Source organism: Taudactylus pleione, unplaced genomic scaffold (assembly GCF_031769625.1).
Source record: "Taudactylus pleione unplaced genomic scaffold, aTauple2 ptg000447l, whole genome shotgun sequence".
Classification (NCBI taxonomy): domain Eukaryota; kingdom Metazoa; phylum Chordata; class Amphibia; order Anura; family Myobatrachidae; genus Taudactylus; species Taudactylus pleione.
In genome coordinates, this window is record NW_028284849.1 from 3474811 (window position 1) to 3535758 (window position 60948).

A 60948-nucleotide genomic window follows, 5' to 3' on the forward strand; every position below is an offset into this window, starting at 1 on the left:
TAGTAACGATCAATCGTACACCATTTGGAGATTTTCAAAGGAAGAACCGCAAGGGCAATCGTACAACACATCGTGATGTTTCTAATCGCACCGTGTATGGCCGGCTTATAAACTCTGTTAGCCTAAAATAGTGGGATATGTAGTGATGTTCGCTGAGACGAATTCAGCAACAAAGTGCCCAGAAGAAAAGGATTAAAGTGCCACTTTTGACAACACACAAGGGCAGCCATTTTGTGACTTGAACCAATATTCACAGAAACACAGCCTATCATATTAATAGTAGGAATAACAGACACCACTGAACACAGCCATTTTGTGGACTGAACCAACATTCTGAAGCAATCTTATCAATTGCTAGTTAGTTGACTGGTTGCATTTTCATGAATATTGCATAAACCCACAAAATGGCTGCTCCCACTGTTTACCACAAAATGCCTTGTACCTCAGTGATGTCACTGGCTCCTAAGGAGGTGTATGACTTAATTCTCATGACTATTTGCTCAGACAACAAAATGCTAGTGATGTCATTTTGTTCCTGGTGATTTTATTGGCTGCAGTCTCATGAATAATAGTTCAACCTACAAAATGGCTGCTAGGTGGAAGTGAACATGACACTGGCCGCTGGGCCTTGGAGCCCTAGTACAACCCTGCATGTTATGTTTACGGAGCGTCCTAATAGTTTACTTTCCTGCACTTCAAATACTCACTCGTTACCGTTAAAGCCCATAGAATAAGTATACATGGCAAGTGCTGCTTTTAATATATAGGGGTCTATTTACTAAGCAGTGTTAGGAAAGGTGATAAGGTGCCAGCCAATCAGCTCACAAGTGCCATTTTTCAAACACAGCCTGTGAGATGACAGTTGGAAGCTGATTGGCTGGTACCTTATCACTTTTCACTCTGTCTCCTAACACTGCTTAGTAACTAGACCCCATAGAATAATAGGAGCATTATTGTGCAGTTGGCTTATAATGAAAAATGGAGACATTTTTAGGGACAAGTCGGTAAAACATTTGACTGTCCCTGGATATTAGCAGCCTTTGCTAATGGAGCATTAAGCACGCTCCCCTAATAGGGGTGAGGCAGATGTAACCTGTACTTTGCAGGTGAGTGGGAAGCGCCTCAGACGTGTATAAAGGGCCCCTCCAGCCATGTTTGTGTGGATATGGACATAGATGGTGTAAAATGTACTCGCTGATAACACTTTTCTATCACTACGTTTCGTCCTTAGCGGAATCCTGTGACGCACAGACAGAACCGTAACTAGACTTTGTGGTGCCCTGTGCCAGAAAAAGCATTGGCGCCCCCCCTATATTTTAAATAGGGGCATAATTCACCTGAAAAAGGGCCGTGGCTTCATGGGGAATGGCCAGGAGATGCTGGGGATAAATAGGGACATAATATAGTGCACCTGAGAGAGGGCCATGGCCTCATGGGAAAGGGCCAGGGAAGAGATAGGGGAGGCCAGGAGATGCTGGGGATAAATAGGGATATAATATAGTGCACCTGAGAGAGGGCCATGGCCTCATGGGGAAGGGCCAGGGAAGAGATAGGGGAGGCCAGGAGATGCTGGGGATAAATAGGGACATAATATAGTGCACCTGAGAGAGGGCCATGGCCTCATGGGGAAGGGCCAGGGAAGAGATAGGGGAGGCCAGGAGATGCTGGGGATAAATAGGGACATAATATAGTGCACCTGAGAGAGGGCCATGGCCTCATGGGAAAGGGCCAGGGAAGAGATAGGGGAGGCCAGGAGATGCTGGGGATAAATAGGGATATAATATAGTGCACCTGAGAGAGGGCCATGGCCTCATGGGGAAGGGCCAGGGAAGAGATAGGGGAGGCCAGGAGATGCTGGGGATAAATAGGGACATAATATAGTGCACCTGAGAGAGGGCCATGGCCTCATGGGGAAGGGCCAGGGAAGAGATAGGGGAGGCCAGGAGATGCTGGGGATAAATAGGGACATAATATAGTGCACCTGAGAGAGGGCCATGGCCTCATGGGGAAGGACCAGGGAAGAGATAGGGGAGGCCAGGAGATGCTGGGGATAAATAGGGACATAATATAGTGCACCTGAGAGAGGGCCATGGACTCATGGGAAAGGGCCAGGGAAGAGATAGGGGAGGTCAGGAGATGCTGGGGATAAATAGGGACATAATATGGTGCACCTGAGAGAGGGCCATGGCCTCATGGGAAAGGGCCAGGGAAGAGATAGGGGAGGCCAGGAGATGCTGGGGATAAATAGGGATATAATATAGTGCACCTGAGAGAGGGCCATGGCCTCATGGGGAAGGGCCAGGGAAGAGATAGGGGAGGCCAGGAGATGCTGGGGATAAATAGGGACATAATATAGTGCCCCTGAGAGAGGGCCATGGCCTCATGGGGAAGGCCCAGGGAAGAGATAGGGGAGGCCAGGAGATGCTGGGGATAAATAGGGACATAATATAGTGCCCCTGAGCGAGGGCCATGGCCTCATGGGGAAGGGCCAGGGAAGAGATGGGGGAGGCCAGGAGATGCTGGGGATAAATAGGGACATAATATAGTGCCCCTGAGCGAGGGCCATGGCCTCATGGGGAAGGGCCAGGGAAGAGATAGGAGAGGCCAGGAGATGCTGGGGATAAATAGGGATATAATATAGTGCACCTGAGAGAGAGCCATGGCCTCATGGGGAAGGGTCAGGGAAGAGATAGGGGAGGCCAGGAGATGCTGGGGATAAATAGGGACATAATATAGTGCACCTGAGAGAGGGCCGTGGCCTCATGGGGAAGGGCCAGGGAAGAGATAGGGGACGCCAGGAGATGCTGGGGATAAATAGGGACATAATATAGTGCCCCTGAGAGAGGGCCATGGCCTCATGGGGAAGGCCCAGGGAAGAGATAGGGGAGGCCAGGAGATGCTGGGGATAAATAGGGACATAATATAGTGCCCCTGAGCGAGGGTCATGGCCTCATGGGGAAGGGTCAGGGAAGAGATAGAGGAGGCCAGGAGATGCTGGGGAAAATAGGGACATAATATATTGCACCTGAGAGAGGGCCATGGCCTCATGGGGAAGGGCCAGGGAAGAGATAGGGGAGGCCAAGAGATGCTGGGGATAAATAGGGACATAATATAGTGCACCTGAGAGAGGGCCATGGCCTCATGGGAAAGGGCCAGGGAAGAGATAGGGGAGGCCAGGAGATGCTGGGGATAAATAGGGATATAATATAGTGCACCTGAGAGAGGGCCATGGCCTCATGGGGAAGGGCCAGGGAAGAGATAGGGGAGGCCAGGAGATGCTGGGGATAAATAGGGACATAATATAGTGCACCTGAGAGAGGGCCATGGCCTCATGGGAAAGGGCCAGGGAAGAGATAGGGGAGGCCGGAGATGCTGGGGATAAATAGGGATATAATATAGTGCACCTGAGAGAGGGCCATGGCCTCATGGGGAAGGGCCAGGGAAGAGATAGGGGAGGCCAGGAGATGCTGGGGATAAATAGGGACATAATATAGTGCACCTGAGAGAGGGCCATGGCCTCATGGGGAAGGGCCAGGGAAGAGATAGGGGAGGCCAGGAGATGCTGGGGATAAATAGGGACATAATATAGTGCACCTGAGAGAGGGCCATGGACTCATGGGAAAGGGCCAGGGAAGAGATAGGGGAGGTCAGGAGATGCTGGGGATAAATAGGGACATAATATGGTGCACCTGAGAGAGGGCCATGGCCTCATGGGAAAGGGCCAGGGAAGAGATAGGGGAGGCCAGGAGATGCTGGGGATAAATAGGGATATAATATAGTGCACCTGAGAGAGGGCCATGGCCTCATGGGGAAGGGCCAGGGAAGATATAGGGGAGGCCAGGAGATGCTGGGGATAAATAGGGACATAATATAGTGCACCTGAGAGAGGGCCGTGGCCTCATGGGGAAGGGCCAGGGAAGAGATAGGGGAGGCCAGGAGATGCTGGGGATAAATAGGGACATAATATAGTGCACCTGAGAGAGGGCCGTGGCCTCATGGGGAAGGGCCAGGGAAGAGATAGGGGAGGCCAGGAGATGCTGGGGATAAATAGGGACATAATATAGTGCCCCTGAGAGAGGGCCATGGCCTCATGGGGAAGGCCCAGGGAAGAGATAGGGGAGGCCAGGAGATGCTGGGGATAAATAGGGACATAATATAGTGCCCCTGAGCGAGGGCCATGGCCTCATGGGGAAGGGCCAGGGAAGAGATGGGGGAGGCCAGGAGATGCTGGGGATAAATAGGGACATAATATAGTGCCCCTGAGCGAGGGCCATGGCCTCATGGGGAAGGGCCAGGGAAGAGATAGGAGAGGCCAGGAGATGCTGGGGATAAATAGGGATATAATATAGTGCACCTGAGAGAGAGCCGTGGCCTCATGGGGAAGGGTCAGGGAAGAGATAGGGGAGGCCAGGAGATGCTGGGGATAAATAGGGACATAATATAGTGCACCTGAGAGAGGGCCGTGGCCTCATGGGGAAGGGCCAGGGAAGAGATAGGGGACGCCAGGAGATGCTGGGGATAAATAGGGACATAATATAGTGCCCCTGAGAGAGGGCCATGGCCTCATGGGGAAGGCCCAGGGAAGAGATAGGGGAGGCCAGGAGATGCTGGGGATAAATAGGGACATAATATAGTGCCCCTGAGCGAGGGTCATGGCCTCATGGGGAAGGGTCAGGGAAGAGATAGAGGAGGCCAGGAGATGCTGGGGAAAATAGGGACATAATATATTGCACCTGAGAGAGGGCCATGGCCTCATGGGGAAGGGCCAGGGAAGAGATAGGGGAGGCCAGGAGATGCTGGGGATAAATAGGGACATAATATAGTGCACCTGAGAGAGGGCCATGGCCTCATGGGAAAGGGCCAGGGAAGAGATAGGGGAGGCCAGGAGATGCTGGGGATAAATAGGGATATAATATAGTGCACCTGAGAGAGGGCCATGGCCTCATGGGGAAGGGCCAGGGAAGAGATAGGGGAGGCCAGGAGATGCTGGGGATAAATAGGGACATAATATAGTGCACCTGAGAGAGGGCCATGGCCTCATGGGAAAGGGCCAGGGAAGAGATAGGGGAGGCCGGAGATGCTGGGGATAAATAGGGATATAATATAGTGCACCTGAGAGAGGGCCATGGCCTCATGGGGAAGGGCCAGGGAAGAGATAGGGGAGGCCAGGAGATGCTGGGGATAAATAGGGACATAATATAGTGCACCTGAGAGAGGGCCATGGCCTCATGGGGAAGGGCCAGGGAAGAGATAGGGGAGGCCAGGAGATGCTGGGGATAAATAGGGACATAATATAGTGCACCTGAGAGAGGGCCGTGGCCTCATGGGGAAGGGCCAGGGAAGAGATAGGGGAGGCCAGGAGATGCTGGGAATAAATAGGGACATAATATAGTGCGCCTGAGAGAGGGCCATGGCCTCATGGGGAAGGCCCAGGGAAGAGATAGGGGAGGCCAGGAGATGCTGGGGATAAATAGGGACATAATATAGTGCCCCTGAGCGAGGGCCATGGCCTCATGGGGAAGGGCCAGGGAAGAGATAGGGGAGGCCAGGAGATGCTGGGGATAAATAGGGACATAATATAGTGCACCTGAGAGAGGGCCATGGCCTCATGGGGAAGGGCCAGGGAAGAGATAGGGGAGGCCAGGAGATGCTGGGGATAAATAGGGACATAATATAGTGCACCTGAGAGAGGGCCGTGGCCTCATGGGGAAGGGCCAGGGAAGAGATAGGGGAGGCCAGGAGATGCTGGGGATAAATAGGGACATAATATAGTGCCCCTGAGAGAGGGCCATGGCCTCATGGGGAAGGCCCAGGGAAGAGATAGGGGAGGCCAGGAGATGCTGGGGATAAATAGGGACATAATATAGTGCCCCTGAGCGAGGGTCATGGCCTCATGGGGAAGGGTCAGGGAAGAGATAGAGGAGGCCAGGAGATGCTGGGGAAAATAGGGACATAATATATTGCACCTGAGAGAGGGCCATGGCCTCATGGGGAAGGGCCAGGGAAGAGATAGGGGAGGCCAGGAGATGCTGGGGATAAAATAAGAGGAAGCTACAAGTGAGAATGATAACAAATAGAAAATTACAGGCCCAAACAGCGCCCCCTGACCTGCAGTGCCCTGTGCCAGGGCACTGGTCACACTACCCTAGTTACGGCCCTGCCCTGCGGTGCCCTGTGCCATGGCACTGGTCACACTACCCTAGTTACGGCCCTGCGCACAGACCTTTTTTTAAATTGTAATGTCTCTGCATTATTTCTGTTGCAGAATTTCGGGGTGGGGAGGGGAGTTGCCCATAGCAACCAATCCGCTTTGATGTAGCATTTATCAAGTACATTCTATAAAATGATAGGTGGAAACAGTTTGGTTACTATGGGCAACATCTCCACTTCCCAACTCTTTAGTAGGCTTGGTACATATTCCCATTTTATCTTTTAGTTCTTATAGTTTCCTAGGACCGTACATGTATATTTATGTACTGTTGAGGATTGTAAGTGGCCTCTGAGCATATTGTAGTGAGATTAGAGCTCTGTATATGGAAAGATCCTTACAGTCTGGGATTGTGTGAGATAATGAACCTGCCTCTGTCCTGCATTATTTCCACAGTCAGTACCAGAAAAACCTCTTCTCATATGGTGGTTATGAGTCCCCTGATTTTGGGACTTTATATGGAATGTCCTGGTGTAATCCACCTCAAGGAAGCTGTTGGGTGGTAGTTCTTAAAAAACAGCAGTCCTGGTGGTGTTTACTGGTGGGCAAAAACTTTGGGCGGAATTTTCATCTGTGTATATACAAAGTTAATGTGAAATTGTTGTGATGGTTATTTTTGAAGTTCTTAGAATAATAGTGGGCGTGTGCGCGGTAGGTGTAACCTCCCCTTCTCCAAATGGTCTCTGTCCTGGATAACAGCCACTCCACCTCAGAAATTCACCAAAAAACAAACGCAGTATCAGGTGCTGGTGGACACTATGTTGCAGTGGTAAGTGAATATAGGGACTTACCTGGGTCCCGACGTACTTCTGCTGGTCCACCAGGTGTACCTCCTTCCGCGTAGTGAGAGGTGATGGGTGTAAAGGGCAAGAAGTGCTAGCCAATGTGTGCGGACAGATCACTGGATATATGGATGAGGGGTAAAAAACTAATTTATTAATCTGCACCTAGCCCAATAGGGCATCAATCGGTGTCAGATAGTAAATAACATTACACTGAGGTAATCAGAACATGTACTGCATATAGTCTGGAATAAAGGTCAATAGCATATCAATCAGTATTGTCCCAACGCGTTTCTTCCCATGTGGGAAGAAACGCGTTGGGACAATACTGATTGATATGCTATTGACCTTTATTCCAGACTATATGCAGTACATGTTCTGATTACCTCAGTGTAATGTTATTTACTATCTGACACCGATTGATGCCCTATTGGGCTAGGTGCAGATTAATAAATTAGTTTTTTACCCCTCATCCATATATCCAGTGATCTGTCCGCACACATTGGCTAGCACTTCTTGCCCTTTACACCCATCACCTCTCACTACGCGGAAGGAGGTACACCTGGTGGACCAGCAGAAGTACGTCGGGACCCAGGTAAGTCCCTATATTCACTTACCACTGCAACATAGTGTCCACCAGCACCTGATACTGCGTTTGTTTTTTGGTGAATTTCTGAGGTGGAGTGGCTGTTATCCAGGACAGAGACCATTTGGAGAAGGGGAGGTTACACCTACCGCGCACACGCCCACCATTATTCTAAGAACTTCAAAAATAACCATCACAACAATTTCACATTAACTTTGTATATACACAGATGAAAATTCCGCCCAAAGTTTTTGCCCACCAGTAAACACCACCAGGACTGCTGTTTTTTAAGAACTACCACCCAACAGCTTCCTTGAGGTGGATTACACCAGGACATTCCATATAAAGTCCCAAAATTTGGGGAGCTCTCAAATCAAACATAGACATTAAAAAAACACGTACAACCCACTCACGTTTTACAACAGATATATCCCACAAACACCCCGTAATTTAGTAACAACACATGACACAATAAGCACCTCAGAGCGCAGACACCATATCGTATTATTAGCATTAATCTATTTAAGAAGGTGGGGTTACCTTCTTGGTGTTCAGCAGCTAGAGGTACTACTCTATAGCGCGAAACCCATAACTATTTTTATGAGTCCCCTGAGCCTGCGCCACAGTCTGCGAGGCCATCACAGGGAAACAGAGAGGAAGTATAAGTGCTCTGCTCATGTGGTAACCAGGAGACATTAATGCCGCCCTTCCCTTGGTGCAGGTGGACCCCCCTCCCCAGACTGCTGCCCCCACCCTGCCTAGTGCCTGCCATGGGCTCCACAGCAACCCCGTGTGCAGACAGGGGGATTTCACGTGTGCGTGCGTGCGTGTGTGTGTGTTTTTTACACCAGGTCACTGACAACTGTCTCTGAGGAGGAAACTATGCAACTGGTATATTATATTGTCTGTTTCCACCTAGCACATGTCTGAGCAGTTGTAAGGCGCAATAGAATATGCTGGTGCTATATGATTACATGTTGATAAATAATAAACATTTATCTCTTAAATTTAGTTTAAAATATATTGGGTTAAGCTGCATACACACTCGTTTTTTTGAACGATTATCGTTAAACGATATCATTTGAAACAATCGTTCCCTTTTTGAGTCGAACGATTATCGTTCATCGCGCGTTCACGTTTGTACATCAGTCAGACTTGTCAACTCAATGATTTTCATTAAGGGAATATGCAAAAATCGTTTGTAGTTCAAAAAAATCGTTCATTACATTTTAATAATGTGACAGAAAATCGTTCATAAAATCGTTGGTAACAAAATTGTTGTGTGTGTATGCAGCTTTAGTTCAATTGTACAGTAAAAGCGTTTTAATTGTGAATTTTTGTTTGATAACTTTTTGGTGCGTTGTGATACAATGTCAGGTGATGGAAACTTGTAGAGCCATCTCTGCTGAGTAATGGTGCTAGCTTTCACTTTCTGTATCTGTATGCTCTGGCAATGCAATGCCCACACTAGGGATTTCCTAATGTCTTACCCCAGCACCACTGTGCCCACAATGCCATTAGCTGTCACCTCTCCCTCGGAAAGTGAAAATGGAATAGTTTGTCCCCCTTCAAGTGTATGTGTAATGATGTGACCTCCCTACGAATTAGCACGCTCTCAGCACCTTATATACAGTGTGTGTGTGTGTGTGTGTGTGTGTGTGTGTGTGTGTGTGTGTGTGTGTGTATATATATATATATATATATATATATAGCACCACTGTACCTAGTGATGCCAAAGTGAGCATCACTTATTTTTATACTATAAGATGTTTGCCACACCAACAGGCCAGGGGCATGTAGGGTATATAATCCCTGGCACAGCCTAACAGTAACCCGCATATAATACATTCCCCTTCTACTACTTCCTTCTAGAAAAAAAACAAAGCATGAAGCCAATGAAAACATCAGTGTCATTATTATAGAACCATATGTAAGCTACCTTAGATAGGTGCCTTATTGCGCTATACATTAAGTGCAGCCCTGATGACCATGCCATCATCGCTCTGATAAGTGTGGCATTAGTACATAAATATAGCATTTAGCTTCAGGCACCAGATGTGCCGTTTAAACGTTGTGATGTCATTATATGGAACTGGCACTGCCACAAGCCAGTCCTGGTCCTGACTGTACATTCATCCGCAGCTGTGGGTACGCAATTAGCCAAAACCAATAACAGGGATCACTTTCCTGCCTGATGAGGATGGCACCAGGCTAATTGGGGGATATGTCCTGAACACTAAGTCCTTTGTGTGCTGCAAAAACTACATGGCTCAGCCTGAAAGAGGCAGAGCTGCCAGGACCGGCGTGAAGTGAACCAGAGGAGAAAGGTCACCAATTGTCTTATTACAGCAACAATGGATCCAGCTGTCATGCTAAAGAGCCATTATTACATGGGTACCGCACCAGTATACACATGCTATACAGACGTATACAGCCGGGTTATGTTCTGTGTTATGTACTCAGGATTACAGGAGCTGTTGGGCTGCGTTGGCCCCATTCCTGCATGCGATACATCAGTTGTAGGATGTGGTTTATAATAGGACTCCCAACAGCAACAAAAAACTGCATAAAAAACACTGCATAATGACTTCATCCCAGCAGCATGCAACAGATGACGTTACGCCTATTACCGGCCACCGTTCTGCAATACAATTCAGAGGCAGATCTGGGCCTAGCCACCAGTGGGATCTGCAACAGTGCTGCATGTATAAAGCTCTATGCAGAGCGGATGTTGGAAATTCAATTCTCACTATCCCCTGTATAGTTAGTATTTTTGGGTTATATTATATAGAGCTGTGAAGAGAGAACAGACCACGCCCACATCTAGGCAATCGCCCAACAAAACCGGACACCGAAATACATGATCCCAGATTATGAACCCCCCCCCCCCGAGCTCTCTAACACACTCAGACAGGGAGGGACAGGCTGCTTCACACCTCTCCTGGTGCATTCATAGAGCTACAGTGCTCCACAGGCTGTAATACACAAGGACACACAAAGAGCATTAAGGCCGGGGATCCAGAGGCTACAGCCATCCGCCTAAGTCCACCTCAATCATTAATCAGATGACATAGGTGACCTAAAAAATGCCCAGGCCTGTGCCACTTTCATCATGTGCGATGGGGTTCCTTAGTGCAGAACACAGTGTGACAGCAGATTATTGCTTGGGGTCACATATATATCACCCTTATCACTCATTCTCTCTATAAATGGCTACAATAAGTACTAATGTCACAGGACTAAGAGCTGATAATGGCCACATTCGCCCAAGGGGCAGAGGGTTTCGGGATAGCCATGCTGGCATCTTATATTAGGCAGAAACTACTGTCAGTATGTGTATATACACATATTATACAGTGCCCTGGTGCATGCTGTGTCCTGGAGTACACGGATATGGGGGGGGTCAGCTATGTGCAGATTATTAGGAACATTGATGATAATTGGGTACTGTATTGTGCCCATCCCCCAGCTCTGCAGTGCCTGCCCCCTGGTATAGATCATTTAATCCTGTCCTCTCCCCTTGGAATTATTACACAAGGCCTGGAGTGGTGGGGAGGGGGTTTCCCAGTGACTGGTCTGTTCTATCGGCCTGTACCCCACTTACTACCCCTGGTCCCAATATACCAGTACCCCTCTTTCCCCACTATTTACAAGGACATCAAACCTACCCCCAAGATACCATCAGGAGGGGGGGGGGGGGACATTAACCATTTCAGTAATCCCTCCAGCTGGCAGACACTCTGTAACCCCAAATAGTAAGACCAGCAAAGGTACCAGTCACACAGTAGTGTAATATATATGTATATACACACCCACCACTGAGTATATCCCCCCTACAGATCCTTTACCATTTAACCCTTTCAGCAGCCTAGGCACAACCCGAGAGAACGGGCAGGGCAGGTGGCCCTGTCCCCGGGGGCAGAGACCTACCTAGAGTCCTCCTCTGCTTGAAGGTCTTCTCTGACGGCATTTTCCCCGCTGCGATGTGAGCTGTCCCCGGATAGGAGCCGCTGCCTGTGTCCCCGGAGCTGCGCTGCTGCTGCTGTCTGCAGAATCTGCTGCTGCCCCAGCCTTCCAAAAACAAAAACACTGGCCCGTGACGTCAGCCGCTACGTCACACGGGGGCCTCCCACCGCCATGTTGCTGGTGGCAGCAGGGATCAGATCTGTCTTCCTCCCCTCAGTGTGTGAGATCACTGTGTGCAGAATTCTATGACTGCCACAGCATAGTATGTGCCAGGCACAGGTTATATCATATATATAATTATATAGCCACACTCACATGGTGGCCTCAGGCACAAACAAGTCTCCTGCAATGTCACTTCCTTCTGCCCTTACCCTTCAGCTCATAAATATTATTATAGCTATCCATTATGGATAAGGTGCTGCAAGGGGATAAAGCTGACCATAAAAATTAAAGTACGTACTGTGGGCCTGATTTGTTACGGATCGCTATTGCCGATTGTGGCGTACTGTGCATGCGTATGCATCGCCGTGCGCGAAGGCTTCACGGCGATCGTTCTGTGATTGCAGAGACCACGCAGACACACCGCAGAGTGATTGACAGGAAGTACCCTTTGCGGGATATGACGGGGATGGTCGGCAAAATGCAGGTGTGCCAGTGTGTTTGAACGCCGTTACAGGGGGGTGCATAAATTAGCCACTGCGATGGCATACGCAGTATTTTTGAGGCGGAAATTAAGTTGCCGTCGGATCGTTGGAGGTAGAGAATAAACTCTCCCAGGTAGTAAAAAATTAGCCTACACTAGATTCCTTATGGAGAGAAGCCTCAATCCAATCCATTCAGAATGGAAATGTTCCAATCTCTCTATACTGACCTACTGCACAGTACAAACTCCGCTCCTAGTCTGTTCTTGTTCTCTAGGCCGTGTAACATTTATTAATAGATTACTATAGAATGTAACAAAATTACGTTACAAAGAACCAGATAGGATCAGCCAGCGGATCAAGGCCACAGCTGGGGGGCCTGTCATGGGTCCTACAGCCGCTCTACAGGGAGGGTAAACCTCTGGGGTCAGGTGGAGGAACGGCAAGATTGTCTGAGATGGGGTATGGTTAGCGTTATATATATACCTTGATGAAGTCCCCAAGTGGATGAAACGCGTTGGTATAGCTGCCTTTTATGACTGAATGAACTATACAGATAAGCACTTTTTGCAGAAACTTACTATTTATATTCTTAAAATAAGCTTTGCACTTTTTTAAAGAATTTTTAAAATATTTTCTTTTACTTGGTTTTATCCACTGATCCCTTTGTGTTTATTGGCTTTTTTAAATATTTAAATATATATATACTCCAACTGCTTTTAAGATGTATTTAAATGTATAAAATGCATTTTCTAAAGTCATCTTAAATATTTATTAGCACTATTTGCACATTGTGGAAACCTATTGTCTTGAATTATCTGTGCTTGTATGCACAGGATTTAGATATATATCTTTTCCAATTTAAAATATTACATTGTGATTATAAATTTTACACTGTGTATGGTATATTCACTGGTTTATGTGTACACACTTTCACTATTATTATATACGTAAGTTGCTAGTCACCTAACATATTTGCAACAATATATATATATATATATATATATATATATATATATATATATGTGTGTGTGTGTGTGTGTTGGGCCACGGAGGTTTATACAAAAAAAAAAGAAGACGTGCCCAGTTCTCCCTCTTTGCAGCAAATAGTGGACTTGCCCCCACTGTACTCGCCCAATTAGGAGTCAGTAGGGAGAATAATGTTTTAAAGTTGTTGTTTTTTAAGTTGCACAGGTAAGCTTTTATTTCCCAGTGATATGGGAATCCTATTAGGTTTTATATTTATTTGTTGATTTATGGGAGGGGGAAGGTAAGGGATTAAGGATACTACAGATATATCTATGTTGACAAAGTCAAAACATTTTTAAGAGAATGGAAGGAATATATCAAAGTGACAAGAATGGAGATGTTCATACTGGAAGTGGGAAGCTGATATTTGTCACAGCATGTATAGCGATTAAGAGGAGGGGGCTTATTGGTAGACCCTAAAATAAGGCAGACATGTATGCTTATATTTTGGGGGGGGATATTTCAGGACCTGACTGTGGCAACATTCCACAAATACGTTATTACACCCCTTTTATGACTGTCACTGGGATAAAGTGTCAGATGGCCAGCTGGCTGGGAATGGCATACATGACCCTTGGAACAGATTCAGACATGGACGCTGAAGCACAGCCACTGTGTCTTTGTACGCCGCTGCGTCCAGGGATGCAACAATGGATCACTAGAGTGACTGTCTGACATCTGTGTCAGTGGTGTAACTGGGTTTGGTGTCACCCAGAGCACCTACTCACCCTGTCACCCCCAACTGTGGATCCATTGCTCGCGCCAAAGGCGATATGTCCTCAAATCCACGCGCCCTGTTGAATGACGCTTTGGGAGCATGTACCCCTTCTCGTCACATTGGGTGCTTGCCCAGCACTCCAGAACGCAGGCTGTCGCCGCCCCCCCTCACCAACCCTTAAATGGCCACAGTAGGTCAATCATTCTGTGCCTTAGGGGGGACTGCGACCGCCGTCACAGACACAGATCGGCACATGCGCAGTACAGATCCTGCGCAGATCGCAAAACATCGGCATTGTACGTAGACCATCGGGTTTGCGTTCAGCGCTGGATCAGGCCCTGTGTCCATATTCTCTCCACTTCTTGCTGCTGTGTCATTTATTCTGGGAGTTACTATAATGGATAATTACCGGACAGAGAGGGAGAGACCTTTCCTGGGTCACTGAACATAACGTAATGTGAATGCGTTGGCTTAGGCTGAGCCCCTTGCGGCGCACTGGCACTTACACGCACCTTCTCAGCCATACAGTGCCCCAGGTGATTATCTTGTTGGCAGGTGAGCTCTCTGCAAGGGACATTACTCATTTCTGAGCAACCGCACCTTGTTATTATAACATGGGCATAGATTCCCAGGCCCATACTCCTGACAAGACATAAAGCCAGGGGGTGTATTTCCTGGATGGTGAATGCAATGTGGATAATCCATAGAATAGTGACAGGTCATCCTGTAAGTACTCACAGTCCTGATGGCAAACACGGGACATACATGCCACTAGCTGCAGTCAGTCCTGGTACAGGCACCTGCGGGTACATGTCATTTGGCTGTGTCATCCTAGGTTTCTGAATATCTTCATTTCCAGTCATAGAAACGCTGTATTCATGTGATCTTTAGAAGCTGCATGGTGTTTGCTATAGTTGTATGGTTATGCAAACTACAATGTTTTATGGTATTTAATGATCTCTGAGTGGTTGGTGCTGTGCTGAGTACACTGAGGGGAAAACACATTCATTATCACGCTCATATTTATTTTACAGTGATTTACAAAAGCAGGAGGTAAATTATACACAGACATATATTTATTGTTCCAGGCGGGTTGGGACAGAGGAATATGGCAGTGAGCGGCGAGCAACATCTGAATGATTACTTTTAAATGGGTTCTTTTGACAGGGCCGTAGCAGGGCAACAATGCACATTGCACCCTGGGCCAGCCCCAGCTCCTGAACATGTGACTTCATTGGGGCCCATTTATTAAGGATTGCATTTTGCAATGCGATCAGGGCATGCAGTATCGCCCATGATCGCATTGCAAAATGCGATCATACCGGCCGAATGTATGACCCGGCACATGCACGGAGACGGGCTCCGAAAAGAGCCCGTCCCTGCGATGTGGCCGCTGCGCATGCGCAGTCCCGCGGACTGCACATGAGCGGCGCCCATTGCCGGCGGAGGGATCTGGAAGATCCCTCCGCCGGCTCAAATGCGGTAAGTGCCCATAGGACACAGCGGCTAACGCTATCTGCAGATGGCGTTAGCTGCTGGGGTCAATATCGGGAATGCGAAGCATTCCCGATATTGATACATTTGGCAGCATCGCATCCCCCATAGAAACCTATGGGGGAGGCGGCTGCCGGCGGCAATGGAGGGATCGCAGCAGGTATCGGAGATCATCCTATATATAGATATCGGAGATAGCTGCTGCGGTCCCTCCTTCATACATTCGGGGGATACTAAGTATTTGAGGTAAACCCCCGAAAACAGGTGTTTTCAGGGAATTTACCTCAAATGATCTTTGATAAATGGGCCCCATTATGTCACAATGAGGGGTCAGGGCGTCATTAGTCCAGGCGGTGGCTTTCTAGGTTGTAAGCTGCCATTCTAGGTACTCTCATGCTAAATACAGTTGCCACAGTGCAGCAAGGATCCAGCCTCCTAGATATCGCTGTTTGCCCACCTCTAGTTGTGGCCCTGGACAGAAGTACAGACGTAGAGTTGTGCTGGAGACCACAGCTTGAATCCCAGTCACTTTGCCTTGGGACTTTGGAGAAGTCACTTAGGAGTCATTTTAAAGTTAAAGCAGCAATACCTTTGGTTAGCATTGCCGTTTTAAGGGTCTCATTCAGACCCGCTCGCAATCGGGTCGATGTTGGGCTCTGCACACGCGCAGCGGCCGCACTGCGGGTGCGCAAGCCCCGGAGCGAGAGAGAAATTCTCTCGCTCCGGAGCTCACTACAAAAGGGGCGGCTGTCGAAGGTGATCGACAGCTCGCCCCGTTTTGTAGGCGTAGCGGCGGGGTGACTTCACAAATGGAGGCGTTCCTAAATGAACGCCTGCGGTTTGTTGGCGGTCCCACTGACATCACCAGTGATGTCAGTGGGAGAGCTACCGGCTCTATTAGAGCCGGAAGCTCTCTGGGGCTTGCATCAGACGAGACCCTACCACAAGGGTCTCGTCGCAAGCCCTGATGGTCGCAATGGTCTTGACCATTGCGACCATCAAACTGGCCACTCACTAAAGCTGTGGGTGGTCACCCACAGCTTAGCGAGCGGCCAGGAGGCCGGCTCTTTTTAGAGATGCGGCCGCCCTCATTCAGAGCGAGCGCTCGCATTTTGCGAGCGGCTTTGAATTAGGTCCTAAGTTTCCTGCTGACACACACCGAGAAGCTGACATTTCTTACATGTACCCTTAGCCTGTTTCTTTCAACCGATACTGACATTTCCCTTTACATATTGTCTTGTCCATAATTGGATCATGCTATTGTATTGTGCTTCAATAAAGAAAATTAGTTAAAAAAATAAAAATAAAATTACACCTTTTCTCTTATGGACCTAAGAGTAATTGGGCATGGATGCTAAATAAAAAAATTACAATGTACAATAATTTGTGTGTGTGTGCCAGGCAAAATTATCCTAAAACATTCATAAAAATACAATTCCAATTGATTGCTTTTAGAGTGGGAAAAAGTAAATCTAGTTCTTTGCATGGGACATTTAAGTCTGTTTGTAAATTCATTGCATTTTAATAACTGTAACACCTCAGTTAGTGAGAGATTTTATGCTTTGAGATAAAATTAGCACCAGAAAATCGGTTTCAGCAGGTCTGTCTGTAAATAAGTACTATGAATGCTAATCAGTAGTCTGTTGTCTTCCCCTACGCTACAGGCTGTCCATACCTGAGAGACGTAATTATTGGCCCATACAGAGAATGCAAATGACATTTATTGTCTTCTCATGTGACTAATGTCATTGGGAAGACTAGATGTAACAAAACGGCGCAATAGAACATTCAGTAACGTGTAAGGGCTAAACCAAGTGTTTGCTAATGTAAAACAGTGTGTACAGGCTGATTAGGTGGTAACCGACCTCCCCACACAGACTAATGTGTAATGTGTGTGTACCGGGGGGCTTTTCAGGAGAGAAGTGGGCACCTGTAGCAGAGAATGGGGTAGTTGCGGAGTTTAATATGCTTGTTTGCACAGCGTACAGTCGATGCAGAGCCACACGCGTCTCAGGGGCACTTGCGACTGAGTAAGACATTACTCGGCTGTAATGGGGCATTGTTGCATAGGCTGAGCTCACTGGGGCTGTGTGGACAGAATTGCTATGCAGAGCATAGTTTTCAGATGGATCTTTTACACCAGGGACTGGGCTTGTCTTGCAAGAGCGCACGGATGCTGATAACGACGGCTATCACACACGCGAACGGGTGGGTCGGTCCACTTACAGAGATGTGTATGGATCTATACATACATGTAATTCTGTGCATTCAACTCTGCAATGGCCTCAATCAGAGCCGTAACTAGACTTTTTCGTGCCCTGTGCCAGAAAGAGCATTGGCACCCCCCTATTTTTCAAATGGGGACAAAATGCATCCGAAAAAGGGGTATGACCTCATGGAGAAGGGCCAGGGAAAAGATGGGGAGGCCAGGAGATGCTGGGGATAATTGAAAGGCTCGATTAGCGGCCCCCTAAGGGACGGAACACCTAATGCGGAGAATACATAATTGCATTACACCCCCATACACTCGTGAGCGCACGGGAACCTTGGTTGGCGCATTTTGATTCCACTTTAGCATCTTCCCGGTGATTAATACATTATCCTACACAAGGGTCTGATTCAGAGATGTACACAAACCCGATCGCTTTCGTACTCCTGATATTTTGGGGTCCGCACATGCACAGGAGCCATTGGGGCGGAGTGGGGACGTGGCTGGACAGCTTTCCAGGAAAAGGGGGCGTGTCTTCCCCATTTTCCAGGCAGGACAAGACCAGGGCCTGCATCGATGGACACAGATTTCCTGGCCTCACAAGCTCCCAGGAACCGGCCAGGCTGAGTAATCTCAACTTACGCAGCCTGGCCAAAGGGCAACCACCGTGACCGACGGTTGCGTTGGTGATCCGTGGCAGCATCTACGGACGCTACACTCATATCGCAGATGCAGCAAGGAGGTGTCTCTCCTACAGACAACTACTGCTGCATTTGCATTTGAATTGGACGGTATTATTATTTTAATTCTTTATTTAAATGGCGCCACAAGGGTTCCTCAGCGTCTTACAAAGTACATAGACAAATGAGCACACGATAACAGTTATTAACAGTACAAACAATGCAGGACAAAGACATGGTTTATACATATTGCTCTATTAGCGTTTATAACACTCAAATAAGCAGCAGGGCATCAGCAACTAAGTGTTAGGTGCCCTTGCGGGAGTTAGGAGTAGACAATAGTATTAGTAAGGGAAGGAGAAGCACATGAGGGAAGAGGGCCCTGTTCGTGACCGCTTACATTCTAACAGGGAGGGGCAGACAAGAGACAGATGGGGCAGACAGTAAGGAAGAAGCATAGAGATAGAGTATTGAGTAATGCTGCATACACACGGTCAGATTTTGTTAAAGATTTGAATGATATCGATTTTAAAAATCATTCATATCGTTGACATGTAGGGCATGCATCGACCAACGTTGCGCTTTCCCGCATGTCACATAATGATATCTGACATTTGATGTGTTTGCAGACAGATTTGGACGATTTCATTCATTTTAATACTGTCATAAATCGTTCTATCGTTCATCGAACATGAAATCGTTCAAATCGTTGATGAAATCGTTCATCGTTCTCGTTCAATGATAATGATGATCTGACATATCTGACCGTGTGTATGCACCTTTAGGATAAGCGCTGGATCGCCTTGATGACTTAGTGAGTCTTGAGAGCCCATTTGAAGATTTATAGAGGTGGAGAATCTGATAGGGAGAGAGTTCCATAGGTGGGCGGTGCAGGGGCATGACAGCGCAATCGCATCATCATAGTCCCGCCCCCACTGTACAAAACTGAGATTACCGCCACTGTAAAGTGGGGGCGTGGCAATGATGCTACTAATCAGTGCGAATTGCGTTATTGCCCGCCGGACGCGGTGCAGCTCCGGTTGACTTAAATGCTGTTCCCAGCGCTGGGAGTACCACCAGAGATTGGGAAGCCTCCCGGCCATTCCAGGACAGCAGGCAAGTATGATTACAACCAAAGGCCCACATGGGCACCATAGTAGGTTTATGTGTTGATACCAATTATTTACCAATACCAATCAATTATGTGTTAATACCATTATTATTTGTATATCTGATATAAGCCGAGGACAGTTCCCTGTACACATTATCTCTTTATGTATTGATAGGAAAACAAAATAACTCTGTCTTATATAAACTTGTATATATTCTTATATGTTTGCTAAAGTATTCGGAATAACAAATTTTTAATGTACTGTTAATAAAAGTTATATTGTATCACTTTGCTCACACTTTTATAATTTGAAGACTGCCTCAAAAAGCAACTCCCCTTCTTTTCCTAAGTACATGTGAAACTTTCACTTACTTCAGTGAGAACCCCCCAACCCATGTAGCACTGATTCTCGTTCTGAGACTTGTATCATCGTGTTGTTAGATTTTCTAATGCTCTTTACATTTAAAAAAAATAAATAAAAAAGATCCAGTACAGAATTTACTTACCTCCAAACTGACCCCATCCGACTCCGGAGTCATGGAGGTATATTTACTAGTGCAGGTTTTTAGGAGTGGAGATGTTGCCCATAGCAACCAATCCGATTCTACTTAGTATTTTTCTGGCACCTTCTACGACAGGGGTGGGGAACCTTTTTTCTGGCGAGGCCCTTTTTGATATAGATAAAATTATTTGCGGGCTCGGTGCAGGCCACACCCCCTCCGTGTGATGTCACACGGGGGGGTCACAATCACCAGTGGCACTGCTAGCCAGATGAGGCTAGCCGAAAAAAGCTCAGAGGGCCAGAGCAAATTATTCCGAGGGCCTTATACGGCCCCCGGGCCTGAGGTTCCCTATCCCTGTTCTACGAGATCATAGCTAGAATCTGATTGGTTGCTATGGGTAACATCTCCACTTCTAAAAACCAGCACTTTAGTAAATATATCCCAGTAGTGAGACACAAACATTTACTATTTACATACTGTGTAAGTTATTTTTTGTTCTGTGTTGTGGGTGTATGCTGTATATATTCCCAAGTGTAAAGCAGCTCAATGGTGACCCTAAGGGTGGAGCCTGATGTACATAAGGCCATTATCACATGAACACTGCTGGTAATCAGCCACTTGTCAAGGTCCACCCAGTGTCTGGGACAATTACTTAGGTGACACTTTTCCCTAGGACCTGAATAGGGCTGGCTGGGAGCGGTAAGTTTGTACGTCGGGTTTGTGTACCCTAGCACGTGTCTCCTTTAATGTTGCCACTGCCTGACAAATAAAGGATTAGGGGCCTGATTCAGAGCCGTTCGCTATTTGTGGTCGTTCGTTCAAAAACAAGGGGTGGCTATTCTAATGATCCGTTCGCAAATTGCAGTCTGTTCACACCTCTAAGTCTGAACGAGCGAGCAAAACACGCTCGTTTTTTGGATAAAAACGCCCCCCTGGCCGCACGCACCATACGTCATGTCCGCTATTTATTAGATTAATCGAGTACATCGTACAGCGTATGAACTGCTCGCTATTCTTGTGGTTGGTGTTTTCAACCGCTATTTTGCGAGCAGTTCTGAGTTAAAAAAAAACAAGTGACGTGGTCAATGACGCTGCTGTATTAAATATGCACACCCTTAAAACGCCCGTTTTGACCCTTAAGCACGCCTGCGTTCGGATCTCCACTCCCCGTTTTCAAGCACCTTCCCCTGTTACCACCCACATACGCCTCATTCTGTCACTCAAAATAGCAGGCCCTCGCTATATTGCGTACCAACGATTTTCGGCCGCACTGACTGGTTCGCGCATGCGTACTAAAAACCGTACGCATGCGCAGATGTGCGAACATCGCTTGGAACGAGCGTACTGCCGCTAGCGAGTGGCTCTGAATGAGGGCCAAGATCCACTATAATGGGATTTCCCTTGGACATTGGGCTGGTTTGCATGAATATAATCACTGCTCACTGCCAGACTGATGTCCAAGGGAAATCCCATTAAAGTGGATTTAATAATGATCACTATCTGTCCTACGGTGCGTCATTCTCGCATACTGCGTTTGGAAATGCTTCGAGCCTCCTAAAGAGTGGAGAAGTTGCCCATAGCAACCAGTCAGCTTTGAGGTAGCATTTATCAAGTACATTGTATAAAATGGTTGTTAGGAGCTAATTGGTTGCTCTGGGCGACTTTTCCACTCTTTAAAAGGTTTGATAATCTCCCCGTCTGGCTTTAATGCACCAAATGTTATTGTTGTATTAATGCCATCATTGTGAGCAGGTTCTGCAGTGATGTCGCTGGTTCCTAACAAATCCACAGACTGCATATTGGGTTAAAATTAGGGATGGTCATAGTCCATCGATGATTCCAAACCATTGCTGGTTGACCACTGGTGGCCATCGATGGCAGAGATCCAATGGTACTCGGCCATCGCTGGCACAGAGCCCCGCAAATTCCCCCCCTACCTGGATACCCGTGAAGCCACACCCCCAAATCTGATTGGCCTGCTGCCCAATAGAGTAGGGCTGACCTGATGGTTTCATGACGATGGTTACACACCATCGATGTTAACCATTTATGCTATCATCAATAGTTAAACGACCGATGGCTATCCTTCTGCGTTTACATTTGAGATGGACGGAATTGTACGGCAGCTCTGCAATTCTGTCCATCTCCGAATAAGGCCCAATGACCGAACATGTACCACTGTAGTCGCTGGTGAATACTGAGCACATCTAGCAGTGCGAAGTCCGCCATTAACCCATTTATGCACGCCAGCGTGATGTCCAAGAAAAATCAAATTTAAGTAGATCTAAAAAAGCCGTTTTGTCAATAGAGATTTAATTCCAGTAACGGGCTGTTCACGAATCATATTAAACTTAGAGACTTATGGTTCGATTTTGCTGAGAACCAAAACATACCCGAGCTTTGGGCTTCTAAGTCGAACTGAGGACCTGATACAGAGCCGGACGCTCTGACAGAGCGCTCGCTCTGAATCAGGGCCATCCTTCCTGATTTTAGAGCGGCCTCCTGACCACCCACAGCTATAGCGAGCGGCCAAAAAGATGGTCGCGATGGTCAAGACCATCGCGACCATCAGACTCGCGACGAGACCCTTGTGGTAGGGTCTCGTCTGCCGCAAGCCCTGGTGATGTCAGTGGGGCCGGCCCCAGACGGTAGGCGTTCCCGTGGGAACGCCTCCGTCTGGCCAGCCATGCCCCTGGCACGCCCACCAAAGGGGGTGTGCTGTTACTCACCATCGACAGCACGCCCCCTTTGTAGCGAGACCCATAGCGGCGGCTTGCCGTCGCTATCAGGGTCTCGCGCTTGCGCACGACAGAGCCGGGTCCATCGTGCGCATGTGCACTGGCCCAACATCAACCCACTTGCGAACGCCCAGCGCTCGCGAGCGGGTCTGAATCAGGCCCTGAGTCCCTGCTCGGGTCACTTTGGGGGTTTCAAGTAGAACCGTGAAACCGGCTGGGAGCTTCCCACAAGTCAGATCTCGGATCTGAAAACTGTATCTCGTGAGTTTATGATTGCATGTAAGCCCCTCCCTCTTGGTTTCAGGTGCCAAAATTTACTGGAAATGAACATTATTGATGTTAATAGTACGATAAAACACACAGGTCCAAGTTATGTAATTTTTAGCTGTTTTTATACATTTTTTATAAAGTAATGCAAAACCGAAACTGAACAAAAACACTTTAGGCTGTTTTTTTGCAAAAACAAAACAAAACAAAACACGATGATGATTTAGATCCAAAACCAAAATACGGGGGTCTGCGCTCATCTCTAATAAAAATGTGCTTAATGATGACAGCCTAAAATATGATGTATACAAAAGGACCTGCACACAGAATGATCCCATATTTCGGGGCATTCTCCCAGGGGAGTTTGTCACTCTCTTGGATCCCGTTCACTTTGGGCTGGGCCTTTATGCCATAATTCGCAAGTCACGCCATTGCGCAGTGTGGAGCTGGGCCAGGGAGACACAAATTGCATCTTACCCCCCCCCCCCTCCGACACTTGCTCCTTGGACCCAAAAATTAGCTCCGCTTGGTTCGACTTGCGCCGGTTATGACGTTTCCTGCAGTGTTCAGCAGCATAAATGCTCGGTAAAATCCGATGCCGTTATATGCGAGCGGTGAGCGCTCATTAAGCACTTAAAGCTTCTGATGCTCTGTTGCAGAGAGAACATACAAGGTGCTGTCTACACTTTCAGAAGCAGTTTTTATTTTGTCTTGTTATTATCATCCTTTAATATCATGCCCATGTGTATGAACCCTGGGGGGCTGGAGGCTCCCTAATACTATGTATGAATATTAGGGAGCCTAATATTGGCCAGTGAGCATGCAGACGAATGCCACACTCAAGATGGAGGACACACTGTGCAAAGGGGAGTGCACGCTCCACCCCTGACCCATCTCTCTTTCTGTATAAGTGTAACAGGATCCTGTGGCTGTAAAGGAGAAAACAGGCCCCAGCCAATCCGTGTGATTCTACCTAACACCTAAATGGGGGAACGTGAACATGACATGAAGCTTTTACTGACGCCTCCCCTATAAGAGGCAGGACACGGGGAAAACACAGAGCCTCTCCGCTTCCACGAAAATACGTACTTACAAGCAGGAACTGAATGTCAGAAATTAGAACGCTGCATTTTGTGACTAATGATTGACAGTAACTCAGGGACATTTCTTTTTTTTTTAGTTTACAATTATGCAGTAAAATATCAACTTTTATTCTACTATATTACTATTTTTATTTTAAATAATATATATTTTTTTTATAAAATGCAACAAGGGTAGATAGAAGATCAACAATAAAAAGGTTGACATTCAATTGGTCGACAGCACATGGTCGACATGGAATAGATTGACATCGTCAAACAGGTCGACCGTGCATACGGTCAACGGTAAAAATGACAACATATTTTTGATGTTGATTGTCAACATTATTAAGGTTAGGAGTAAAGGTTGGGGGAAGGTTAGGCTTCTAGAAGGGATGGTTAGGGGTAGGCACTTGGGGGAAGGTTAGGCTTCTAGAAGGGATGGTTAGGGGTAGGCACTAGGGTTAGGGGTAGGCACTTGGGGGAAGGTTAGGCTTCTAGAAGGGATGGTTAGGGTTAGGCACTAGGGTTAGGGGTAGGCACTTGGGGGAAGGTTAGGCTTCTAGAAGGGATGGTTAGGGTTAGGGGTAGGCACTTGGGGAAAGGTTAGGCTTCTAGAAGGGATGGTTAGGGTTAGGCACTTGGGGGAAGGTTAGGCTTCTAGAAGGGATGGTTAGGGGTAGGCACTTGGGGGAAGGTTAGGCTTCTAGAAGGGATGGTTAGGGTTAAGCACTAGGGTTAGGGGTAGGCACTTGGGGGAAGGTTAGGCTTCTAGAAGGGATGGTTAGGGTTAGGCACTAGGGTTAGGGGTAGGCACATGGGGGAAGGTTAGGCTTCTAGAAGGGATGGTTAGGGTTAGGGGTAGGCACTTGGGGAAAGATTAGGCTTCTAGAAGGGATGGTTAGGGTTAGGCACTTGGGGGAAGGTTAGGCTTCTAGAAGGGATGGTTAGGGGTAGGCACTTGGGGGAAGGTTAGGCTTCTAGAAGGGATGGTTAGGGTTAGGCACTAGGGTTAGGGGTAGGCACTTGGGGGAAGGTTAGGCTTCTAGAAGGGATGGTTAGGGTTAGGCACTAGGTTTAGGGGTAGGCACTTGGGGGAAGGTTAGGCTTCTAGAAGGGATGGTTAGGGTTAGGCACTAGGGTTAGGGGTAGGCACTTGGGGGAAGGTTAGGCTTCTAGAAGGGATGGTTAGGGTTAGGCACTAGGGTTAGGGGTAGGCACTTGGGGGAAGGTTAGGCTTCTAGAAGGGATGGTTAGGGTTAGGCACTAGGGTTAGGGGTAGGCACTTGGGGGAAGGTTAGGCTTCTAGAAGGGATGGTTAGGGTTAGGCACTAGGGTTAGGGTTAGGCACTTGGGGGAAGGTTAGGCTTCTAGAAGGGATGGTTAGGGTTAGGCACTAGGGTTAGGGGTAGGCACTTGGGGGAAGGTTAGGCTTCTAGAAGGGATGGTTAGGGTTAGGCACTAGGGTTAGGGTTAGGCACTTGGGGGAAGGTTAGGCATCTAGAAGGGATGGTTAGGGTTAGGCACTAGGGTTAGGGGTAGGCACTTGGGGGAAGGTTAGGCTTCTAGAAGGGATGGTTAGGGTTAGGCACTGGGGTTAGGGGTAGGCACTTGGGGGAAGGTTAGGCTTCTAGAAGGGATGGTTAGGGTTAGGCACTAGGGTTAGGGGTAGGCACTTGGGGGAAGGTTAGGGTTAGGCTTCTGGAAGGGATGGTTAGGGTTAGGCACTAGGTAGCGGCGTATCTATAATGGGTGCTGTGTGCGCGGGGCACACGGGCTCCCGGGTCCAGGGGGGCCCCGCACCGCACACCCTACACCCATATTCTTTTAAACTCACCTGTCCGTGGTCCCGCGTTGAGTGTCAGCGCTACCCAGAACACAGGAAAATGGCCGCCGCGGCCATTTTTCTGGCATTCTGCGCATGCACAGTAGATTCCAGGCACACTCTAGTGCCCAGAGTGTCACAATGCTCCGGTGGCCGGCCAGCTGCGTCAGTCGGCTGCCGGCCACCGGGGAGAGAGGAGGGGGCCCCCGCACGGGGACTGCTCACGGGTTCCTTCCTCTCTCAAGACAACCCTGGCACTAGGGGTAAGGTTAGAGTTAAATTACAAAAAAAATGGCACCCCTAACCTTAAAAATGTTGGAAGAAAAAAGAAACACGTGTTGACCATTCTTATGTAGACCATTTGTGTATCGACCGTTTAAACATTTTGTTCTGTCGACATTTTGTACCTGTCAACCTATTGCATGTAGTCAATTTGGTGTTGACATATTGGATATGGACCTTTGTTACTGACAACCTTTTATACTACACCCATTTCATTTTCTCTAATAAGTGACTTTCTTTTTCCGGACACCACCGCACTACGAGTGATGTGGGCAAACCCGATGATTTACGTACACCTCCGATGGTGTGAGATCTCGTTCTGCGACATCACTCACAGTCCCCTCCTATGCTGCAGCTTGATTGACGTACTGCGGCCATTTGGGGGTGTAGATTGGGGGGTATCGGACAGCGTTCTCGAAAAACGGGCGTATCGTCCCTGTTTTCCAGGCGTGCCGATGGCAGGGTCTGCCTCTTCTGCATGGGTTACTCAAATGACCGATGTTCTTCTGGCTACTGTTCTGCCAGCAGTCAAAGGCTTGTGTGCGGTGCTGGGTTGTGATGTCACTGATGGGGAAGGGGCGGGGGATGTTATATTTTGGGTAGCGTTGTGCACCTGTGGGGAAGCGCACGGATTTCCCGACATAGTTGGCGCATTTGCACAGTCCAAATGGTGGATCAGGAGCTAGACGGATTGGGGGTGTTTGTGCTGAGTTTGGGCCAGGCACACCAATGTTTCTGGCTATGGGCCTATTACAGAGGGCCTGATTCAGACCCGGATGCTAAGCCGCGCTCGCTCGCTGCCAAAAGGGGCCGGGTATGCAAATTCCGCTATCGCACTGTGTGGCGCAAGGACGCCCTCTATGTCTTAGAGAGCGACGGCAGTGAGCGGACGCAGGTGTATAAAGACGCTCACTTGCCTGTCTTAGCACACGTCACCTCCAGGAAGTGTATGATTAATCGGTAACATCGAGAGCCATCAGAGCTGCTCGCAGCGCTTGAGGTAGACCCTACCCTGCCGCAAGCACTGTGATCAATGCTGACTGAAATACAACCAGGAGACATGTACAATGACGCCTCCATGCTAATTATGCACGCCCTTTAAACGCCGTTTTGACTCCCAGACACGCCTGCGGTCGCACCACCACTCCCCCGTTCACAAGCCCCTTCCCCTGTTACCACCCACAAATGGCGCTATCTGTCACTCAAGGTATCGCTCAGTCTGCTACGAGCGCACGACTCCCGATCGCAGTGACTGGCTCGCGCACTGCGATGCATGCGCACAATGCTAACCATCGGCAGCTAAGAGCAAACGCTTATTAGCGCCCGGGTCTGAATCAGGCCCAGAGTTATGAGCAATGCAGATGTTTACAAATTTGAGCGATTATCAGTGAACTGCGGAAGCGGCTAAGACGCACTGCGCATGCGTCTAGGTACATTACCAGTACGCGCCGGCTTTGTACTCGCAGTGTGAGTGATAGACAAGGGAGCGTTTGTGTGGGCTGCGATAATTAATGGGCACCCAGGTTTGCAATTCAATTGCTCTGGACGCCCATTAATTATCGTGGTCTTCAAGCCCTATTAGAACAGGTTTATCCATGAGCCATGTAAAACTGGCTAAACATGTTTAAAGTCCTGGTTAGGGCGCCCAAACCACGGGTTTATCGCACATTTTTGCTTCCGCCCTCCTGAGGGTGCGAGCAGGAGTGGCGGCATTGGCGGCCATTATTGCCAAACAGAGCAACAATTGAATTGCTCCGTCGGGCGCCCTAAAAAAAAATAGCCGCCCCCACAACAATTGAATCGCACCCCCTGAATCAGGCCCTGTGTGCTCACAGGCAAAAACAAGATGGTGGAAACCAGGCTTCGGCCTAGGGGCTCTTCTCCAAGAAGTGATAGACAAGATCCTGAGCAGGAACAAGGATGGGATCTGCTAAGCTCATCTCACGTCATTAAATCAAACATAAAACAATGGGCCTGATTCAGACCCACTCGCAAGCGGCTGTCCGCTCGCAAGTGGGTCGATGGTGTGCACTGCGCATGCGCACGACGGAGGGAGCTCCGTCGTGCGCATGCGCCAGACGCGACGAGCGAAGGAAAGTCCTTCGCTCGTTGTGTCTGATCAAAGGGGGCGTGCTGTCGATGTTGATTGACAGCACGCCCCCTTTGGTGGGCGTGCCGGGGGCGTGCCTGCCTGACGGGGGCGTTCCCAAGGGAACGCCTACCGTCAGAAGCCGCCCACTGACATCACTAGTGACATCACTAGTGACGTGACGCTCCAGAATTATGGAGGGCGGCCCTCATTCAGAGCGTGCGCTCTGCTCAGAGCGTACGGCTCTGAATGAGGGCCAATGATCTGAATAGATGAAATAAGATAAACGCAAATCATATTGCACGTCCTACTAGTACTAGTACCAGGCAATACAGATATGCAGGTTCTGTGTCATTATTGTACTTACTATTACTGTTAGGGCATTGAGTGGTGGGCACTATAGCAAGGTTCTCTAAGGGCCCTTATGTGCTGCCCTAGGGTGAAACAACAGATATACTGTATACACATCTGGCTGTCTTCTACTATGGTAGTGTTGCCTCTGATAATACGGCGCTGGGGGTGGATACTGGCAGGTATAGCAGGGAAGATGCTGGTGCCAGCGCGCGGGCACACAGATGGAAGAAAGTGGATCACAAGGCGGGCATAGAGGTGTAAGAGAGCCAGTTACATCATAGGCATAGATGGTTAAGTTATGGCATCTGCACAATAGGTTAATAGTTGTTTCTTGGGCACAGAGGGTTAAAAAAATAAGTTATGAAGTAGATACAGAGGGTCAGTAAAGGAGGTCTGGCATCGCACAGAGGGTTAATGAAGAAATTATGGCATGGGCACAGAGGGTAGGGGTCATGATGGGAGCACAATAGGTAAATGAAGAAGTTGTGGCATGGGTCAGCAATTTCAGAACGGGATCATGGTGTGGGTACAGAGGAATAATGCAGGGATCATGGTGTGTGCACAGAGGGTTACTGAAGGGATCATGGTGTGGGCACAGAGGGCTAATGCAGGGATCATGGTGTGGGTACAGAGGAATAATGCAGGGATCATGGTGTGTGCACAGAGGGTTAGTGAAGGGATCATGGTGTGGGCACAGAGGGCTAATGCAGGGATCATGGTGTGGGCACAGAGGAGTAATGCAGGGATCATGGTGTGGGCACAGAGGGCTAATGCAGGGATCATGGTGTGGGTACAGAGGAATAATGCAGGGATCATGATGTGTGCACAGAGGGTTAGTGAAGGGATCATGGTGTGGGTACAGAGGGATAATGCAGGGATCATGGTATGGGCACAGGGGGATAATGCAGGGATCATGGTGTGGGTACAGAGGGATAATGCAGGGATCATGGTATGGGCACAGGGGGATAATGCAGGGATCATGGTGTGGGCACAGAGGAATAATGCAGGGATCATGATGTGTGCACAGAGGGTTAGTGAAGGGATCATGGTGTGGGCACAGAGGGATAATGCACGGATCATGGTATGGGCACAGGGGGATAATGCAGGGATCATGGTGTGGGCACAGAGGAGTAATGCAGGGATCATGGTGTGGGCACAGAGGGATAATACAGGGATTATGGTGTGGGCACAGGGGGATAATGCAGGGATCATGGTGTGGGCACAGAGGAGTAATGCAGGGATCATGGTGTGGGCACAGAGGAGTAATGCAAGGATCATGGTGTGGGCACAGAGGAGTAATGCAGGGATCATGGTGTGGGCACAGAGGAGTAATGCAGGAAGCATGGTGTTGGCACAGAGGGATAATACAGGGATCATGATATGGGCACAGGAATATTGCAGGGATCATGGTGTGGGCACAGAGGGATAAGACATATACAGAGCCGGCCAGCAGTACCAGCAGAGCCTCGTTAGCGCAGTAGGTAGCGCGTCAGTCTCATAATCTGAAGGTCGTGAGTTCGATCCTCACACGGGGCACAGTTACTTTTTGTATTATTATTATTACACAGCTTATAATTATTATTATTATCATTATTATTATTATTATGCTGCTGCTGTCATAGCTACTACTCCCTGCCCCTCTCTGTACCCGTCTCGAGCGACTCTAGGCCCGGCCTGGGGAGGATCCCCGGGCTGGAGTAGGAGGTTCCCCGGGCTGTGACGCCGGTGTGTGGGAGGGGATGCTGGCTGTCAGCCGGTGCTCGGTGGGTGTGTCTCGGCCTGGAGTGGGTGGGATCCCCAGCTGTCAGTGGCCGTGGGATGGCGGTGTGTGCCCGGCTGTGTGGAGTGGGACACCCCGGGGGCTGCCGGCGGAGGCAGCAGCGGAGGGGAGCGGGGAGTGAGACGGAGCTGGAGGACGGGGAGGAGGAGGAGGAGGTGCGGATCGAGGCGCAGCCGGCTCCACGGGGGCCCCGGAACCTCCTGCAGCTCCCACCCGAGATCCTGGTGGAGATCTTCTCCTGCCTGCCCGGCACCGAGCTGCCCCTCCTGGCGCTGGTCTGCAGGAAGTTCCGCCAGATCCTCTCCACGGACACCATCTGGAAGCGGCGCTGCAGGCGGGGTGAGGCCGGGCATTGCTCTTGGGGCTGTAACCCCGGGGTGTATCCTCTGGGGGGGAGGAACAAGACTAATCAGGGGGTGTAACCTCTGGGGTGGGGGCTGTAATCGGGGTGTAACCTCTGGGGTGGGGCTGTAATCAGGGGGTGTAACCTCTGGGGTGGGGACTGTAATCAGGGGTGTAACCTCTGGGGTGGGGCTGTAATCAGGGGTGTAACCTCTGGGGTGGGGGCTGTAATCAGTAGGAGGTACAACATCTGTGGGGGACTGTAATGAGGGGATGTAACCTCTGGAGGGGGACTATAATCGGGTGTTGCACCCTCTGAGGGAGGGGGGACTGTAATTGGGGGTGTAACCACTGGGGGAGGGGGGCTGTAATCAGTGGGTGGTACAACCTGTGATGGAGGGCGACCGTAATCGGGGGTATAACCTCTGGGGGAGGGGGGACTGTAATCAGGGGGTGTAACTTCTGGGGGAGACTAATCAGACGATGCAACCTCTTTGGAGGACTGTAACCAGGAGGTGCAACGTCTGGGAGGGGGGACTGTAACCAGGGGGTGTAACCTCTGGAAGAGGGACTGTAACCAGGGGGTGTAACCTCTGGAAGGGGGACTGTAATCAAGGGATGTAACCTCTGGAAGGAGGACTGTAACCCGGGGGTGTAACCTCTGGAAGGAGGACTGCAACCAGGGGGGTGTAACCTCTGGAAGGGGGACTGTAACCAGGGGGTGTAACCTCTGGAAGGAGGACTATCCAGTGGGTGTAACCTCTGGAAGGGGGACTGTAACCAGGGGGTGTAGCCCCTGGAAGGGGGACTGTATACAGGGGGTGTAACCTCTGGAAGGGGGACTGTAACCAGGGGGTGTATCCTCTGGAAGTGGGACTGTATACAGGGGATATAACCTCTGGAAGGTGGACTGTATACAGGGGGTGTAACCTCTGGAAGGGGGACTGTAACCAGGGGGTGTATCCTCTGGGAGGGAGGACTGTAACCAGGGGGTGTATCCTCTGGGAGGGAGGACTGTAACCAGGGGGTGCAACCTCTGGAAGGGGGACTGTAACCATAGGGTGTAGCCTCTGGAAGGGGGACTGTATACAGGGGGTGTAACCTCTGGAAGGAGGACTGTATACAGGGGTGTAACCTCTGGAAGGGGGACTGTAACCAGGGGGTGTATCCTCTGGAAGGGGGACTGTATACAGGGGGTGTAACCTCTGGAAGGAGGACTGTATATAGGGGGTGTAACCTCTGGAAGGGGGACTGTAACCAGGGGGTGTATCCTCTGGGAGGGAGGACTGTAACCAGGGGGTGCAACCTCTGGAAGGGGGACTGTTATCAGACTTTGGGGGAGGGGGGCAACTGTTATCGGGCTGTGCAACCTCTGGGGGGGGACTGTAATCAGGCATTACAACCTGTGAGGAGAACTGTAATCAGGGGATGTCACCTCGAGGGGAGGGGGCTGTAATCAGGCGTTGCATGTTCTGTGGGGGCTGTAATCAGGGGGTGCAACCTACGAGAAGGGGACGGCAATCAGAGGGTGCAACCTCTGGGGAGGGGACTGAACCAGTGGGGGGCAAACAAGGGCCATCAATGCTACTGGGGTGTAAGATCTGCCACGTCTGTAATCACTTGCCACAACATAGGGCATCAGTGTAACTGGAGCTGTACCATGAGATGAGCCAATCTGGGGCTATTGATGGGAAACCGGGAGAATTACACAACATTGGAATAGAAGGATTCTGTATGCATTGGGGCACAACCTAGGGACAACAGTGCAGGGTGTGTATTTGTAATTATGGGTCACAAACAGTGGACACCAGAGTGGGTCACTAGTAACCCAGGTCACAACCTTGGGGTAATAGTGTTATCTCTGGGGTATCTGTAACCAAAGGGATTAACCCTTTCCTCTATATAACTATTGTAACCCATAAGCTTTTAGCACTTAAGTATTATTTTAATATTCTGGTATTAAAACACTCTTCTCCGGCCAGCTTGTGCCAGTGCGTGCCGCAATTGTGGCATTAGACCTATTTAGCCATAATTCGCAGCGTGTACGCACCCAAAGAGGCTGCCAATCCTTAATAGCTTCTGTACAGCGTTATTCAGATGTCGGTCGGAGTGGGTGGGGAATCCATTCTCACTATGACAGTACCTGAATTTGTTTGTGGTTATCGTACAACTGCGCAGCCTGTGCCCTCTCCGATACGCCCCAGTATAAAACGCTCATATTTTGGGACAGTAATAGTCTGATGGATGATAAATGATTTCCTCCAAGAAGAATATTGATAGAATTCCTAATTATACTGCGAGAAGATGGCCGAATGTTTTTTTTTTTCATTGAAATGTTGATTGACGTGTCCCTGTTGTCTGTACCCAGCCAAGGCAGCCATTTTATGGGCTGAATCAATGTTTGGACTACTGACTTCACTGAAGCACGAGGCACCTCATGCCTCCTGCCTCAGTGCTTGCGATGCCATTTTGTACACAACTCTGTCGCATCTCCGTCTGCAACTTGATGGGCCTAAGGGCTTGATTCAGACCCGTTCGCTAAGCTGCGGACGCACGCTATGGGCGATAATCGCCCGTCTGCGCATGCATATGCTGCAAAATACGTATGCGCGAACCAGTCACTGCGATCGGGAATTGTGCGCTCGTAGTACACAGACTGGACGCTACTTTGAGTGACAGAATGCCGTTCGTGGGTGGTAACAGGGGAAGGTGCTTGTGAACGGGGAAGTGGTGTTGTGAACGCAGGCGTGTCTGGCCCTCAAAACTGAGTTGTATGGGTGTGCATAATTAGCAAAGAAGCGTCATTGTATACGTCACTTGGTTGTATTTTACACTGAATTGCTCGCAGTGTTTGCGCTAGGGTAGAGTCAACCACAAGCGCTGTATTTGCCCCCAAATATCCTCGATGTACCGATGGTTGCATACACTTCCTGGAGATGACGTTAGTTGGCGTCTTAAGACAGGCTGGTGGGCGTCAACGTACACAAAGCGATTGCACGTCAAGACATAGTGGGCGTGCTTATGCCTTGCCGTGCAATCGCCTACCAGATCTGTCAGACGAACTACGAACGATTTGAACGATTTTACCAACGATTTCATGAACTACGAACGATTTCAGACAGTATTATTGTGCATACACGCGGTCAGATTTTTCTTCAGATATGAACGATTGAACGATTTTTAAAATCGTTATTGTGCAAATCTGAAGGAAAATCTGACCGTGTGTATGTACCATATCAGTCATCACTAATCGTCCAATATTTGGTGTTCCCTCATATATAGCTGCATTCTGCCGTTACCATCGGTGATCACTAGGTGTTTCTATCCGAGATCCTTGGTTACTTGAAGCAATTATTAATATTTGCTATTTGTTGCAGACATGTTCCTGAGATGATAATTATTAGTAATATCTCTATGTCCCCCCTCACAAAGGACAAGTGTTTCTTAGCTTTCGGAATATCCTTTACTGACAAGTTTATAGAATAATTACGAAGGACATTTATTTCTGACACTTCATTTGTGTGATATGAAAATACAGGAGACCCTGCAGTTAGGAGCAGTTTTGAGGCCGGGGAGTCTGCGATATTGGAAATAAGGGGTTAGCGCACACCTGGCGCAGTATCGGCGGTGTTAGATGGATTTTGCCTTATTTACCGGTCACTGCGGTTTTCCTACCGATGGCCACAACTGTCCGGACAACTGGAATTTGTTGCCTTGTGTGTGCTGTAACCTAATTTCTGATGTCCGCCCCTTTGTGGTTTTCCCCAAGGCCCCACTGTCATCCGGGCAGCGTTGTTTATTTGATGACAAAGGTCCACTTTGCTCTCAGCACATGACACCACTGTGTCCAGCTCTGGGGCTCATCCAAGGTCTCCAGAGATTAGCAGCCGCCTGTGTGATAGAAAGGCCTTGGTGAAACATCCAGCAAGATTAGTCAATGCATTTAGTAAAAAGTTGCAGGAGGGCGCGTGCAAACCAGTATACTAAATCCACGGTAACTGGTCCTGTGGTGTCGGCTGCGGGCCCCAGACTAGATTTGATATTGTGATGTATCCCGGGACCCCGTATCATTGTTGTGGTTTGGCGCCAGCTCTCTCCGCTCCCAGCTGATTATAAGGACAGGGGCTAGCGGGATTTTGTATTATCCATTAGCTGATGACAATACGTCACCTTATAATAATATGGGTGACTCTCACATCCACCTATCCCTCTCCAAAGTCTCCATGATAATTACGGAGGATTAAAGTCATCTCGCAGGAAACAGCATGGAACAGTGACGGCGTTTCTCTCATCTGCGCAGGAGCGGGGACTAATCCTCTGTTCCTCTACTGGATATTAGAGCTCCGTAATCAGCAGCCGAAGCCCTGGGCTAAAAATACTCTCTGGTGCAGCTGGTAGTGACTCCTTCCTACTTTTTTTTTTTCAGTGGCTCTAATCACCCAGCGCCTCTGTTGTTAGGACACAAACCTTCCCCAGTTATCCCCCAGTCTTATTCCTGCCTGACATGGACCATTTTATTTTTTGTGAATAACAAAAGAAGATGTTAATGAGCGATAGGCCGGGTACACATTAGACGACCCGACAATCTTGCCGATGGTCAGGTGGATTTACCTTCGCCCCGAACCATGCAAGATTGCCAGTACGCGTTACCCGGTGTAATGAATGACGGGACGATACCTCATTATGACCTTCGTTACGCTGCACAGATCCGCATACGATATTGTGTGATTGGTCGTGCAGCACGACCAATCACACGATATCGCATGTGACCCGGGGGAGCGCGTAATTGTGGGCACGTATTACATCCGCCTCAAAACGGTATACCGGACAATATATCGCCAGCCATAGGAAATATTAAACTCTGCGTAAAACTACTTATTTCCGTAGCTATAAACCGTTTACTTTGTCCTGGTTCTAGTAGTTTCCCGCAGCAGTTTCCGCCTATAGTCTGCCAGCTTAATGGGTGCCTAGGGCGCAAAATTTACTTTCCCGATTTCCAGAAGTTTCTCAATGTCAGTATTATACAGTTGTTGCTCTTGCTCACTGAGCCAACCCCTCTCTGCATTCATAGTGATAGGGTTACTAGCTCATCTGAAGTGTGCTAATGGAAGCAGGGTTCTAGCTGAAGTAATAGTAAGCATCCATGGCTATGTCCTGGGCTGCTCTGCTTTCTGTCTAATATGTGCAGGAGCGGAGACCTGGGTCACTGCCAGGGGAGTATCTATAATGGGTGCAGGGTCTGCGGTGCAAATGGCCCCCAACCCCAGGGGGGGCTCGCACCGCACACCCTGCACCCATATTATTTAAAACTTACCTCTCCGAGGTCCTGCGTCGGGTCTCTCAGCGCTGCTCAAAACGCCGGAAAAATGTCCGCCGCGGCCATTTTTCCAGCGTTTTGCACATGCGCTGTGAGGAAAGCGCTGGGAAAATGGTGGCCGCACCATTTCCCGCCGATCTGCGCATGCGCCGTAGACTCTGGGCACACTCTAGTGCCCAGAGTCTACTGATGATGCAGTGTCCTGTCAGCTGCTGAGGTGAGAGGAGGGGGCCCCCTCCTCTCTTCAGACGCCCCTGGTCACTGTATGCCCCCTGAGTAGCCACCCCAGCTGCTGCATGAGCTAATAGGGTCCCAGTATGCATAGATTGGGGTCTACAGTCTGCCCTTGTTTTCATTTGGGCCTTCATGATCCTTGAGATGTCCTAAAGTTTCCAAATGTACTCAGGGATATTATGAAGATTGGTTTGACAAGTGTTTTACACCCAGGTGACAAGAGGACACTGTGCTATAATTATAGCGGTTTCAGAGCGCGTTTCACCCATTACGGGCTCCCTCGTGGTCCATTTGACCGTAATAGTGTTTCTTGGAGCGTACAAGGAATCTGGAACACCCAGAGGAAACTCACACAAATACAGAGAGACATACAAACTCCACACTGATAGGGTCCGATTTGCTATTGAACCCATGACCCCATGCTGTGAATCAACACTGCTAACCACTGTGCCACTACGCTGCCCTAGTTTTACTTACTGTAGGGGTGCAGTGAGGATGTGAGAACATGTCAAATACACTGAGAAATAACCCTTCCCGCTCACCCACATTGCTAAATGCCCTGGGGCTGGCACAATAATGTCAGGTATCACTGCACAGCAATATAGCATCAGACAAATCCCATCATCTATAACCAATGGTTCCCTATGACACCGGCTACACGTGAGCTCCCCACCCACCGCGTATGTCTGCAGAGCGCCAGAATAATGTGTTATAGTGATACAATGACAATCACATAATAGATGTTTGGCTGCCTTATAGTTTGCAGAGACGTCTGACTCATCTTCTAATTATCCTAATTTATCTGCTTATATAAATAAATGCATTGAATTCACAGCTGCCAGTGATTAAGCTACCCGTTATAACTGCACTATAATATCATTATTATCTATGACAGGCACATGTGATATCGCGGTATGGTTGTCGCAGATACCGACCATTCTACGTGACCCCTTTCCGCCTGGCACAAGATGCTGTTACAGTAATCTGGGCTGCATGAATTAGTTGATGAATAAAAAACAAATAAAAACTCTTCTCGACGCTTAATTAATGCGCCCAGGTAACAGTAACAGGGGGGTGAGAGTGAATTAGGAACGCGTCCTATTGGACTGTAGCTCTAGGACAACAGGATTAATTCATCCAGCATCGCTGTATTATTTTATGACCTATATTAGGCTTACGCAGAATGCACCTGATCGTAAGCCAGACGTAAAGTGGGTCCAAGTGCGAGAATCCGCGGCAGCGAGATCGCCCACCTTTTACTAAGCATCCGTCCGTCTGCGTGATTATCTGTGCATCTTCATGTGTATGTATCGCACCACCCACAGTTTGTCCGTCCCCAGCTGTCATTAGTGTCGGCACTTTCACCTCAGGCTGTCCCGTCTCCGTCCGCACCCTCTGAGTCCGCTCGGGATCCCACTCGTACGGAGCTCCTTGCTATTGCAGATGCTTTGCGCGACATTTGCGCAGACTGCTTTTTCATGCATGCACAGTCTACGTAAATTTGCATGCTTCCACTTTTGCACTTACGTCCGACGCAGAATCAGGAGCAATATGTGTGTGTGTGTGTCTGTGCCTGCAGTGATTACAGTAAATATGCGCTTTAATACTGTATAACCCCCTCTATGGTACAGAAGCGTGGTGCTCTCTCCGGTTTCAGGCGGGGGAATAACTGGTCTTTGTCTTTGCAGAATACGGAGTACACGAGAATCTGAGGAAGTTAGAAGTCACGGGGGTGTCCTGCAGAGAGGTCTACGTCAAACGTGAGTAACTGTCCAAGGTCAATATGCCATGTGTATGGATAATACTCGCTCATTGCTGCACACAATATAAAAAACCTTTAACAACTACGTTCACCGGTTTCTGACATACAGACATGTTTTGGACTGCACCAATAGTCCTAAGAATGCTTCCTGTCAGTTCATAGTTGACCTCACTGAGGCATGAGGCTCAGAGTGCTTCTTGCCTTGTTGACGACACTAGTTCCTTGTAAATTAATTGGCCAAGTATTGGTTACGCCCATAAAATGCAGCCAGCTGGTGCTCTGTAACCTGTGTGATGCCCAAAACTCTGATTTTCCCAGTTTTGTAGCCGGGTTTTTCTATATACAGCAGACAGGGACCCCACAGTGACAGGGACCCCACGTGGGACCATCCTCTCCTTAGTGAAGACTGCTCCCCCTTTGGAGTAACCTGCTGCTTACCTTGCTGTGTCTGTCCAGGTATAAATCCGAGGGTGAAATCTGGCCGCTTTATGAAAATCCTTCCTGACTATGAGCACATGGATTACAGAGATGTGTATACCTGCTGTACGTATCTGATGGGGTGTGTATGCGCCGTGTGACGCTTGGCGATTCGGCATCTGTGTTAACCCTTACACTGCCACTGTACGGCGCCACTGTTTGCTGACTAACAAAGTTACCAGTTTTATAATAATTTACCGTTAGAGAACCGCAGTGGGGTAACACGGCGGGGCCTCGGGGTGCCGGTACAGTATTACCCGTGTCAGGATTTATTTTTTACTTCATTTGGACTCCACACCTGCTCACCGCAGAGGAAGCCATTTTGTAAGCGCAGACAATATTCAGCTTATGAATTCAATATTAACTGGAGGCGTGAGGTGTGAGGCACCTCGCGCCTTGGTGGTGCTACTAGTTCCCTAGAGACTTGATTGGCTGCATTGTATTGTGTCAGCCGACAAAATGGCTGCCTCAGATGGGTTGCTGCCTTGCAGTAATGTATGTACTGCTGAGAGTATGTCGCTGGCTCCTGCATTGCAGATGTCTTTTGTAGCAATTGTACAATTGCTCGTGTCTATTATTTAAAGCAATCGGTGACGATGATCCCATAAATATGATGCAGAGATTCTGAAGCCCTGTCATTATGAAGATGGGGACAGTTAGTCCCGCACATTATAGGTAACACTTGTGCTAGTAATAGACCATTGCTGTAGTGCCTCTAAATGTGGAACGGGAACGGTACTGCGTCCATTATGGGGGCCTCATCTGTCCAGTGTAATGGCGCCCGGGCGTATAGTTACTGACCTTTTGTTTTTTCTTTTATCTGACTGCGGATTGGGAATAATAAACTTTAACACTTCCCAGGCAGACAGTGGACCTGATTCAGCAAGTATGGCGGCTCCGATTACGCACGCAGTCTCACTGTGATTATATGGTAATCCATTGCGATCGCACAACAAAAGGACGCCCACTTTACCTTACACACATCCGTAATACCTAACAAGACTGAGAAAACATCGGAGTACCATCGCAGCCTCACTGTGATTATATGGTAATCCATTGCGATCGCACAACAAAAGGACGCCCACTTTACCTTACACACATCCGTAATACCTAACAAGACTGAGAAACCATCGGTAACATCGGAGTACCATCGCAGCCTCACTGTGATTATATGGTAATCCATTGCGATCGCACAACAAAAGGACGCCCACTTTACCTTACACACATCCGTAATACCTAACAAGACTGAGAAACCATCGGTAACATCGGAGTACCATCGCAGCCTCACTGTGATTATATGGTAATCCATTGCGATCGCACAACAAAAGGACGCCCACTTTACCATACACACATCCGTAATACCTAACAAGACTGAGAAACCATCGGTAACATCGGAGTACCATCGCAGCCTCACTGTGATTATATGGTAATCCATTGCGATCGCACAACAAAAGGACGCCCACTTTACCTTACACACATCCGTAATACCTAACAAGACTGAGAAACCATCGGTAACATCGGAGTACCATCGCAGCCTCACTGTGATTATATGGTAATCCATTGCGATCGCACAACAAAAGGACGCCCACTTTACCTTACACACATCCGTAATACCTAACAAGACTGAGAAACCATCGGTAACATCGGAGTACCATCGCAGCCTCACTGTGATTATATGGTAATCCATTGCGATCGCACAACAAAAGGACGCCCACTTTACCTTACACACATCCGTAATACCTAACAAGACTGAGAAACCATCGGTAACATCGGAGTACCATCGCAGCCTCACTGTGATTATATGGTAATCCATTGCGATCGCACAACAAAAGGACGCCCACTTTACCTTACACACATCCGTAATACCTAACAAGACTGAGAAACCATCGGTAACATCGGAGTACCATCGCAGCCTCACTGTGATTATATGGTAATCCATTGCGATCGCACAACAAAAGGACGCCCACTTTACCTTACACACATCCGTAATGCCTAACAAGACTGAGAAACCATCGGTAACATCGGAGTACCATCGCAGCCTCACTGTGATTATATGGTAATCCATTGCGATCGCACAACAAAAGGACGCCCACTTTACCTTACACACATCCGTAATACCTAACAAGACTGAGAAACCATCGGTAACATCGGAGTACCATCGCAGCCTCACTGTGATTATATGGTAATCCATTGCGATCGCACAACAAAAGGACGCCCACTTTACCTTACACACATCCGTAATACCTAACAAGACTGAGAAACCATCGGTAACATCGGAGTACCATCGCAGCCTCACTGTGATTATATGGTAATCCATTGCGATCGCACAACAAAAGGACGCCCACTTTACCTTACACACATCCGTAATACCTAACAAGACTGAGAAACCATCGGTAACATCGGAGTACCATCGCAGCCTCACTGTGATTATATGGTAATCCATTGCGATCGCACAACAAAAGGACGCCCACTTTACCTTACACACATCCGTAATACCTAACAAGACTGAGAAACCATCGGTAACATCGGAGTACCATCGCAGCCTCACTGTGATTATATGGTAATCCATTGCGATCGCACAACAAAAGGACGCCCACTTTACCTTACACACATCCGTAATGCCTAACAAGACTGAGAAACCATCGGTAACATCGGAGTACCATCGCAGCCTCACTGTGATTATATGGTAATCCATTGCGATCGCACAACAAAAGGACGCCCACTTTACCTTACACACATCCGTAATGCCTAACAAGACTGAGAAACCATCGGTAACATCGGAGTACCATCGCAGCCTCACTGTGATTATATGGTAATCCATTGCGATCGCACAACAAAAGGACGCCCACTTTACCTTACACACATCCGTAATGCCTAACAAGACTGAGAAACCATCGGTAACATCGGACTACCATCGCAGCCTCACTGTGATTATATGGTAATCCATTGCGATCGCACAACAAAAGGACGCCCACTTTACCTTACACACATCCGTAATACCTAACAAGACTGAGAAACCATCGGTAACATCGGACTACCATCGCAGCCTCACTGTGATTATATGGTAATCCATTGCGATCGCACAACAAAAGGACGCCCACTTTACCTTACACACATCCGTAATACCTAACAAGACTGAGAAACCATCGGTAACATCGGAGTACCATCGCAGCCTCACTGTGATTATATGGTAATCCATTGCGATCGCACAACAAAAGGACGCCCACTTTACCTTACACACATCCGTAATACCTAACAAGACTGAGAAACCATCGGTAACATCGGAGTACCATCGCAGCCTCACTGTGATTATATGGTAATCCATTGCGATCGCACAACAAAAGGACGCCCACTTTACCTTACACACATCCGTAATACCTAACAAGACTGAGAAACCATCGGTAACATCGGAGTACCATCGCAGCCTCACTGTGATTATATGGTAATCCATTGCGATCGCACAACAAAAGGACGCCCACTTTACCTTACACACATCCGTAATACCTAACAAGACTGAGAAACCATCGGTAACATCGGAGTACCATCGCAGCCTCACTGTGATTATATGGTAATCCATTGCGATCGCACAACAAAAGGACGCCCACTTTACCTTACACACATCCGTAATACCTAACAAGACTGAGAAACCATCGGTAACATCGGAGTACCATCGCAGCCTCACTGTGATTATATGGTAATCCATTGCGATCGCACAACAAAAGGACGCCCACTTTACCTTACACACATCCGTAATACCTAACAAGACTGAGAAACCATCGGTAACATCGGAGTACCATCGCAGCCTCACTGTGATTATATGGTAATCCATTGCGATCGCACAACAAAAGGACGCCCACTTTACCTTACACACATCCGTAATACCTAACAAGACTGAGAAACCATCGGTAACATCGGAGTACCATCGCAGCCTCACTGTGATTATATGGTAATCCATTGCGATCGCACAACAAAAGGACGCCCACTTTACCTTACACACATCCGTAATGCCTAACAAGACTGAGAAACCATCGGTAACATCGGAGTACCATCGCAGCCTCACTGTGATTATATGGTAATCCATTGCGATCGCACAACAAAAGGACGCCCACTTTACCTTACACACATCCGTAATGCCTAACAAGACTGAGAAACCATCGGTAACATCGGAGTACCATCACAGCCTCACTGTGATTATATGGTAATCCATTGCGATCGCACAACAAAAGGACGCCCACTTTACCTTACACACATCCGTAATACCTAACAAGACTGAGAAACCATCGGTAACATCGGAGTACCATCGCAGCCTCACTGTGATTATATGGTAATCCATTGCGATCGCACAACAAAAGGACGCCCACTTTACCTTACACACATCCGTAATACCTAACAAGACTGAGAAACCATCGGTAACATCGGAGTACCATCGCAGCCTCACTGTGATTATATGGTAATCCATTGCGATCGCACAAGAAAAGGACGCCCACTTTACCTTACACACATCCGTAATACCTAACAAGACTGAGAAACCATCGGTAACATCGGAGTACCATCGCAGCCTCACTGTGATTATATGGTAATCCATTGCGATCGCACAACAAAAGGACGCCCACTTTACCTTACACACATCCGTAATACCTAACAAGACTGAGAAACCATCGGTAACATCGGAGTACCATCGCAGCCTCACTGTGATTATATGGTAATCCATTGCGATCGCACAACAAAAGGACGCCCACTTTACCTTACACACATCCGTAATGCCTAACAAGACTGAGAAACCATCGGTAACATCGGAGTACCATCGCAGCCTCACTGTGATTATATGGTAATCCATTGCGATCGCACAACAAAAGGACGCCCACTTTACCTTACACACATCCGTAATACCTAACAAGACTGAGAAACCATCGGTAACATCGGAGTACCATCGCAGCCTCACTGTGATTATATGGTAATCCATTGCGATCGTACAACAAAAGGACGCCCACTTTACCTTACACACATCCGTAATACCTAACAAGACTGAGAAACCATCGGTAACATCGGAGTACCATCGCAGCCTCACTGTGATTATATGGTAATCCATTGCGATCGCACAACAAAAGGACGCCCACTTTACCTTACACACATCCGTAATACCTAACAAGACTGAGAAACCATCGGTAACATCGGAGTACCATCGCAGCCTCACTGTGATTATATGGTAATCCATTGCGATCGCACAACAAAAGGACGCCCACTTTACCTTACACACATCCGTAATACCTAACAAGACTGAGAAACCATCGGTAACATCGGAGTACCATCGCAGCCTCACTGTGATTATATGGTAATCCATTGCGATCGCACAACAAAAGGACGCCCACTTTACCTTACACACATCCGTAATACCTAACAAGACTGAGAAACCATCGGTAACATCGGAGTACCATCGCAGCCTCACTGTGATTATATGGTAATCCATTGCGATCGCACAACAAAAGGACGCCCACTTTACCTTACACACATCCGTAATACCTAACAAGACTGAGAAACCATCGGTAACATCGGAGTACCATCGCAGCCTCACTGTGATTATATGGTAATCCATTGCGATCGCACAACAAAAGGACGCCCACTTTACCTTACACACATCCGTAATACCTAACAAGACTGAGAAACCATCGGTAACATCGGAGTACCATCGCAGCCTCACTGTGATTATATGGTAATCCATTGCGATCGCACAACAAAAGGACGCCCACTTTACCTTACACACATCCGTAATGCCTAACAAGACTGAGAAACCATCGGTAACATCGGAGTACCATCGCAGCCTCACTGTGATTATATGGTAATCCATTGCGATCGCACAACAAAAGGACGCCCACTTTACCTTACACACATCCGTAATACCTAACAAGACTGAGAAACCATCGGTAACATCGGAGTACCATCGCAGCCTCACTGTGATTATATGGTAATCCATTGCGATCGCACAACAAAAGGACGCCCACTTTACCTTACACACATCCGTAATACCTAACAAGACTGAGAAACCATCGGTAACATCGGTACCATCGCAGCCTCACGCACGCTGGCACAAACTCTGACCTTTCTCAGGAACTACTACTTTAGCGCACGCTGAGTCCTCAGGCTGCGTACGGCATCGCAGTGGATAATTTATGCACGTCCTGCAACGGCGTTCAAGCGAACTGGTACGCCTGCGTTTCACCGCCCCGCCTCCCTGTCACCATCCTTAAACTGTATTTCCTGTCAATCCATCTGCGATGCGTCTGCATAGCCGTTGCAGTCCGGATGGCAGTGGAGTGTTCGCGCAGTGCGACACATGCGCAGAACGCCGCTATCAGCAGATGGCGTGCGCAATAGCAGTTGCGATCATTGCTGGATCAGGCCCAGTGTAAGCGATAATTTGAATTCATTGTGTTTCTGCTCTCAGTAATATTTTTATTGTTATTTGTTAATTTGTGGGAAAGGTGACAATAATAATTACATTTGTAGTCGTTTTGTGACCGGTGCGTTCTGCCGATGCTGCGTGCTGTGTCTCGCGCGCGGTTCAATCCTCTGGTGTAGTCAGACAGGGCGTATATTCTGCGGATTTTCCCATCATTCGATGGTTGCGCTAATACAGGGAGTGCGGGAGACGCCTCTGATGGAGCGATATAATCACAGACACTATTAGGGCCTGATTCAGAGCCACTCGTAAGCGGCCGCTCGTTCGCTCCGAGCGATGTTTGCCCAACTGCGCATGCGTACGGATCGTTATACGCATGGGCGAACCAGTCAGTGCGGTCGAAATTCATGTGCTCGCAAAATAGCGAATGCCTGATAATTTGAGTGACAGGAGGAGGCGTATGTGGGTTGTAACGGGGGAAGGTGCTTGAAAACGGGGAGTGGAGATCCGATCGCAGGCGTGCTTAAAGGTCAAAACGGGCGTTTTATGGGTGTGCATAATTAATACAGCAGCGTCACTGACCACGTCACTGGGTTATTTATAGTCAGAACTGCTCATAAAATTGTAGTAGGAAAAACCGACCACAAGAATAGCGAGCAGTTCATACGCTGGTCGATGTACTCGATTAATCTAATAAATAGCGGACATGACGTAGGATGCGAGCAGCCAGGGGGCGTAGTTTCCCAAAAAACGACCGCAAGTTTTGTTCACTCGTTCAGACCTAGAGGTGTGAACAGACCGCAAAGAGCGAACGGTTCATTTGAATATCCACCCCTATTTTCTGGACGAGCGAGCGCTAATTGCGTCCGGCTCTGAATCAGGCCCTTAGTCGGCTACTTTTCTCCATCATAGGGGTCTCCGCGCTTCCTGTATTAGCGCAACCATCGAATGTTGAGAAAATATTATAATACAGTTTCTGAATAATATTTACTAAGTGATGTTTATATAAATGTCTCTCATTGTATTTATTATATGCAACACGTAGACTAAGACCATATGGTGGTGACTTGTGAGTGACATTTGTGGGAGTTTAAAAAAGAAAACATGGCAGGTTTAGTATAGATGTTTGCGAATTGATTCCATGTGAAGTCGGGGAAATCCTCTATATCTGACATTGATACATTAAAATAAGATTATGTTGTATTGTAGCTTTTCCCGATTATATGGAATAAACCCCCATGTTTGATGTTTTGATCAACAATTCTACATTCTACGCATAATTAACAATTATAATCTGAAACGCAATTATTATATGAAACAAGCCAAGTCTTGTACCCTTCTGATGATAATTTACCCATCGTGGGGTTGCACAGAAGTGAACCAATTAGGTAATGAGTGTCCCTGCCTATATCCGGGATATCTCTGATCAATGTTATAATGATCTCATACATGAGGGAATTAGTCTTCGGTCTCTGAGTGATGTGTTTGTCTGTGTGAGTGTCACTACTAATGATTATTAATACAAATGTTTTTATTTATGCAGTGTCCTGACCTGCTCTCTCCACTAGGGGGCAGGATAACGCATGCCTGAACTTTACACTACGGGGCTGATTTAGAGTTGCACACAAATTTTGCCCAGGTGCAGAACGTGAAGCTGACTAAACCACGCCGCCCTATACTGGGGTGAATGCAGGGCAAATCTGAAGTCTCTTGCACGATGCCCACACGTACTGGCCGGCTCAGTTATTACACTGCATGTTAGCGCTGGCCTAGGCCCGGACCCCCCTCAGCACAGTAAATCAGTTTTCAGGTTGTGCATGTTATATTTCCCACCCTGCACCATACAATGTCTCTCTCATGTGCAAATTGTGTCCCCAGGAGCTGGATTTGCTGGTAACGCTAAGTGAGCCCCTGTGTGTAGTAGTAGTGTGATGGGTTATTATTATTATGTGTGTTGGGGGATGGTTGTCTGTGTGTGATGTTATCACCAGGGCCTTCTCTGTCTCCCTGCTTAGTGCTACACCAATATCGGGACATCCTGGGACTGTGGCAGCCAGACCTCGGCCCCTACGGAGGACTTCTCAATGTAGTGGTGAGTAATCTGCCCTCTCCTACATGGGCGACCTTGTCACCCGCCATGGGGAAGTGATGTTAGAACACTGGGTGAGAGTGATTTGTTTCTTTCTGTCTCATTGCACTTAGAATTTAATAGAGGTAGGAGATTAATAAAAAACAAAGATTATAAATACTGTATGAGGGAATTAGCACAGATCTATAGAAGATGAACATAATGAACAGATACTACCATAAAATATGCAGGAAATATTTCTATACTACTTAAGTTAAATTATATTAGAAATCTTTAACAATGAGGTTAGTTTGTCTGTAGGTCCTAGAATACCTCAGCCAAGGAGAAGAGGGCTTATAAACTGGAACCTGCAAGTAGGACGACATTATCTCTTCCATTAGTTTCCCCAATCAGTTCATGCTACAGGCACCTGATGGATAATTAGCACCCATGTAGCAATTTCATTGGCTAGCCCATGGCAGCCATTTTGTGAGCTGAGAAAGCCGTCTCTCACGTTTCCTAGTGATTTCAAATGTTGTCTTCATATGGATATTTGTTCAGTCTATTGGTATTGTGACGTGTATTGCGCCTTTCCGGTTGCTATTCGCGGATAAGTGCATTTTGCCTGAAGTAAAACATACATCCAAGCCCCAAATGTGCTGATTCAGAGTAGCACGCTGCACGCAGTTCGTCCGCCTTTCGTGCTTGGAAATAAATCCGTATCCCCGCCTGTATTCGCGGTTGAATGCATCACTACGGCGACTCCGTCCCAATCCATCCGCTAGTGGAAGTAGTCATTATCACTGTAGGTGTACATGTGCCCCAGGCCTATCTAAAGGTGCCCACACACATAGCGACATTTTACACGATTTGGCCAATTTCGACGAATCGTGACAACGAATCGGGTAAAAAAAAAGTACAAATCGTGAGTTTATGCTCACGAGCACGATGCCGATGCGCGTCCCCGCTCGTCGTACATCGCATCTTCTGATCTGCCGTGCTGTAGGGCAGATTAGCCAATCTGGGATACAATGCATTGGCTGCAAGATGGATCTTTAGTCAGATTGGACATTTTTAACTCCATTCACGACGGCAAGGGAGCTCCCGTGAAAGTTCCTGAGTAAATTGGCCATAAAATCGTATCGTGAGGACATCGGTATGTGTGTGGGCACCTTTAGGGTCAAGAGATCCATCTGAAGTCAGGATATCCCGCTATTGGTGCCAGCCAATCAGCTCCCAACTGTCATGTATCAAACACAGCCTGTGAGATGACAGTTGGGAGCTGATTGGCTGGCACCTTATCACTTTTCACTCTGTCTCCTAACAGTGCTTAGTAAATAGACCCCTATGTGTTATACGACACACGCGCAGTCCGTTGAGAATTGCGAGATGCGTCCATGCAGCGGACTTATGTAGAACTGAGAATAGGGCCCAAAGTGCTACCAGACATTGACAACAGCAACAGCTGCATTTTGCAGGTGACTGCGGCAGAGGATCCTTCCCGCGCAGGCTCCACGCTGCCCTTTGGTTTCTTTGGGGAATGAGAATGCAGAGTATCATGTAGGTGACTCTGCCATAATGTAGTACTTTAGGCTTATTCAGCTTGAATAATGTGTCCAGTAATTGCAGAGTGGAATGATCTAATATTGCACCTATTAGCTGCACAGTACATTACCTCTGAGACGCAGGACCAGGCTGCTGAGTAATGGAGGATGTTACTGCTGCCAGGAGGCCTCTAAAATAGCGCTGAGGGTTCTGTATCATAAGAGTCCGAAACCCGTTCAGCATTGCTCTGATCTCGCTGCCCCCAGGTCACTATTCCAGCTTCAGTTTAGCCCCCAAGCGTCGTGCTTTATCCATGTATCTTATCTATTTATAAAATGTCTGTGATCATTGTTGTACTGTGTATTGTAGAGGAGCTGTTGTGTTTTATGTTGGCATAATCCAAATTAAGTGGTGGAAATGTTACAATGAACCTGTGTCCTATAATGAGCTTACTGGTCACTGCCCATCATTACTAATAAGCAGGGGGCAACGTTACAGAAGAGTGAATGAAGGGTTACTGGCTATTAGAGGTGGGGGTGGGAATAAGGTATTATTAGGATTATAATAATAATAGGAATCATGTAACCTGAATAATTTTGGGCGTCTGATTTCTCCTTTAGAGGAAGCAGATATTTTATTTTTTCAGTGACCATAAAAGACTAATTGCAAATAAAGCTCATAGCAATGAGCCACTCTAATGTCTCTGCGCAGGACGTTACCAAGTGTCGCCATCTTTCCCTGTACACACAGCTGTGATGCGCTTCATTGGTTTCTGTCGTTAAGCAAAATGGACGCTGAACAGCTGAATATTAGACTACACTTCAGTAGTAATTGCTGATTGCTGACAATTATTCATAGGACACATAAACTATTGTATAATCCAGCTGTACGGCCAAAGCCGTGCCAAAATATGAATGAAAATGGCATTGTTACATAGCATAGTGCAGAATTAAAGTCTCCCTATATAGCATCCTGCGGGGATCACGTTTGGCGGATGACAGTGGTATTTTACGCTAAACCTAATTTTCAGCCTCACTCTCATATTATGTGTCGACATTCAGGCTGTCAACATTCTGAAAATATCGACATGTTCAATCTTGACATTTTGACAATATCTGCACCCTGAATTACCATGGTGTCAACATTCTGAATGTCGACACAGTGACTACATAGCCGTCTGCTGGAACAACTTGCGCCACGTTACTGAAAAGTCATTAATGGTTTACAATGCCGGCACACTCGTTGCCACTGTCTGGCTAACTGCATTGTGCGGGCACTAAATGGCCACAAAACCCAATAATCCACCCATCAAAAATGGCCGGGAGCATTCTGCACCATGCTGGTAAGTGCGGTTGGAAGATTATTGCCGCTATTGGCCTCTGTGTCCGATCATCTGGCCGCCATGGTAACAGCCCCCAGAGGTGCCAGAATGGATGCAGCGGAGATCGGCCACTGCGATCGTGCTCAGCCCCAGTGGTGGTGGGATCTCCGCATCGGTGCCGAGGTTTAGGCTCCTCTTGTCCTTACTGTATGTGTTGGTCAGCGGGCACCATGGGATTACATGGCCTGTAGCCACTGAGGATAAGGAACGGAATATTACTACATGTCCTGTCTCCCTCTCTTGTGCAGGTAGATGGCTTCTTCATTATTGGCTGGATGTACCTACCTCCTCACGATCCTCACGTCGATGAGCCAATGAGGCTGAAGCCCGTGTTCCGTATCCACCTTATGGAGAAGAAATCCGCCACCGTAGAATGCATGTATGGGCCAAAGGGCCCTCACAGCGGCCAGATACAGGTACGGAGGCTCAGTTAGGATAAGTGGCAGCGTAGTTTTACCAATACCACTCACGCATAGTAACACTACCACCAATCACTTCCTCGCCAAACAAACCCAAAGCCGTCTCTGCCGAGCAATGTCCTGCAAGCCGATGTCTAAAATAAACCATTCACTTTATTCGTGGAGCATCCTGTGATAGCCCCCGACCAGTCTGCAGACCGTCATCCTGTCATAGTCGCCGACCAGTCTGCAGATCGTCATCCTGTCATAGTCGCCGACCAGTCTGCAGACCGTCATCCTGTCATAGCCGCCGACCAGTCTGCAGACCGTCATCCTGTCATAGCCGCCGACCAGTCTGCAGACCGTCATCCTGTTATAGCCGCCGACCAGTCTGCAGATCGTCCTTCATCCACCCACAGCTATAGCGAGCGGCCAGGAAGATGGTCGCGATGGTCAAAACCATCGTGACCATCGGGCTTGCGACGAGACCCTTGTGGTAGGGTCTCGTTGCCGCAAGCCCTGGAGGGCTTTCGGCTCTATCAGAGCCGAGAGCACTCCCACTGACATCACTTTTGATGTCAGTGGGGCCGGCCCTAGACGTTAGGCGTTCCCATGGGAACGCCTCCGTCTGGGCAGTCACGCCCCCGGCACGCCCACCAAAGGGGGCGTGCTGTCACTCACCATCGACAGCACGCCCCCTTTGTAGCGAGACCCGGAACGACGGCTTGCCCGTCGCTATCCGGATCTCGCGCATGCGCACGACGGAGCCGCCTCCATCGTGCGCATGCGCACTGGGCCAACCAACATCGACCCGCTTGCAAGCGCTCAGCGCTCGCGAGCGGGTCTGAATCAGGCCCATAAACCCATATTTCTGCCACCATAGCTTAGCTGTGCTAGACAAGGAACTTAGGGGGTCATTCAGACCCACTCGCGAGCGGCAGTACGCTCGCAAGTGGGTCGATGTTCCCCACTGCGCATGCAGGGAGCTCCGTCGTGCGCATGCGCGAGACCCGGCGAGCGAAGGACTTTCCATCGCTCCGGGTCTCGCACCAAAGGGGGCGTGCTGTCGATGTTGATTGACAGCACGCCCCCTTTGGTGGGCGTTCCGGGGGCGTGCCTGATAATAAATTAAATATTCAGTATACTCTATGTTGTTTTGGATGTACAATGTATCTAGGACCTGATTCAGACCCGCTCGCTAGGATGCTTTCGCACGCAGCCAGCCGATTGTTTGCATTCTGCGCATGCGTGCCTGAGCGTCTTAACGCCGTTTCAGAGGCGTGCATAATTAAGATGCAGCGTCATAGTACACGTCACACGGCTGAATTACACACTGAAGCGCTCGCAGTGCTTGCGGGAGAGTATGGTCAACCTCAGCGCTGCGTTCGCTTCCGATGGTATTCAATGTACCGATGGTTGCATACACTTCCTGGAGATGACGTGTGCAAGTGGGCGTCTTAAGACAGGCTGGTGGGCGTCTGCATACACAGAGCGTTCGCACGCCAAGACATAGTGGGCGTGCTAATGCTTTGCCGTGCGCTCGCTTTCCTTGACGAAATTTGCATACGCATCTAACGTGCGACCGCATCTAGCGAGCGGGTCTGAATCGAGCCCTTAGTGCAATGTGAGACAAACCTTCTCACTATAATTAAATTCATACACTTGTTTGTTTTTTGGAAATCCCCCCCCCGGTGCTGACCTTAAAATGTTTTAATAAAAATCTGCATATAAAGAGTTTATTTATAGACTATACAACCGTACAGTAGTTACCGGTGAGAACAAAGAAAGTTCCATCATTGCAGACAAGACGGTGATTAATCCGGGGTGGAATGTAGACATTAGTGTCAGTCATCCGGGGACAGCGCTCCTAATGTTTAGTCTCATCCGTCTGGACATAAATCACGTATTACGTCATTGCCCGGGTGAGGCGTTCCCATGCTTACTAATTCCCGATGTCCTTGCAGATGGAGAAGAAGGGCCAGTTCTGTACGAAATGCCTGCAGACGGATTACCACCGCATGTCCGGAGGGAGGCAGGAGGTAGGAGTCATCTCCGATGCCAGAGGCTGCTTCACACTCGCCCCTCCCTGCTAATGTAATAAGGGTCTTCTGCTCTGAATGCAGGAATTCCGGACATGGCTGCGGGACGATCTGGGACGAACGCTGGACGATATTTTCCATGAACACATGCAGGAGTTAATCCTGATGAAATTCATCTATATCTGCCAATACGAGTAAGTCGGGAAGACGGCAGAGAAGTCGGCTACACGGAGATAACGTTTCTGTTCCGCTCTATATGACTGTTCTCGTAATGATAGAAGTTTGCTCAAATGCACTAGACTAGATCACAGCAAGTTATTTCCCGTCATACGTGTAGTGAGATCACTGCGTGTGATTGTATGCACCATCCTGCACAGAGCACCTGTTACCTAGAAGACTGTAAGTTAGTTACTCCCTAAAGCTGCTACACACGTAAAGATTTTCTGTCCAACCATCCAACTAGTTGATTGGTTGGAATGAAAACCTGGTAAGGAATAAAAGCAAATGACAATCAGCAATTTGCTCCCAAACGCCGGAAAATGGACAAAAACTGTTATTTGAACAAATTGTTTAGATCAAACATTTAACAAACTCGTCTGACGCCATTTTCATCTGTTTTCTGGCATTTAGGAGCAAATTGCTGATCATCAGTTACTTCCATACGTTACCAGATTTTCATTCCAACCAATCAACTAGTTGGATGGTTGGACAGAAAATCTTTACGTGTGTACCCAACCTTAAGGTGCATACGCACGGTACGATCTGTACCACCGATGACTCGAAAGATATCTTTCAGTGAGTCATCCTGCCACATGTCTGACCAGGGAAAATTGATGATAGCGTCCAAGTTGGCCTGCATGCATGGACGATGAAAGATATCGTTATCGTCCATGCAGGAATGCGCATCGTTAGTCGATCGTTCACTGCCTCAAAATGAACGATATATCGTTCAACAATATCATTATCGTTCAGGAAAATCATCCCGGTGTATGCAGCATTAAGCTGTACCACCGACTTTAAAGATATCTTTCAAAAATATCTTTCATATATATCGTTCAAAGATCATTTAAAGATCTTTCAAAGATATCGTTCAGTAAAGTCATCCTGCCACATCTCTGAACAGGCACAGTTAACAAAATCGTCCAGATTGGCCTGCATGTACGTATGATCCTAGATATCGTTATCGTTCATCCACGAACGCGCATCGTTGCTTGTTCACTGATAAAAAAAAATGAACGATATATATCGTTGAACGTTATCGCTCATATCGTAACGATATATTGGTCCATGGGTACGCACCTTTACTCCCTTGTCAGAGTAATGCAGAATAAGAGAAGCTCCACCCAGCTGAGTAGCATTTAAATAGAGTAACTCTCTGCAAATGGATGCGCCAGACGGCCTGTTGTATACAGGTACCTATTATTTATTTATGTAGTACATAGGCCTCACTATACTAATGTCTGATATCGGATGTCATTGATCTGTAGACACAGCAGATGATTAATTCACCAATGCCGGAAGGGAACCCCTGTGCTAGTGATGTAATCTGTCTCCTTACAAATGGCGTAATGGTCAGATTTCTATTTAAGTGGTTGCTTGTCAGCTCCAAAACCTCCCGGTATCTGACATTATAATCTGCGCTAAATATTCATATAGCGGTGATCTCTGGTTGGCGAGCTGCGCCATGTTTATGTGTGATACATTTATGAAATATCTTGCGTAACGAATACATGACAAAGTATACAATTCCCTGCATGTTAGTAAATAACCATATTCCATTCACTGCCTATATCCGGACAACAGCTAGGTACAAACGCACATATTCCTATTATTATAATAATCTCTTATCTATAAGGCGTCACTAGGGTTCTGTTGCGACATAACGTTTAAAGGGTTAATGTTACTGGATTTGCAGAAATGGGAACTTGCTATCTCTATGAATTGTGGAGATAACAGACAATGGCCCTCATTCAGAGCCGCTCGTTAGCGGCAGTACGCTCGTTCCGAGCGATGTTTGCACATCTGCGCATGCGTACGGTTTTTAGTACTCATGCGCGAACCAGTCAGTGCGGCCGAAAATCCTTTGTACGCTATATAGCGAGTGCCTGCTATTTTGAGTGACAGAATGAGGCGTATGTGGGTGGTAACAGGGGAAGGTGCTTGAAAATGGGGAGTGGAGATCCGAACGCAGGCGTGCTTAAAGGTCAAAACGGGCGTTTTATGGGTGTGTATATTTAAAACAGCAGCGTCATTGACCACGTCACTGGGTTATTTTATAGCCAGAACTGCACGCAAATTTGTGGTAGCAAACACCAACCACAAGAATAGCGAGCAGTTCATACGCTGGTCGATGTACTCGATTAATCTAATAAATAGCGGACATGACGTAGGATGCGTGCGGCCAAGGGGCGTTTTTAACAAATAAACGAGCGTATGTTTTGCTCGTTCGTTCAGACTTAGAGGTGTGAACAGACTGCAATGTGCGTACGGATCATTTGAATAGCCACCCCTTGTTTTTAAACGAACGACCGCAAATAGCGTCCGGCTCTGAATGAGGGCCAATATCAGGGTAAAATGAACAACCGATTGATTAACAGCGTTTTGTTCCTTCAAAGTGACTCGAAATATAATACAGTAAAAAGTGTAAAACCAATCTAAGAGCAACAGACATTACTTTCCTTAGGTGGCTACACATTAGACGATATGACGTCCGATCCGGCGGATTGAGCCGACATATCATCCACGTCGGCAGATGTATACCCACTATGGACGACCATGCGGGTTTCCGCAGGTTGTCCGCTGGGGTCGTTCTGTCGGCCTGCATGTAGGGCCGATGGAATGACACAGCTGCCGACACCAGGCAGGTGAATGGAGCTGTTGCCCAACGTATCGGGCGGTCGGGCACCGGATCGCATAATGTGTATCGGCCGCCCAATTTTACCGCTGTCCGTTCCTTATACAGAATCGCCAAATCTGTTAGGCTGATCTTCTGCCGGGTCATTGGATTGAACGAAGTCTTGAGGCCAGGGTACTGCCCACACTATGGCTGATCCCACAGTGTGTAGGTGACGAGTGGTCTTTAATGAACAATACATCAGACACGGGGGCACCTGGAGTACTGTCTCAGTAGGATGGCATAGAGAGCTACAGTTCTTCATGTGTCAGGGGCCCTTTTAGCTATTAGTGGTACCTATGTTTAGTAGCTGCTGTAACACTTATCTTATCCAGCTTCAACTAATCGCTGTTCTTCTCCCCCTCCATAGTAACTGCCTTACCTACCGCCGCATATATCACCCCCCCAGCCAGCCTGACGACTTGCTGAAACCTGGTTTCTTTAAGGGCACTTACGGCAGCCATGGTCTGGAGATTGTCATGTTGAGTTTCCACGGCACGACTGCCAAGGCAACGAAAATAACGGTGAGCGTTTCATTGTGTTTCCCTCCCGTACAAGAGCAGAGACCCCCAATGTCAGTCTACCAGAGTCATAGCGATAGTAAAGGTTCGCAGCTGTCGGGGGTGTCCAGCCTTGTGGTGGTAATCTTAACTACGCCCCTGCCCAACACCGCAAGCGCAGGGGCACCACAGAAACGCACATATTGTCATGCGTCGTGAGTGAAGGCGCTTATTGTCTTAACGTAAATTGACTGAGGTTCCTCTGCTTCAAGAGCTGATGTAGTTGATCGCTGCATAGACGCACTTGATGACATTAGACAAATATAAAGCACAAATGCGTAAAATACAGAGGTAACGTCCCTTTAAATGGGTAGCCTGCACCGGCTTTGTTATGGCAGTTCTGGGAGTTGTGGTCCTTTATGTGTCCGGGGGAGTTTCCTCCCATTATTTCTACCCGGAACATCCATCCTTCACATGTAACTTCTGTCTCTGAGGCTTTCTGCAGTCAGCCCAGTTGAAGGTATTAATACGTCAATAACCGTAGCCTAATCGTAGGGTGACGCGGTCACCGATCACCAGGATCTGCGATTTATGTGGCAGAAGTATGTTACACCTGTAATGATCCAAGTGGTGTGGCCAGGTTATTATAAGGTGTTGCACTAATTGTGTAGTATGACCATCTCTCCAGTAATGTTCTAAACATCCCCTTCTCTTGCCTGTTTTGCCAGCCATTCATAGTATGTTGCGTTTGATTGCAGGGAGATCCCAACGTCCCAGCCGGACAGCCCACACTTGAAGTTGACCTCGCTCGGCCCGTGCGGCTGCCCAGCCTGGAGCAGTTGCGGAATCTGGATGAGCTGTCTCGGATCATTATGGAAATCCATGAGCAGATAAACAGGGAGCAGAGGCTGGCGGCCAGCGAAGATGTAGGGAACGTCCTGGCAGACCAACCCCAGGAATCAGTGCCCGTCCTGAGACCAGCAGAGAGGGAAGCGGATGAAAGAGGGGATCCTCAGCCCCCGGAGCCCCAGTCCTTCGCTCTTCCAGAGGAGGTGATGGCCCGGAATGGAGATTATCCTCGTAGCTGCAAGATGTGGTAAGGAGATGCAGATTTGCTCATATCTATGACCTCACAAGTGACCATTGGTGTCATCACTAATATGTTTTACTTTTTTGGTCTACATTTGGTTGCAATCACTCTACTGTTAAATTCTTTAATGAGTTCTCAGTTACCTTTCACAGTCCTATAGGTGTCCAAATTGGGGGGTCTGACTAAAGCGACCAGCAGGGCCGGCTCTAGGGGTGTTCGACCAGTGCGGTCGCACAGGGGCTCCACCCATAGAGGGCGCACTCCTCCCCAACATCCTGATTTAAGCGACACAGTACTGTCCCGCTGTTCCACCCCTGGGCCGAAGCGGCCGTGGGTGGTCAAATCGGGAGGTTGGGGACCCCCGGAGTGTGAATGGATGCAGTGCGCATGCGCAAGGCACCCATTCACTGACGGGAGAGGGCTGGGGGAAGCCCGGCCAGTGACGGAGGGCTGGGATTTATCCCCAGCCTGACATTATTTGGAGGCGTGTCTTGTGGACACGCCTCCAAATAGCGTCACTTAGGGGGCGTGGCATATGGTAATGAGGCTACACCCTTAATTTTGGGCGCGAGTGGGATTGCAGGGTGCTCAGACCCCTGGAGCCGGCCCTGGCGAACAGACATCTTTACTGGGAATGTTATGAAGCATCTATTTTCCTATGATGTATTTTTTAAATTAAAATGACGTTGACTTCATGATAAGTGGTGAAACGATATTAAAGAAAGTGATTGTGTAATAATATAATGATGGTTGCGGCTGAGCTCCAGGAGAGGATGAAGCCAGGTGGCTGCGACTGAACCCTGATAAAACAGAGGCACCGATCATAGGTCACAGGACAGGGCTGCAGCCAACCAACAGGACTTACACTTGGGGGTCCAGAACTACAAAACACTAAACATGTGCGGATCTTGGTGTTGTCCTGGATAGTGGTATCTGACACTTACACATCAGGTATCAGCCATAATCACGGCCTCATTCTTTCATCTGAGGAACATAGCCAGAATCAAGCACTGAGCTCCCTCAGAAGATCTGCCTAAAGTCATACGTGCATTTATATCATCACGCCTAGACTACTGCAACGCCCTTTACCTCGGTCTCCCAGCAAAGAACTGCACCGCCTGCAGATGGTACTAGATGCAGCTGCCAGGCTATTAACCAACCAGCCCCGTTCCTGCCACATATCTATCATTCTCTACTCCCCTCACGGGCTGCCTGGCTCACTGACACTGCATAGCTCACACACTGTACTGACACTCACACACTGTACTGACACTGCATAGCTCACACACTGTACTGACACTGCATAGCTCACACACTGTACTGACACTGCATAGCTCACACACTGTACTGACACTCACACACTGTACTGATACTGCATAGCTCACACACTGTACTTACACTGCATAGCTCACACACTGTACTGACACTGCATAGCTCACACATTGTACTGACACTCACACACTGTACTGACACTGCATAGCTCACACACTGTACTGACACTGCATAGCTCACACACTGTACTGACACTCACACACTGTACTGACACTGCATAGCTCACACACTGTACTGACACTGCATAGCTCACACACTGTACTGGCACTCACACACTGTACTGGCGCTCCACACTGTACTGGCGCTCGCACACTGCACTGGCGCTCGCACACTGCACTGGCGCTCACACACTGTACTGGCGCTCCACACTGTACTGGCACTCACACACTGTACTGGCGCTCACACACTGTACTGGCGCTCACACACTGTACTGACACACACACACTGTACTGGCATTCACACACTGTACTGGCACTCACACACTGTACTGGCACTCACACACTGTACTGGCGCTCACACACTGTACTGGCGCTCACACACTGTACTGACGCTCACACACTGTACTGGCGCTCACACACTGTACTGGCGTTCGCACACTGCATAGCTCGCACACTGTACTGGCGCTCGCACACTGCATGGCGCTTGCACACTGCATGGTTCGCACACTGTACTGGCGCTCGCCCACTACTGGTGTTTGCACACTGCATGGTTTGCACACTACTGGCACTTGCACACTGCATGGCTCGCACACTGCACTGGCGCTCGCACACGGACTGGTTTGACACACTATTAGCGCTCGCACACTGCACTGTTCGCCCACTGTACTGGCGTTTGCACACTGCATGGTTTGCACACTACTGGCGCTCACACACTGACTGGTTCATGCACTTTACTGGCGCTCACATACAGTCTGAAAGCCATAGAAAATTCTGCAGATTTATCTTTAACTCAGTTGTTCGGCCCTAATGTCCATATTCACAAAATTGCCACCGAATGGACCTACCTAATACCTCTTCTTTAAAAAAAACAAAAATGCGATTTTTTTTTTGTTTGTTTGTTTGTTTGTTTGTTTTGTTTATTTTTTATATATATCTTATCTACCCTCTTAACTTTTTCCCTTTTTTACTTTGTTAGCTTTTTTGGGACTGGCCTCATCGCCGGACACGGATTTAGCAGCCCAGAGAGAACTCCCGGCCTGTTTATACTCTTTGACGACGACCGATTTGGGTTTATATGGCTGGAACTGAAGTCATTCAGCCTGTACAGCCGGATGCGGGACAAGTTTCAGAACTCCCAGCCCCCATCACTAGAGGCCTTTGACGAGATGCTCCGAGCTATGCAATTATGGACAACCTAGAGTGTGGGTTCGGGTGGGGGGGGCTGGGCGACCGGAACTGGACAAGTCAGTGTTTGCTGGGAGTGAATGCTGCAACTTTGGGAGAGCCAAACATATCAGCGCATGTACTTTTTAAGCCTTTGTGTACCAGAGGATACTGCTACGCATTGCCAAGTTAAAATAGGAAACCTATGAATTTGAAGCGATGCTTTTAAAACAAGAACAAAAAGAATGAAGCAAACCTCCTTATAATGTATTAAAATCACCCTAACGTAATAATATATAAATATATTAATTTATGGCTGTGCCTAACTTATGTATTAATAACCCGCAGTGATCAGGGCTGAGGGGCCAGGAAATATTTTTGTACATCTGCCTATAGCGGGAACAAGGATGTAGATTTCCGTACCTGTAGAAGGATAGTGTGATTGCGTTTGCCCACTAACTACACTTGAGCGACCCGATCAAAGTGTCTTTTATTCTTGTGCGACTGTGATGTGTCATTAACTCAGCCCATTCAAAAGACCAGGCAGCCCCGTATTGCATTAGATAAATGATGAACAAAATTGCAGACTACAAACATTACTTAATTTTTTTAATTTTTTTTTAAATAAAAGATTTTTGCCTTCATACTCCCTGCAGAACCATGTGCTGCCACAAGATGGCGCAGCTGACCTGATAATGAAAGACGCATACACTACTGCAATCTTTGTGCCTCGGGATTAGGGCTCTAGCGAGAGGGCAGAGGGGCAGGAAATATTTATTTTATTATTTATTGATGATTTATACTTAGAAAATAACATTATCTGCAGAATTACATTAGAAGTAGAAATGTAGGACAATAAAAAAAAAAAAAAAAAGGCTTAAGTCCTTGCAAGTCTTATGGCTTACAATCTAATAGGAAATATAACGTTAATATACAGTTTACTAGTAGAAAAAAAATATAGATGATAAATGGACTTTTAAAGAAGATCAATTAGTTTTTGTTTTGTTGTTTTTTTTTGTATTGTAATCGCTGCTCCCCTGCTGATCGCTAACGCTATAATCCTTTGTTAGGTGGAATAGGAGGCACGCGATAATCGGTGAAGGGGAAGATGCAGCTGATCGTTATATATCTAAAATACAAAATTACAAATACGTCACATTTTATTTTTTAAATATCATTTAGGAATTTAATGGAACTGAGACATTATTGCTTTTATTTTGTGCCAAGTGTTTCAGTAGTGTCGATGGATACAGTATACTGTAGATAGTTTTGGAAACAGACTTATTGGACTTTTAATATTTAATTTATTTTTATTTCTCTGTAAAAGAAAGAACAAAAAAAGATTCAAAATTGTTGAGATTTATTCTTAATTAACTTTGCGTGAACAATGCCCCTTTCCGCTAATATGTGGTTTGTAATATTTCCATCCGCATATAAACAGTCCCTGGTGTGTTTAGTCCAAAACTTATAATACAATCCTTATGTTCATAAATGGGATGTTACCATTATA

At 47.9% G+C, this 60948-nt stretch overlaps 2 protein-coding genes and 1 non-coding gene across 4 annotated transcripts in view; 2 read left to right on the plus strand and 1 right to left on the minus strand.

The window, feature by feature from the left end:
• MAP1LC3B (microtubule associated protein 1 light chain 3 beta) overlaps window positions 1-11669 on the minus strand; it is a 24538-nt gene extending 12869 nt beyond the window's left edge. The window contains exon 1 of the mRNA XM_088447982.1: window positions 11507-11669. Within this exon, the coding sequence (XP_088304108.1) occupies window positions 11507-11546 (40 nt within the window). The 5' untranslated portion in view covers window positions 11547-11669. The remainder of the gene's footprint in view (window positions 1-11506) is intronic.
• Window positions 11670-30024: 18355 nt separating this feature from the next.
• TRNAM-CAU (transfer RNA methionine (anticodon CAU)) lies at window positions 30025-30097 on the plus strand. The gene has a single exon. It is a non-coding gene; the product is annotated as a tRNA-Met (tRNA).
• Window positions 30098-30279: 182 nt separating this feature from the next.
• Window positions 30280-60745, plus strand: FBXO31 (F-box protein 31). 2 transcript variants are annotated; one of them, XM_088447983.1, is made up of 10 exons: window positions 30280-30680; window positions 37923-37994; window positions 38453-38539; window positions 46886-46962; window positions 50113-50280; window positions 52227-52301; window positions 52386-52495; window positions 55565-55718; window positions 56453-56790; window positions 59251-60745. In XM_088447983.1, the coding sequence occupies exons 1-10, from the start codon at window positions 30380-30382 to the stop codon at window positions 59471-59473; spliced, it is 1605 nt and encodes a 534-aa protein (XP_088304109.1). In that variant the 5' UTR covers window positions 30280-30379; the 3' UTR covers window positions 59474-60745. The 2 variants fall into 2 exon arrangements, with proteins under 2 accessions (XP_088304109.1, XP_088304110.1); XM_088447984.1 differs by lacking the exon at window positions 38453-38539 and having other exon boundaries at window positions 30282-30680.
• The last annotated feature ends 203 nt before the right edge of the window (window positions 60746-60948 follow it).

Excerpts from the sequence above, each read along its gene's own strand:
- FBXO31 (XM_088447983.1), top strand. The coding sequence starts at position 30,380 with ATGGCGGTGTGTGCCCGGCTGTGTGGAGTGGGACACCCCGGGGGCTGC. Across the intron at positions 37,995-38,452 it reads CAGAGAGGTCTACGTCAAAC|GTATAAATCCGAGGGTGAAA; the intron begins GTGAGTAACTGT and ends GTGTCTGTCCAG. Across the intron at positions 38,540-46,885 it reads CAGAGATGTGTATACCTGCT|TGCTACACCAATATCGGGAC; the intron begins GTACGTATCTGA and ends CTCCCTGCTTAG.